The sequence below is a fragment of the Grampus griseus genome (genome assembly GCF_964374135.1).
Source record: "Grampus griseus genome assembly, chromosome: 5".
In the NCBI taxonomy this organism is placed as follows: Eukaryota; Metazoa; Chordata; class Mammalia; order Artiodactyla; family Delphinidae; genus Grampus; species Grampus griseus.
In genome coordinates this window covers 53,951,533-54,023,621 of record NC_138998.1, presented here as the reverse complement: position 1 = coordinate 54,023,621, position 72,089 = coordinate 53,951,533, and the positions used below count along the sequence as shown (strand labels likewise).

At 38.4% G+C, this 72,089-nt stretch overlaps 1 pseudogene across 1 annotated transcript; it reads left to right on the top strand.

Moving 5' to 3' along the window:
• Positions 1-23,587: 23,587 nt before the first annotated feature.
• On the top strand, positions 23,588-53,975 carry LOC309823118 (acyl-protein thioesterase 2-like; annotated as a pseudogene). Its single transcript has 3 exons — positions 23,588-23,680; positions 51,433-52,111; positions 53,919-53,975. The product of its transcript is annotated as an acyl-protein thioesterase 2-like (transcript).
• Positions 53,976-72,089: the final 18,114 nt, after the last annotated feature.

Sequence of the window (72,089 nt, the reverse complement as noted above, 5' to 3'; positions counted from 1 at the left end):
GAAATCATGCTACTGAATATTTTATCTTATTGGAAATGTGCTATAAAGGGGCTGCATCTTTAATCAAACACATGATGATGTTGCAATCTGTTCGTTGTACTGTCATATTACAAAGTGGAGGTTAAGCAAAACTAAAGGCATAGCTTCCGGGGAGAGCAGTGATTGTGGATGTGTATATAGATATTATTTCTCTAAGATGTTAGGTATTATTTCTCTAAGATATTGTTTTGTTTTGCATTTATTTTAAACCTCTAACTATGTTAGAAATGAGAACTTTGGCTCATTGTAATGTTCAGATTCCGGTGACACCAGGTAGAGAAGCATGAGTGGCACAATAGTTGGCGGAAATAAAGAGGAGAATCAAGTAAAGGTCACTCAACTGTTTTCAGTTTCAATCTCTGACGTATGTTCAAAATCTCACAGAAGATTTGAGGAAATGTCCTGGTCATAGGAAAGCAGTTATTCTAAGGGTGGAGATAAAATGCCTGTTTTGTGTGCAGAGGTGCGCTAAGTACTCACTTTGTTCTAAATGCCTGGTTGCAGGTGGTCCCATATCCTTTCCCCTCTACTGTCCCACAGGGATGCTTGCTGAGCTTTGCTGTTGTGTTGGGTTTGGTTTTGTTTAGACATTGGGAAGAGGAAATGATTGTTCATTGTTAGATCTGACTTTTGGTTCAAGCCTCTTATGACTATTGGACACACTCTATCTTGATGCTTTTATTCCTTTTCAGTGACTAAAAAACATAAGAAAGGGGTCCTGAAGGAGCTTTAAGAACAGCCAAATCTGAAAAGACTCCAGCTGAGAAAAGACCTATAGGAAGGTTGAAAACACTACTGAAATATGATCAAATCAGCCTCAAGCTTGTCTTGACCTTGTTTAGCTACTTTTAATGTCAATCTTCCTGTTCTTTTATAATTTTTTTCCCCATAGCCTAATTCCCCTTAAAAAGTCTTTCTCCCTATACCCCTCAAAAGCTGGAGGAGCCTGTTTGCTTACTGCACAAGATTTAAAACCACTTTATTGAGGCTTACAGTTGCTAGATCATTCTAAACAATTGAGATATAAACCAGTGCTATTCAATAGAACATTTTTTTAAACATCTTTATTGGAGTATAATTGCTTTACAATGGTGTGTTAGTTTCTGCTTTATAACAAAGTGAATCAGCTAAACATATACATATATCCCCATATATCCGCCCTCTTGCGTCTCCCTCCCACCCTCCCTATCCTACCCCTCTAGGTGGTCACAAAGCACCAAGCTGATCTCCCTGTGCTATGCAGGTGCTTCCCACTAGCTATCTATTTTACATTTGGTAGTGTATATATGTCAATGCCACTCTCTCACTTCGTCCCACCTTACCCTTCCCCCTCCCTGTGTCCTCAAGTCCCTTCTCTACATATGCGTCTTTATTCCTGTCCTGCCCCCAGGTTCTTCATAATTTTTTTTCTAGATTCCATATATATGTGTTAGCACACGGTATTTGTTCTTCTCTTTCTAACTTACTTCACTCTGTATGACAGACTCTAGGTCCATCCACCTCACTACAAATAACTCAATTTCATTTATTTTTATGGCTGAGTAATATTCCATTGTATATATGTGCCACATCTTCTTTATCCATTCATCTGTCAAAGGACACTTAGGTTGCTTCCATGTCCTGGCTATTGTACATGGAGCGGCAATGAACATTGTGGTACATGACTCCTTTTGAATTATGTTTTTCTCAGGATACACGCCCAGTAGTGAGATTGCTGTGTTGTATGGTATTTCTGTTTTTAGTTTTTTAAGGAACCTCCGTACTGTTCTCCATAGTGGCTCTATCAATTTACATTCCCACCAACAGTGCAAGAAGGTTCCGTTTTCTCCACACCCTCTCCAGCATTTATTGTTTGTAGATTTTTTTTATGCTGGCCATTCCGATTGGTGTGAGGTGATACCTCATTGTAGTTTTGATTTGCATTTCTCTAATGATTAATGATGTTGAGCATTCTTTCATGTGTTTCTTGGCAATATGTATATCTTCTTTGGAGAAATGTCTATTTAGGTCTTCTGCCCATTTTTGGATTGGGCTGTTTGTTTATTTGATATTGAGCTGCATGAGCTGCTTGTAAATTTTGGAGATTAATCCTTTGTCAGTTACTTTATTGGCAAATATTTTCTCCCATTCTGAGGGTTGTCTTTTCATCTTGTTTATGGTTTCCTTTGCTTTGCAAAAGCTTTGAAGTTTCATTAGGTCCCATTTGTTTATTTTCGTCTTTATTTCCATTTCTCTAGGAGGTGGATCAAAAAGGATCTTGGTGTGATTTATGTCATAGAGTGTTCTGCCTTTGTTTTCCTTTAAGAGTTTTATAGTGTCAGGCCTTACATTTACGTCTTCAATCCATTTTGAGTTAATTTTTGTGTATGGTATTAGGGAGTGTTCTAATTTCATTCTTTTCCATGTAGTCGTCCAGTTTTCCCAGCACCACTTACTGAAGAGGCTGTCTTTTCTCCATTGTATATTCTTGCCTCTTTTATCAAAAATAAGGTGACCATACATGCCTGGGTTTATCTCTGGGCTTTCTATCCTGTTCCTTTGATCTATATTTTTGTTTTTGTGCCAGTACCATACTGTCTTGATTACTGTAGCTCTGTAGTATAGTCTGAAGTCAGGGAGCCTGATTCCTCCAGCTCCGTTTCTCTTTCTCAAGATTGCTTTAGCTATTCGGGGTCTTTTTTGTTTCCATACAAATTGTGAAATTTTTTGTTCTAGTTCTGTGAAAAATGCCAGTGGTAGTTTGATAGAGATTGCATTGAATCTGTAGATTGCTTTGGGTAGTAGAGTCATTTTCACAGTGTTGATTCTTCCAATCCAAGAACATGGTATATCTCTCCATCTATTTGTATCATCTTTAATTTCTTTCATCAGTGTCTTATAGTGTTCTGCATACAGGTCTTTTGTCTCCTTAGGTATGTTTATTCCTAGGCATTTTATTCTTTTAGTTGCAGTGGTAAATGGCAGTGTTTCCTTAATTTCTCTTTCAGATTCTTCATCATTAGTGTATAGGAATGCAAGAGATTTCTGTGCATTAATTTTGTATCCTGCTACTTTACCAAATTCATTGATTAGTTCTAGTAGTTTTCTGGTAGTGTCTTTAGGATTCTCTATGTATAGTATTGTGTCATCTGCAAACAGTGACAGCTTCTTCTTTTCCGATTTGGATTCCTTTTATTTCTTTTTCTTCTCTGATTGCTGTGGCTAAAACTTCCAAAAATATGTTGAGTAATAGTGGTGAGCATGGGCAACCTTTTCTTCTTCCTGATCTTAGTGGAAATGGTTTCAGTTTTTCACCATTGAGAATGATGTTGGCTGTGGGTTTGTGATATATGGCCTTTATTATGTTGAGGTAAGTTCCCTGTATGCCTACTTTCTGGAGGGTTTTTATCATAAATGGGTGTTGAATTTTGTCGAATTCTCTTTCTGCATCGATTGAGATGATCATATGGTTTTTGTCCTTCAATTTGTTAATATGATGTATCACATTGATTGATTTGCGCATATTGAAGAATGCTTGCATTCCTGGGGTAAACCCCACTTAATCATGGTGTATGATCCTTTTAATGTGCTGTTGGATTCTGTTTGCTAGTATTTTGTTGAGGATTTTTGCATCTATATTCATCAGTGATACTGGTCTGTAGTTTTCTTTCTTTGTGACATCTTTGTCTGGCTTTGGTATCAGGGTGATGGTGGCCTCGTAGAATGAGTTTGGGAGTGTTCCTCCCTCTGCTATATTTTGAAAGAGTGTGTGAAGGATAGGTGTTAACTCTTCTCTAAATGTTTGCTAGAATTTGCCTTGAAGCCATCTGGTCCTGGGCTTTTGTTTGTTGGAAGAGTTTTAATCACAGTCTCAATTTCAGGGCTTGTGATTGGTCTGATTATATTTTCCGATAGAACATATTTTATGATAGAAATATTCTGTGTTATACTGTCTAATATAGTAGCAACTAGCCACATGTACCAGTTAGGCACTGGAGATGTGGTTAGTGTGCCTGTGGGGTGAAATTTTTATTTAAATTTAAATAGGCACTTAAGACTATTGGCTACCTAATTGAAGAGCAGAGCTATTAATATATACATATATTCAGGATACTGTTGACCCTTGATTTTTGAGCAAGTTCAGTGATTGTCTTTTTCAGATATTTTTAAAGAAACCATTTCTTATTGCGATAAAAATTAATCTAAATACATTCATTTTTGTGTGTTTTTTAGTGTCAGGGCAGGTGGGTAGTAGAAGGGGAGATGGAGGCAACTATATTTCTGTGTTTCCGTATATTATAATTAAGAAAAACCCTGCATGGCAAGCTCTTTTGTAGGAAATATGTTTTACCAATAAGAATATGAGGATTGACTGTAAAGGAAACCAGGAAGTATTCTAAGAGGAATTATAGCCACACTTTACTTGTCCAGTAGTCAGTGTTCCATTAAATGTGTCTATAAGGAAGGAGGCTAAGAAGTCAGAAATAAATAAAGGAGACCTCTGAGTGGCCTCTGAAAAGTACTGGAGACCCCAGGATGCTGTTGACAACCTTAATTTTCTATGCTCCCCTGTGCCTTGCTCAGTCACACTAGACTATCATTCCTCCTCTTACAAAAGATGGACTTTTTCATCCTTTGACTTGATTATTCTCTCTAGGCTCCTCTCTCTGTCTACTGAAATTCCATCTACCCTTGAAAGTCAAGCCCAAGGTCATTGTACCTGTGCCCTTGGGCTTCTGCTTTATAAACAGTGTGCCTGGGAGTTCTTTCTCTGCAGCTAACAACGCAGCCAACCATGAATAGACCCAAAATGGAGGAGGCTGGGCAGGTTTAAAGTAGAAAGTTGCTGCTCCAAAACTGCTTTCCAGTTAGAAGCATCATTGTCTTTGGCAGACGGGAGTTGTAGAGAGTAATGCACTTGGAGACACAAGGAGGATCAGGCTTCCCAGAGTCCCCTGGCTCTTCTCAGCCCTCTCCACTCCCATTTCCAGTATTTACAGGCTCCTACCTTTAGGGTGGGAGATCTATTTTCTTCTCTTATTCATGAAAAAATATATGATTATCTGATAGTCATTGATCTCAAACATGTAGACAGCAAGCATTTCTCTTAAACTTAGATTCCTCCTGCAGTTTTTCTGTCCTGCTTTCAAGTGGATCAAATTGCAGTGGCCTTTTTTTTTCTTTCTTTCTTAACACCATACTTCAGTTTATAAAAGTTAGCCAACATTCTCCAGTTTCTTTAAATTTGGGTCTCTTGTCCTTAGTTGCTCTGGATTTTGTGAGCACATAGCCTGCACTCAAAAGACAATCAGTGATAGCTGAACCAACTGCTTTGCTGCTAAGGAATAAGGACTGCCATCTGCTCAGATCCTGAGCTGCCACTGCAATAGCTCATGTCTCAAAGTGTGTGTATAAGTTAGGATTGTTTGGATTTCAAGTGACAACATCTCAAATGGACTCACTTAAGCAAAAGATGGGAGTTATTCAAAATATACGGGGCCATTTCATAGAACAACAAAGCTGTGGGAAGCATCATCAAGCAGTAGGCCACATAAATATGAGTCCCTGACTTAAATACCTTCAGAAATCTCTCTGCCTCTCATTTTCGCTTTTCTTTGTTTGTTCATATCATTCTTGATTCCTACTCTAGATGTGGTCTGCATTGTGGGAAATACGGCCAACAACCACTCCACCTACTGGGTCACAAGTCCATATATCCTGGGAAAGGCTCTAATTGGTCCAGTTTGGATCATTCAGCTGTAGCCAGAATGGCAGAATCATGACTAATAATATGCTGTCTTCACAATAACTACAGGCCTGTAGGGCAGGGCAGGGACATACTCCCCAGAATACTAGGGTTGCTAGGTAGATGAAATGAATATCTTTTTTAGCTCAGTTTTTTTCCTCTCTTTTTCCCAGCTCTAGTGACTGCCAAGTCCAACTCAAATGCCAGCATAACCACAACATTGTCCCTTTAATAAAACTCTCTAGAAGTGTGGGATGGACATAGTTTAAGTTAAAATCCTGGACAGAGTATTTGCTGCTACTCACTACTCTATGACTTTGGCTTCATATTCCTCACCAGTGAAAATGAGGAGTTGAAAGGTAAATTGGGGTTAGTCTGTAGAACTTTAAAACTCAGCAAGGGAGGATTTACGTAATTTTTTGAACAAAAAATTTTAAGTGGTATTTTAGGACTTTGTCATTTGGCAGCTGGTATAGATCAGGAACCTTATAGCCAAATTCAGTGGCTGTAGAGATGATCAGGGCAACGTTTAGCATGGGAAGATCTAGCTAGATAAGAAGGAAGCCCCAAGCTGACATAGTGTCATCATACTGTCATCCAATCTTGACAGTAGGCTAGTAGTTAGATGGTTGCCTTATTTCTTAGCACTCAACATTCTCTCTCATTTCATGCACTATACTTAACATCCGCTTTTTGTTTACTAAACCAGCAATTTTTCACTTTTAACTCCAGAGCTTTGTACATGCTTATCTTTTTATTTAGTCACTCTAGCTTATTTTTCAAATCTTGGCTAAACTAGGATTTTTAGAGAGAAGATAAAGTGAATGAGACAAAGCTTAGAAAATTATGAATAGAAAAATTAGAAATATCTCAACAACAGATTACTGGAAAACTATAACAGAGGAAATAAATTCAATTCAATAAGTATTTTTTCAGTATCTGCTATTTTTAAGATTGTTTTAGTCAAAGGGACTACAGAATTTCTGGATTTGGAAATTGAAATCAAGTAGGGGTACAGATTAATGAATTAAGGTAGTGCTTTCTATGTTGTTTAGAAGGTAATATATCTGCAATTCATGGTGCTTATTAGGCAACAAGCAAAATAATAAAATATTGCTATACTAAAGTTAAAGGAAATAAATAGAAAATGTTTTTCTTAATTAGATATCATCTTATGCTATATTTTAGCATAGATGATCTCTAACATCTGTCACATATAGAAATGATTATAGAAGAAAAACTTTAAATGGAGAACATGGTATTCCACTGGCTTAAAATTGTTTTCTGAATTAAGAAAAGAAATTGAGTATTTGATTTTAGTAACAGCACATTTTGATGGAGGTCACTGAGAGTGGTCTGAGAAGCAGTGAATTAGGGGTCAGACTTCAGGTATGCTCTCCAGGGGACAGTAAGATAAACTTCATCACAATGTATATTCCTCACTCCTTGCCTTGTGCCTCCAGTTACATGGAGTTTTAAGGGTAAATAGCCTGGCACTACATACAGAATGTGTTCTCAACTCTGGCTATATATTCGAATCACTTGGGGAGATTTAAAACAAATGTAGATGACAGAGCCCATCCTAGACCTATTCACTTAGAATCTCTAGGGTGACTCATGGGCATGGCCATTTTAAAAATGCTTCCTAGTTGATCCTAATATGTAGCTAGTGTTGAGAATCACTGGTGGAAGAGATGAAAAAGAATCACAAATCTCTTACTCTAGCAGTTAAGAGTCTTGAATTATTATTCACACTTAGGGCAGTGCAGTGCAACTATCTTATATCTCAATTTCCTTAGCTGGAAATGAAGGGATGAGACTAGAAGACCTTATGTATTTTTCTAGTTCTATGAGTCTTTAGATGTACTCTTGGAAATTTGTATATAGATAAAATGTTATATAACTAGACCCAATATAAACAAATTCTACAGTGAATCCTTCAATAATGCAAGTAATACATGTATAATGCCTATAATAATGTTTTTGTATATAATTCAGTAGAGACTACATTCAGAAATTAAATCATTCAGTATTTCCCTGCTAGAGATACTTCAACAAGTTAAAAAAAAAAAAAAAGATTGCACCCAGCAGACTACTCTCTCCCTGGTTGTCATCATCATTATGTAGAGAGGATTTTTATCAGTTCTTATAATTTTCCATTAGTCAATGTTTCTCAGTGACTGCCTATTAATTTCTTGATATTTTTCTTGAGAATATTGAAGATATGTCATCACAACGGCTTACTGGGCCACCTTGTCAAAGGCCAGGAGACCCTTGAAATCATTTCCCTATTCTTTTCATGGATTTAACCAACACACACGAATGAGTTCAGTGTAGATTTCATACTATTGCCTGTGTGCATAACTTCAAAGAGTGAAATAGTGGATAGAATTCTTGCTTTACTTGAACTGTTATTTTTCTTTCTCGCACACAACCCATTTCTGATTTAATGCAACTATACTTTATTGTTCCCATTTCTAGATGAAGAAAGTGAGAGTCTGAGGGCTTTGTTACTTTCCTAGGTTTCACAACCAGTATAACAGGAAATTGGTATCAGGACTCTTGCACTTGCACACATTAGGCAGCTTTGTGTGAGCTCCCGAGGGTTCATTCAATACACATTTAAGGAAATTCATTTGTGTGCATGGAGTTATGGGTGATAGGTAACAAGATTAAGTCTCAACAGGATTCCTCTTGAGAGGGGAGAACCTGTGAGCTTTTGGTAACATGATTCGATTTTGTCTCCAGATAGAAGCTGAGACCTGAGAACTAAGGGGCCTAGATGTGGGTGGAGCTACACTGCTGGCTCAGAGGGAGGTTTTGCTTGTTGCTCCTGAGGGGGAGGGGGAGATGAGAGATGATGGAAAAAAGAGACTGGGTAGAACAAGGAGAGGGCAGGAGATAGTGACCTACCTCAACCCTAGTCAAGTCTAATGAGTCCTGAATACTTAACGTGAGTAAATTCCATATGGAAACTAGTAAAGAAGTTTGGTTCTTCATCAAGAATGGAGACAGTTGGAGATGGAGGGCAATTGGAGATGTATGAGGGAGACTGTGTGGCATAGAGATGCATAAGGAAGAAGGCAGTTAAGCACTCTTAGTTCAAACCATGGAACTGGGTTTAGGACAAGTTTAAAGATATGTCTGCCTGGCAGCAAGCGGGTGTAGGGGAAGGAGGAGTCATTAAGTGACATGTATTATCTCAAAATGAATAGGATAAGCTTCACCATCCTCAGCCAAAAATATAAGACTGAGTAATTTTAGGGAGAACAGCAACGTGAAAATGATTTACTTGTCCCTGGTGGCGCAGTGCTTGAGAGTCCGCCTGCCGATGCAGGGGACACGGGTTCGTGCCCCGGTCCGGGAAGATCCCACATGCCGCGGAGTGGCTGGGCCCGTGAGACATGGCCGCTGAGCCTGTGCGTCCGGAGCCTGTGCTCCGCAGCGGGAGAGGCCACAACAGTGAGAGGCCCGCGTACCGCAAAAAAAAAAAAAAAAAGTAATTGCCAGTGGTAGAATAGCCCCACGTGTTTCAAGATATGTAAAGGATTATCAAAATAGAAAAGTCCAGAAGTATAACAAGTCATAGTGGCATATCCTAGATTATTTCCTTAGCTGAGCAACACAGGTCTGCAGTGGTAAGAATGATGGAGGAGGTCAACATTTGTAGGGTTATAAAAGATTTAAAATTCAAGGATTTAATTAAATCATTCTTTTCCCCTTAGACACACAATGTTTCGTCATGGTAGGCTTGTGTGTAATGTGTGTGTGAATCCACCTAATTTCTGCCTCAAAATTAAGTTTTCTCAGTGTAGAATTGCTGAAATGGGCTTTATTACATTTACTGTATTTGAAATAACTACTGTGGCCTGCTTTATTATTTTTGGTGTTGAAATATTACTAAATTTCTCAGAATGTATTAAGACAATGATTTAGATAATTGAATCGCATATTTACAAGGTGCTGTTCTTTTAACATGAAAGGTAATCTTAAATTACTTTAACAGAGCATATGCATCTGTAATGTCAGTCTCCAAGATTTCATTGTTTACGATGAATATGCCAGTTTCTTTAGAAGCTATATTGTTCTACTGGTTAAAAATATTAAGCAGTTCCCAAAGGACTTACATTCAATTTCGTTTGATTAGTTCATTACAGTTTTTCATTGAAGCACAGAAAAGTCTTCAGGATAATGATTCCAGCCCCAAAACTTTTGTTCTAAATTTAGGTCAGGTAATTAGTTTGTGTTCCCCACAAGAAATAGGTAATTATAATGGTAAATACCCATTGGATAAATCTACCTGGAAGAGTAGATGTCTTATTTGTGTGTTTTAATGACATTAAAATAACTCTTAAAACCAGGATTGAACTGCAACTGTATACTTTCAAAATCTGGTGTTTACTGCTTGTATAATAAATTTGTCATACCTGTTTCATACCTTCTTACAGAAATGGCACTTGGGCTGAATGCTACTTGTGTTCACTTTAGAAGAAAATCGAATGGGTATATAATCTGGCATGAAAGTACAATACAGTATTAAATTGCATTTTCTGACTAAGGAAGACCAGGAAAGATATTCTAAGCATCAGTCAATGAGAACCCTGCTTGAGGAGCTTGTGTTCTGCTGGGTCTGCAATTGTATAATCACTGGGGATCTGATTAGCTTCTTTGTGTCTTTTCTCATTTATCATCTACCTTAGATCCATATCCGAATGAGAGTTAATAGGGGCATGATGGAGAAGTTGTCATACTTCTCTTTAGCGATGTGACTTCCCCCCCACAGAAATGTAGCAATATTTTTTCCATTTAGTTTTCTGGTACCTTAAAAAAAATATATTATCTACTTTTATGGACCATTGAAAATGAATTGGTTCAATACAGTAATCATTTTAAGCAAAACAAACAATAAACTGGCCTTCTGGTTTGACATACAAGTCTTAGAGAACTTTCTTGTATGGAAAGCATGCATAAACTTCTGAATTTATAGTGCTGTGGGCCAGAGCCTGGACTTTAGTGAACTTCCAGAGTAAATGCTTCCCAAGAACTAATTTTTTAAAGATAATTATTTGGTCTATGCTTGGTGATCTCTCTACTTCATCACACATCATTGCATGTTTTGCTTTTGAAAAATCTCTCCATTATTCATTCTAGGCTACCTGTATCAGAGTTATTCATTCATGAACAAACATAAATTACAGTCACCTATTGTCTCTGATCCTCAGCATCTTTTCTCTCTTGCCTAGAATGACTACATTGCATTTTCACATTCAGCTAATTTGATTTAGTTAAACAATACATACTATATCTATTACTGTAAGAATATTTCATATTGGTTACTACCTAGATCCAAAGTAGAAAGCAAATGTACCTTAAGAAATGAATTAATTTATTGTTTGAAATCTTTCTATTCCTTTTCTTTCCCTAATATATAATCTGCAAATGAACTTTTTCTGCCAAATCCAGAAGTAGGAGGTTCTCAAAAAAGGGATAAAGTAGGATGGAATTTGTTCAGGAGGAGTGCTGTAAAATCCAAATGATTGATTTAGTTAGGGATTTCCCCTGAAGATCATGTACAAAATGACCCGTTTCTTTTCTTTACATCTAAACCATTTTCAGAAGATGTTTTTCCTAGGGTTCCACTCGTGATAGATCTTTGATGGGGCACATAAAGAACTGATGTAGGTAGACTGATATGACAGATGCCATCAATAAATGCTTTCACAAAAATACTTACCTGTCACAAGTTAATTTGATGTGGTATTTTCTGTCATGTGGGTGGATTAATTTTGTCCATTTTCTCCTCGTCGTAATTCTTGTCATGTGAATAAGAATGCATTATAAAGAAGAACGTACTAGATATCATAATTCTGTGATAACTCATTTTTGTGACAAAGAATATAATGAGACCAGACAATAGTGCAAATTCATTATATTCTTACAGTGAACTTAATATTGACTTCCTGACTTCTCTTCATGATTTCGAGGGCATGTCACTTATGGTTTTATACCAACCAAATGATTAAAGAAACCACCATTGAAAGACTTATACTGATTACAAAAGCCTTTTCAACAGGGAAATAATGGAACCATTTTGATTTTCTTTCCTTTCCAGTTTAAACACATACTTAATGTATACCTGTGATTTCATTTTGATGAAGAAAGGTTCATTGATTTCATAAAGTTACTCAGAAAATGTTATAAACTTGAAGATTGGACTGCATTTGTCATTGAGGAAAGAGTGAATTTTCTCAATAATCACTATTGTAAGTCATAAAGGAAGTTTTGTAATAAAGAACCTTTCCAAAATACTCTTCATATTTTTCCCAATAGCTAAAGCAAAGCAATCACTTTGAGTGGGGTCTGCAGCTGCAGCCAGGAAGCTCTGATTCAGGATCTACCTTCCTGGTGAACAGACTGTTTTTAATCACCCTCAGTCTCTACCACCTCCATCCTAAATCCATGGTTTCTCCCATTTCTTCTTTTCATGTTGGAACAAAGAGGGAAGCAATTATTTATAAGCAACCACTTCTTTTGTACAACTTCAGGCAAACATTTAAACAGAAACATTGGAGGTAGAATCTGTAGGGAATATTGGAGCTGGAAGAATAGTCCTACAATAGGCATGCCATCTCAGTAACATATTTGCTACCATTCCTATGCACATTATGGTCAGTAAAAATCATATATAATCATTCTTTTATTCTCAGTTCAGACAGCTCCTCAGAATCCTTCTTAACACAGCATTAGAAATTAGCTGCTGATAATTGGTTTTGTCTCAAAACCTATTTGTGATTTTTGCCATAAGATTCACTATCTTTATGCTTGTCATACAAATAATGTTAAGTAAATTGCTCATTGAATGGATGATTAAATGTTCCAGATTTACAAAAAGAAAAATTCTATATCTATGTAGCTGGGGTCTTCCTGTGACATAATGTAAGAGTGCTTCTGTTAACAAAATAGTTTACTATTGGACTCTCCTAACTACGGAAGGTGAGAGTCACACATAAAAATGCATGTGAAGACCTATTTAGAGGTCTGTGTTTATGCACATGAAATCTATACATATTGTAAGTAAATACACCATCCTCAATTCACTCAGAGTATAGTATAGTAGAGAGAATGTTAGACTTTTCTTCTGCTTCTCCCTTTATATGACCTTGGGTCTCAATTTCGTCAGTTGTAAGATTTAAGCACAAAATTTTTATTTTAATTCTGGCTTTCTGTGTTTCTAAACACATGTGCAAAACCAATTATAGAATAAACCAGTAACTTTCACTTGATCTGATTTCATGGATTTATTTTTATGTAAGAGAAAAAATTAGCCATTCTACTTGAGTTTTTTGCCAAAGTCCCTTGATGAAGTTGTCAAAACCCAGTGTTTGATTTTTCTTTTCCTAATTACAATTACCTGTAGGAAGAACATGTGATAGTATTCTTTTCTTGTTAGAACCTGGGGATTCTATTCTGGTATTGAAATTTGAATGTCTCCAGGCCCTTGTGAAGTGAATACACAGAATACATTCTGTGAGCGAGGCAGAATTCATCCAGTCTAGAGACCTGCTCCTGGAAACTCTGCTGCCTTCTGAGAACAAAAGGCCCAATCTGATGTGGATTCTTGCAAATGGTGCTCACACAGGGAACCTGAGTCACCCAATAGGGAAGCAGCTAATTGGCCAGACAGTCTTGGAATAAATTTAGCTGCTGGTTGGCAGGTGGGGTACACTGTAAAGCATCACATCCATGCTATACAGTAATTTGTTTTTAATTACCATGTTTGCTTGGGAAAGGCTGTAAGGTCTACTCATTGCTCATACTGGTCTGCTAATTGACCATTTGGAGATTTACAAACTGGGTTTTACAGCATCCTTCTCGATCGCCTGTGGTGATCTGAATAGCATGTTATTCATTTAGTTTTTCTAAAACTTTGTCTCAATATCTCTAATAGAGATAAAAGAGCAAACCGCTCTGATTAAATCTCTTAACTTCAACTTGTAAAGAACATAAGAATGTATTACCCTTTAAGCCTGTCTTTGGCTTCATTTTGTTTCCTGGCTTAGAAAGTGGAATATTTTTGTGCAAAATGTTGATGGATGTCAACAAATGAACACTGATTTATATGCACACTCTTCCAGCCCAGCGAGGTGGGAGAAGGAGAGGTGGGTGTGAGGAGAGTAGCCAGGCTGCAAGGGAAGCCAAGCAAATGGTAAGCCAGGTGCCTGCCCAGTGGGAAGCGTGCCCAGCAGCAGAGCCTGGATGCCCACAGTGGGTCAGATAGGGTTCAGAGGAGCACATGTACTGGGCGAGTCCATGCCTACAAACCTGGGAGCAGTCACGGATCAAGCTGGGCTGGATGAAAATAGGCACAGAGATGACCTACAGGAGTTATGAAGGGGCAGTCAGAACTGGGCCAATCAAGGACGTGTTGAAAGTGGTGAGTGAGAAGGTGGCATTCAAGTAGAAAAGGCTGTGTGAAATTCTGCCAGCCAGAAAGGGAGTCCCCTCCACATGTTCAACTGAGAGGAGAGATTGTGTTGCTTATAACTGTGTCTCCAGGGTCTCAAAGCTGTTGGAGCGGGGGGGGGGGGGGGGGGGGCTGCAATGAGGGACTAATATAAACTATTAGCAATCTAAGAAGGGATTCTGTTGTCAGTGTTTGTTGCATTTGTAGTGATGTAAAATTCCTGATACAAATTTTAAACATAAAAATTCCATGTTAAATAGTTAGCCTGGCTGTACTTAGGTTAGGGATACATTTGTTGGTTTGTTTGTTTTAATCAGGCACGCTGTAGTTCAGTCCTTCAGGGTCTATAATAACTCTTGACATACAATTGGTGCCTAATGAGTTTCATCTAATATTTATTGGTTAAAAGAATGATTTTTCTTTCTGCAGTATTTTGGCCCTAGATCTTAAGAGTATAAACCATGGCTCTAGGACCATAAGAACTCAACATAAGCACAATTAATTTTAGACTTTTCTGTGGAATTTAGGTACCAATTTATTTTGGTAATCTAAATATTTTTACTTTGCCCTTTTTAGGAAATGGGTATTGGTTATGCTTTCTGTGTAATTGCCTGAATTTTCAAGTTTGTTTAGTCATTGTCAGCACTGTTAGAAGTCATCTTTGTATTGTGGTGCTATTAATATCATATGGCAGGGATGCAGGAATTCTGACCTGGACCACAAGTCCCCAAAGTAGAAAGATTAGAGTCTCCACTCATGTGTTTGATAATACTTATTAATTTTTTTCAAAATGGCACTCTTAAAAACATGGCTAAATCACAGCTCCTCAAACTGGAGCCACACCCTCTTCTTTGGCAGGACCGGGGTGGTGGGATGGGATTGATAATGTGTAGGGCTGAGAGCAGCAAGTCAGATTTTTCTGGCTTCAGCTCACAGCTCTGCCACTTATTAATTCAGACAGAGGCCAAGTGATCTCATCTGTACAATGGGAACAATAATGATACTTAGGGTTGGTGTGATGACTGACTATGTTCATATGTGGAATGTACTTAGAATGCTGCCTGACCCACAGTAAGCAATTACAGGTGTTATTATCAGTGAAATTCTGATTGCAATAAGTATTCATTATGATTCATATTTGAGAGGAGGAAGGTGTGGAGAATAGAGAAACTTTGACTGTGAACAAATGTCAACAAATATGATAGTAGATAGGATGGAAATGGCAACATTCATTAGAATATCTGAGCAATTTTCTCTTCACCTGGATGTTTAACAGGTTTTATTTTCTGTTCAGGTGTTTGATAACATGGTAGGTTAATGTAATCTATACATTTTTTTTAAATGAATGAATATAATACAGTCATAGGCTACACTAAAAAAGAATTACTTATATACAGATTGATTAATTCTCTGTCCTTGTTTTAAATTGTGAGAATAATAACTAGGCCATGCTTTGATGACAAGCGTAATTATGAAACAATATTGACTGAGAATTCAAGCCTTGTGCAGTTATACAAAATGGTAAGAACCAAGCATATTGTACTGTACTGACAATCATACAGCAAAATTATTCCACTAAAACAAGAAAAGAGATCTGACATGAAAATATACACAGAGGAGCCTCAAAGGTAAAGCAAAATTTGGATAGCCAAGTGATCAAAGTTGATCTTCCTAGAATAATCATGGCTCTAATAAAGCTGTTATCAGTAGATCTTTGCTGAGGAATATTAACCCAAAGCCTAATTGTGACATAATCAACACATCCACCTGTGTAATTTCTTCCTGGGATTGCTTCTATTGTTTGAAATCACATTTAATCCTTCCACAATAGGAAGCTGATATGCAATTGTGAATGCCTGAATCACACTGGTTTACTCCGTAATTTCATTTGAGAAAACCATTTTATAAACTAATATCCTGATTCCAAGCAGAAAATAGATGGAATACACAATAAAGTGTCCACAGGGGGTTTCAGCATTTTATTTGGGGTGTCATGTTGAACATTAAAATGCAATGTAATAAAAAGATGTGTAGAAGAGATGAAGTGATGGTGTCCTGCTGAATAACTTAAAGACAAAAGCACTGCTTCAGCTTTGAGTGCTACATTTTATTTATAGCTTCAACTGATATCTTGACTTCAATCACAGAACCTCTAGTTAGTTTGCAGAGATGGTTTTATAAGCCTCCTGGGTGAAGGGAAAGAGTCCGCCCTGACTGGTCCACCAATAGGAGGCTAGCTCAAGGAAACAAGGGAGGGAAGATGAAGAAAACTAGTCAGCAATGTGAAAGGTGGAACAGAAGTTTCCCAGGGGAAACGTGTGTGAGTGGAAGATCAGTTTCAAAAACCGAGATAAGCTGAGCCTACAGAAGAAAAATAGAAAGGGAGGAAAAACTGCTTCACTGAGAGCAAAGAGCTGGTTTAAAGGAAAAAATTCAAACTGGATATTTAAAAAAAAGGTATAGACCAAGAAAGGGAACATGGCAAAACCATGTAACTATTTGTTAATAGCTATATTTTGGAGCTTTTAGAATACCATGGTTTTAAACAAAACTGAATTTGGTTAAGTAAATTTGAGAGTATACCTACCTAGCTTATATTGGCTTGGCCAAAAAGTTTGTTCAGTTTTAAATAAAAAGTAAAAGACATTTTTCATTTTCATCAAGAACTTTACTGAACAACATATTCACTCACTGAACGAACTTTTTGGCCAACCTAATAATATGCTTGCACTAAGAACTTGTGTAGACTATATATTTTGTTGCATATGTGAGTAGATTATATGTATTTTTGTGTTTATATATATTGTTTTATATTATGCTGTATTATATTGAACATATGATACATATGTTATACTGTGTTAATATATATTTGTTAGGTTCTAGCCTCCATTTCTCTTTAAGGTTAAGATTACTTCCTTGAAAAATAAAAGTTGTTAAAAAATGTTTTGTAGAGCAGAGTCGTTTCTATTTGGACGAATGCTCAGTTAAATTGAGTTTGAGGATCAAACCCTGTCAGCTCTACGTTTTAAATATATCCAGAGGCTGATGACTTCTCATCCCTTCCCCTGCTGCTACCCACCATCTTCCACTAGATTATGGAAATAGCCTTCGAACTGGTTTCCCCATTTCTACCTTAGTACCAACATCACAGACAGCGAAGTGCTGTGAAAATGAAAGTCACGTCTCACTGCTCCTCTGCACACTCTAAAGGCTCCCATCTTCTTCACAGTCCGAGGCCAGGCATGCTCAGCGCCTACAGAGAGACCCAGAAGCTCTGGAGCCTAGCCTACATGATACAGCCTTTGTATCTGTATTCTATTCAAAGCACTTCTTTTCACTGAATAATTCACTTCAAAGAAGCTGCTTTGCTTTCCAAGTTCCACAAACCTGGGCCTAATTTCTGGCACTGTGTTTCCTATAACCCAATTCTATTAGAATATAACCATGTGGCAGTTTTATGGAGTTTGTAATAATTGGGTTTCACCTGTTATACTTATTATAGTTTGTGCTGTGGTTTAATGATTCTTATCCAGGCCTCTCGCTGCCCAAGGGTTGAGAGTTCCAAACTGACTTTTAAAGGAGATGAAATAAATATTAGAATTATCATTTCAAGAGTGGAAAGTTTAAGATGGAGATGTTTGGTTGTAGGAATTTGAAAGTTGTTTTTTAAATTGTGAGGAGATATATCAATACTTAGAGTGACCCAAGGAGCTCAAAATAGAGGGAAATGTTTTGACTGAACTGATTCTTTTACGATGTTTTCAAGTAAAGGAGAGAATTAACGTCTATAACTGATGAGAATGCAACATTGTGTAATATTAAAAACACTTTTGGACCAGATGTAGTGGTTCCTTCCTAAACTTAGTGTTCACTGTTAAAATACAGATTCCAGAGCTTGCCTATAGATATTCTGATTTAGAGCCGGAGTGGGGCTTAAAAATAATGTGTTTATTTAAAAATAGTCCTTGGGGCCTTCCCTGGTGGCGCAGTGATTGAGAGTCCGCCTGCCGATGCAGGGGACGCGGGTTCGTGCCCCGGTCTGGGAGGATCCCACATGCCGCGCAGCGGCTGGGCCCGTGAGCCATGGCCGCTGAGCCTGCGTGTCTGGAGCCTGTGCTCCGCAGCGGGAGAGGCCACAGCGGCGAGAGACCCGCGTACCGCAAAAAAAAAAAAAATAGTCCTTGGACCTCACTTTGAGAAACTTTGCTAGAAGCTAGAAGACAAGAAGACGGGTTCTTCTCTTGACAGGACACTAAATGGCTTATCTGACCTTTGACATGTAAGGTTCTGTCTCTTTTCAGTATTTCTATCGATGATATTAGCAGTTCATAGTCATATATACATATTAAAGAATATAAATATTTTCCCCATGCATTATATAATTTAATATTCCTGGAATATTGCAAGGTACTTACTATTATCTACATTTTATAGAAATAAATCCAGGGTTCAGAAGGGTTATCTGTTAGCTGTGATAAACAGCTCAGTGAAAGATCAGTGACAAAACCAAGGTGAAAAATCATGCTACTTTTAACCCTATACTGTGCCTGTCACTGTACTTCAGATGCAAAAGAAAGAGTGGATTCAGCCTACGTATACTTCCTACTAGTTAAATCCTGTGATTTGGTCAGCCAGTATGGATAGATGCAGAGTTATTTTCAGCCCACATTTCCGCTACAATGGGGTTCAATCCCAAGCAGTTATTATTCTGGTTAAATTGGTGGCTGAAACACATTAAGTATGAAGCTAATCTTTTTCTGGTCTAGACTATTCTGTTCTATTAATCACCGGGTCATACAGATGGCTTCCTTAATAATCAATCCCATGGATTAGCACATGGCTTTGGGGGAATAAGAGACAATGGGAAAGGAAGGAACCAACAGAAATGAGTTGACTCTTGCAGCAAGAAATGGCTGAGGACGTCATAGCAGATTTTCCACTAGAATGTACATCAGTCAAATTTTATGACTGGGGAGAAGCAACAGTAACTCGCCCCTCCCTACCTGTGTTCTGAACAAATAGTGAAGTAAGGCAAACGGGTAGGAAAGATGTGTTCATTGCATGTAAAATGGTGGAGAGTGTGGCTTCTATCTGCCCACATGCAGGCTTCCTGATGCTGAAGTACAGAGTCAGACAGCCTCCCCTCAGGGCAGAGCCTTTCAGCAGAAGCAGAAGCAGAAGTCCTTCCTCTGTGGGAAGGCTGCTCCCAAGAGGACAGGGCATGCAAGAAGCTGAGTTGTGCATGCTGGATTCCTCTCCCACTTTCACCAAACAGATGACTCCTCCTTGGAGATGAGAAAAGGTAGGGCAAGAGGCCAGAAGCTTTCGGGGGAAATCCCTCCTCCAGGGAACCGGAGGAGTGGGGAATAAACGTGCCCTCCTAGCAAACACATTCCATCTAATAAGATGTATGTGGAACTTGCAGTGGAAACGGGAATCCTGAGTAGAATTTGGAGGGGGCGGGATTCCTGTTGGTAGAAGAAAGGGTGGAAGGAGAGTGGACCATTTCTCTGTCTTCTTTGTTGTTGACTTCAGTGGCTGCTTTCTTTTGCCTGCTCTGAGCTGAGAGCTTCTGCTTTCCTCCCACACTGTATTTCTGTCTTTGGAGGCTCCCTTGAGGAAACCTGCCTCCGCTCTAGCTTGAGATTTTGGCCCATTACATCCAGCCTATTCCTCCCCATGCCCCCTTGCACACATGGCTTCATAATAGGAAAATACATCCTCCTGTCTTCAGCAGACAGAAATAGAAGGGCTATGTTTTTGAGAGGTTACTAAGTCGAAGACTTGCCTAGTAGCATTGTAGATATTTTATTTTCGGGAATTAGGAGAACATCTAATTTGAAGGGATAGGGAGTCAACAGCATTGCCCAAAACTTGCATCCTATTAAGCCCACACAGTCAAAACTCACTGAGTGACATCGGCTAGAGAGAGCTCTATGGTAACCTAGGAAATAAGAATTTAGAGTGTCAGACAACAGAGAAAATCAAATCATTGTCAACTTGCTACAGGAACCCTGTTCAAGCACATATGTCACACAGTCAGTAGGCAGACATTTAAAAAAACATGCCTCCAAGCAAATATATTGCTTGGTTACTCCCTTAAAGCATTTTCATTTTTAATCTCAGCTCCAAGATTTTCTGTCCCTATTTTTGCTCCTGCTCTCCCGCCACAGAGCTTTCTTCTTACCATCAACAGTACAAATCCCGCGTTTAAGAAGCAGAGCAGAGCAGAGCCGAAAGCAACCCGAATAGTTCTATTCCAACAGCCTCATTTTACAAAAGGAAACTGAGTCTCGGTGACATTCACCGACTAGCCCAAGCAGCACAGCCAGTGGTAGAAGGCAGCTCCCGCAGTCAGCCACTGATTATAAAAGAAGGTCATACAGTTACCTTACTGCAACTGTTTTCTATTTGTTCCCTTCTACCGCTTTAACATTTGAAAAGCAGTCTAATTTAAAAGGAATGCATTGTAGTTTTGATTTGCATTTCTCTAATGATTAATGAGATATCATCTCACACCGGTCAGAATGGCCATCATCAAAAAATCTAGAAACAATAAATGCTGGAGAGGGTGTAGAGAAAAGGGAACCCTCTTGCAGTGTTGGTGGGAATGTAAATTGATACAGCCACTATGGAGAACAGTATGGAGGTTCCTTAAAAAACTACAAATAGAACTACCATGTGACCCAGCAATCCCACTAGTGGGCATATGCCCTGAGAAAACCATAATTCAAAAAGAGTCATGTACCAAAATGTTCATTGCAGCTCTATTTACAATAGCCAGGACATGGAAGCAACCTAAGTGTCCATCAACAGATGAATGGATAAAGAAGATGTGGCACATACATACAATGGAATATTACTCATCCATAAAAAGAAACGCAATTGAGTTATTTGTAGTGAGGTGGATGGACCTAGAGTCTGTCATACAGAGTGAAGTAAGTCAGAAAAAGAAAGACAAATACCATATGCTAACACATATATATGGAATCTAAGGAAAAAAAAGTCATGAAGAACCTAGGGGTAAGACAGGAATAAAGACACAGACCTACTAGAGAATGGACTTGAGGATATGGGGAGGGGGAAGGGTAAGCTGTGACAAAGAGAGTGGCATGGACATATATACACTACCAAACGTAAAATAGATAGCTAGTGGGAAGCAGCCGCATGGCACAGGGAGATCAGCTCGGTGCTTTGTGACCACCTAGAGGGGTGGGACAGGGAGGGTGGGAGGGAGGGAGACGCAAGAGGGAAGAGATATGGGAACATATGTATATGTATAACTGATTCACTTTGTTATAAAGCAGAAACTAACACACCATTGTAAAGCAATTATACTCCAATAAAGATGTTGAAAAAATAAAAATAAAGTAATGCATAACCCTTTATAGCAGCTTCTAGGGTTGGTATTTCTGGCGATTCTGTCCTTATAGGAGCTACTTGTTCTAATAATGTTGTTGCTACTGTTGATCACTATGCGCTTGACACTATGCTAAGTGCTTCTCAAATCTAATTTCATTTAACCTTCACAACTATGTTACCAGAATCTCCTAGAGGTTAAGTTCTTCAGGAGATAACATGTCAGATCTCATCAAATTCATTTCCAGCCTTTACCTTACTATCCCAGTGAGGTCAACGAGAGGATCATCCTTACCTTTAAAGCACAGACCCTGACTAATTATAACTGAATCCATTAGAGTGTCACATAGAGGGCTGCTCACCCTGTGGGTGCTAAGTGATATTTCTAACGAGTTGTCCACGGGGGTGAGGGAGAGGGAGGTTTCTCTTGTTAAATACAGCTATCACAGAACTTGTCCTGAAGGCAGCAGGCCCAGGCTAAGGTGAATTACTGAGTCTGTGACCCTGGGAAAGGTACTTAATGAGGAGTGGGGCCATGAGTCTTTGTTGAGGCCATGACACAGGCGCTTACTTTCTGCACCAGTATGTTGGAAATTTTGTGGAGTAGGTCTGTAGGCAAACCTTCAAATATCACCTCATCCTATTGAGTTAACTACACACAGTGCTCGTCACTGAAGTTCCACACAGTCCCCTGTACTAGGTGCTTTAGCAACTTATTTTTAATTTTCATGACAACTGCATTATTGCCATTTTATATAGAAAAATGTTGAAGTTTAAAGAAGGCCTAATGCCAAGATCCTAGTAAATGATGGAGTTGGGATTTGTGCTTGGTGTGACTGGCTCCAAAGTGTGTTCTCTTTACATTATATCACAGAACCAACACCACCACCACCTCCGTTTAGCTCTGCCCCTTCCCACCCTACCCAGGAGCTGCTCTGTCAATATAGTTTGTTTGGAATCTCTTGGACATGACTTATATTTTGAAAGAAAAATATTTAGGAATTCCACAACTGCTGGTGAAATTGATTTCCTAAGATTTCCCGCTTGACTGATCGGGGACTGACATTCCTAGTCATACCAGTTATTTGAGTACTTCATTGCAGGAACACTTACCAGCAATTGCTATCTGTAAAATGTATCAAGTGAGTGTTCTTGCTGTGACAGCTCATGAGTTCCAAACTGCTTTTATAAACCCAGGGTTTGACAGAGCCAAGACAGATGTTAACAGTTCAAATAGTTTTTCACCAGTAATTTCTGCAGTGACGAATATTGTAACTTGGATGCATGTAATGGGTACAAACAAGGACAGATTAAGCAAATATAGTGCAGAGGGTTCACTTTATATTTTTACAGAAACTGGTTGGGTTTTAATCATTTAGTGTTTATTTAGTGCCTACTATGTGCTGAGAAATGTGCTGAGTGCTAAGGAGAATACAAACAGTTATTAGATATTGTTCCATCTCTAAGTGTATATCCTAGATAGAGTGGAAACACACACAAACACTAACACAAGCTCTATGTATTGTCAGTCAGCAAAATTTTCAACGCACATATATGTATATAATACCATTCAATCCTCATGACAGCCCTACAAAGAAGGTATCACCTTCCCTAAATTATAGTGAAAACATAGAGACTGAGAGAGGTTAGGAAATGGAACCAAAATGTTGGAGAGCCAGGATTTGAATCCAAGTTTTCTGACTGTAGGTCTACGCACTTTCCACTATTCTACTTTACCACAAGATAATATGACCTTCAAGTGAGTGGTATAGAATTAAGTACCATAGAAGTTCAGAAAAGGGAGAAATCCCCGTAGGCCAGAATAGTTGGCCTTGAGTGATGGGCAACACTCAAACAGATGAAGAGGGAAAAGAAAGGTGACTTCCAAGAAGAAGATGTGAGAAGAATGTTGAATAGAAATATGAATAAGGTGTGTTCAGGGCAATAGATAGGCTAAAGTAAAAGAATAGAGAATTGTTGATGAACAGGGGTCAAAGACAATGATAAAGGGGCCAGTGGGGCCAGACCATGGCGAGTCATGGATGTCAGCTTACCAGACGCTGGTCTTCACCATCCTAGGAACTCCCTGTGGGGTGAGTCAATGTCTTCTCCGTGCCTCTCCTTTGCTTTCCCTCAGTGTATATTCTTGTTTTAAAGATCACTTGAAGTCTTCAGGAAGTTTTTACTGACTGTTACAATTTGGATATTCTCCCTTCAGGGAACTCCAAGAACATCAATTTTTGTCCTGCAAAATTGATCACTAAATAAGGTTCTATACTTTGTTTTTCCCTAATTGTTTTCAGTGAGTTTGTCTTATGACCTCAGCCAGACAATAAACGTCTGGAAATCAAGGACCATGTCTTATTTATTATAAGCTACTGAGACTACCTTCAAATATGCATATTGTAAAACAATGATCAAATATATTTAAGAACAGAGAATCAAGAGCAGGGAAAATATAAATGGGAATGGGGGGGTAGCATCAATAGGCACACTTTAAGAATGATAACATGAATTCCTATAGATGCCAAATTCAAAGGGAGCAAGGTGAATAAGTCTTACCTTCAAAGAAGAAGAAACATTCTATGTCCTCAGATAAGCTGCGCTTTTCTTAGCAGTTGCTTTTAAAAGATTAGTTTTGACTTATATCAATGCACATTATCTAACACATTATAAAAAGTAATATTCCGGTTATCAGCGTATTGCCTCTAAGTCCACTCTTCATTGCCTGCTATGCAAAAACAGAGCTGGACTAGATATTTTTCCTTTGCACACAAGCATGAGGTTAAGCTTTATCAGTGGAGTGCTCTGGAAAAACACTAGAGGAGGAAGGGGCTTCCGTCTTCCTGGTCTGACCTGCGCTTCTCCCTGGGCTCCTGCAGAGCATGTCATGTCTCTACGGGCAGCTTCTCCCAACATTCTGAGATCAGAATCCCAGTAACTGGCATTACTCCTCCCAGTGGATGGCTTTCCTTTTACCTCTTCATGCCAAAGTTCTGGAACCTTGGTAGCAAGTTCCAAAGAATAGCACCTCCCCATGGACAGCTTCCTTGGAACACCCTCGGGTGGCACTTCTCTGTGGATGCCTGTTCCTAGCACTGCCCCTCAAGTGACTTTCAAGCAAGTTCTGAGACACCTCCAGAAAACAGTTTCTTGGTGAGTGTCACTTCTGTGGCACCTCCCTGCAGATGGCTTATGTTGGCAGCCCAGAGGATGGCTTCCCAGTGAATCCTGCCAATGCAGCCCCTCATGGACCTGTTGCACCATTCAGTAGAGCCCAGCTGCACCCTCAAAAGCAAGGCTTAGAGTTCAGCCGTGGATGGGGGGGTGTCTTCCAGATTTCTTCCTTCCTGGGTTCTCTGCCTTGGCCCTAGGAATAGTGGCTTCTCTGTACATCTTCTATTTTTATATTCTCGAGAGTCTTCTTTACCCTTTAGTAGCTAATCCTCCATTAATTTGTTACCTTGTTATAGTTAATATTTGTTCAGTATTAAAGTTTCTTGCTCAAATCACTGTGCAGCTTCTGTCTCCTAAGTAGACCCAAACTAAAACAAGTGCTGAAAAGCTTAAGAAAAACGCCAGTTCCTTGTTCCAACCATCTTTTACCACCCACTCCACTCTCCAGACGCAATATTTTAAAACACTTGTATACTTACCTCCACATTTCTACGTAAGGTATTTATACTGTTATTTCTAGAGTTGTCAATTTTTTTTAAAGTAAATTTATTTATTTTGTTTATTTATTTTTGGCTGCATTGGGTCTTCGTTGCTGTGCGCGGCTTTCTCTAGTTGCGGCGAGCAGGGTCTACTCTTCCTTGTGGTGCGTGGGCTTCTCATTGTGGTGGCTTCTCTTGTTGCGGAGCACAGGCTCTAGGCTCACGGGCTTCAGTAGTTGTGGCAGGCGGGCTCAGTAGTTGTGGCTCGCGGGCTCTAGAGCACAGGCTCAGTAGTTGTGGCGCCCAGGCCTAGCTGCTCCGTGGCATGTGGGATCTTCCCAGAACAGGGCTCGAACCTGTGTCCCCTGCATTGGTAGGCGATTCTTAACCACTGCACCACCAGGGAAGCCTTAGATTTGTCAATTTTTGACGTTATCCATTCTTACGTTTCTTCAATCATCCCAATAGTAATATCATCACTTTTGGTTAAATTAATAATTATTGCATACTTTTTATGACTATATTAATATTGCTTACCATTCAGCCAAGTTATGATTATATTTACTTTCTTGTATAATTTTTTTAAAAAATTAGTTTTAGATCTAATAAATAGCCTTGGTTATTATGTTTTTAGAATTCAGAACACCTGTTTCTATTCTTGAATTCTTTGACAGATCTGCCAAATAATATCTATGAAAATGTTTTCCACATGCACAAATGTATGTGTGAATCTTTTAAAATCCACTTCCCTATAGAATCAGTACAGATTTAATATATAGAAACCATTCAGGAATGTCTAACTATGCTATTTGGCCTCCAGCTATTTGACCCTCAACAGGGATGTGACCGTGGACATATTTCTTAAGCTTGTTGGGCTTAGTATTTTTTCCTGCAAAAACAGGCAAATGAAATTGTACATCTATGAAATATATTCTAACTCTTAGATTCATGGATCCCTAACTTGTCTATCCAGTTATAACCCCTCCTCTGGGACTAAATGTAATTCTTAGTATTAGTTGATCTTAAGTAAGTACAACCCAACCTCTCAGAAACTTCGTAAAGACACTCTATGTTGTGCCCTTTAGTCAGCTACTCTAGGTAGGAGAACTGGTATTCTTTGTCTCTGCTCTTAACATACACGCCGATCAAAGCCAACTATTGTGAACATTTTTCTGATCTGTATATAAATACAATTCTGCCTATATGACTTTAATTCTATTTCTCAAACTTGCATTAAGCAACTGAATGTTTTAAGCATTGTGCTAGATGATATATTCATTTTCTTCATGGAGGATAGTGGCTTAACAATGTATAACAGAAGTTATGTAATCAAAAATCTCTGAAAATATTCTTACCTCATCTGTTTGTATATTTAACAAATACTTTTCATGCCTATGTCTCAGGCACTTTTCTAGGTTCTGGGGAAAAAACAGCAAAAAATACTGAGCTTACCATTATTGGCAGAGATAAATAACATCAAATAATTACAGGAAGGAGTCGGTTTGCAACAATGAAAAGTGATACAAGGTGGTACATGAGGGTATGAATCTGAAAAATAGGATTTCACTTAAGGAGGTCAGGGAAGGCTTCACTGGGAAAATGTTCCTTGAGCTGAGATCTGAAGGGGTGAGTAGGAGTTAACAAAGCAACAGGGGAGGGAACAGTCCTCCATTCAGAGAAAACAGTGTGTAAAGACCCAATGGCGGAAGACAGCCCAGCAACTATGAGAGGCACAAAGGCCTGTATGACTGGGGAGCAAGGGGAAGGGTGAAATAATATGGGGTGGAGAGGTGGGCGTTACAGGGCCTCATAGTCTCTTGAGTGTTGTATTTATCCCAAGGGAAAGGGGAGCCATTGAAAGATTTTAGGCTGAAGGGTGAACTCTGTCAAGCATTGTTGAAATTCACACCTTGGGTAAGATCTCTCAGGCAGCCTTGTAGAGAATAAGCTGGAAGGGGCCAGTGTGGATTCAGGTAGGCCAGTTAGGAGGCTGTTGAGATAGAATTAAATATTTTAACCATTAAATATTTTGCCTCAAGTTTAACTAGAGACTGTTGGATCTTTAAAGGAAGTAATTACTTCCCAAACTGAACTTTTGTTGCAAGCCTCTGCCCTTGTCATCTCCCAAATACTTGTCCTTCCTTATTGGCTGGGTCTACCGCCAGCTCTTGGATTGTCTTGCTGTAGACAACAAAAGCATCCTGATACAGGATAGTAATTGCAATGTAAGACCCAAATCCTTCCCTCCAGTCATAAACCAGACATGCATTTCTAACAGCCAGGCAATTGCAAGAAGTATACTGAGACACAGTTGAACCAGGATTTTATATATCCTTGATGAATAAATTGGCTTACCACACAGGCAGTCTGACGGTTAGCCTTGCAACCAATTACTAACACAACAGAAAATTGGAAATCCACTTAGCCAGTGAATTTGGCCATACCATGTAGACTTGGTAGTAAACTCTATTTCCAACTGTCTTCATAAAAAGTAAACATGTAACATTTAAAAATCACCCTGTGGGATGTAGAAGGCACCTTTCAAATTTGTTCTGATGATACTGATGTTGGTGTATTAAAAACTCTACTTCTGTCACTTAACTTAAACTTAATTTATCTTGAGTTGCCTTTTGCCTTGCTTCTCCTCAGCTACAAAAATTGGGATTGGCCTTTTTTCCCTAAAATTTTCAGTGGTGTATATAATGGCAGGGAGAATGATCTATTCACTAATTATGCTAAAAACAGATATATTCTTTCTATTGACATCACTATAGAGGCCCCCTTTAAACTCTCAAATTTGCATTGGTATATAAGCCTTAATAAGAACTACTACCTGAGGCATGCTTGCTATATAGGTAAACAGGGTGAACAGTAGTGAAAACAAGAAAATAAGTTGCTACGTGCACTGCTTTATTCTAACTGGAAAACTCAAATAGAAAATATTTTGTGTTTAATTTAGTGAATACATAGGTTCACTATGAGCATGGGTTATCACATGAAAAATCCTGAGAACTAATTCACAAAAGAACTTTAGCCATTTTCCATGCCCCATCTCAGATGTTTACTAGTAGAGAGATTTGCTAAACAGTGCTCTCTTTAACAAGTTAAGAATAAAAACCATAGGTGTTACCTATTTTAAGTTCCAGGAATAATGGGACTTGGAGAAATTATGGTTTGGGAAAATGCTATCTAGAAGAAGTTATACAGGGACTTCCCTGGTGGTGCAGTGGTTAAGAATCCGCCTGCCAATGCAGGCGACATGGGTTTGAGCCCTGGTCTGGGAAGAACCCACATGCCACGGAGCAGCTAAGGCTGTGCGCCACAACTACTGAAGCCCGTGTGCCTAGAGCCCGTGCTCCGCAACAAGAGAAGCCACCGCAATGAGAAGCCCGCACACCGCAATGAAGAGTAGCCCCTGCTTGCTGCAACTAGAGAAAGCCTGTGAGCAGCAACAAAGACCCAACGTAGCCAAAAAAAGAAGTTATACATACTTTCTCTCCTGTGGTTCAACCACAGCTAGAGGTTCCTAATGGTTCCTTATTACTTACTGCTTATAGAATCTAAAATTCTTAACATGATATCTAAGATATTTCTTCAGCTCGTACCACACTAGATCATAATCTTTTGTTTAATGTATCCATTAACTTATCATTATATATTAATTTTTTATTACCATAATAAATTGCTACAAACTTAGTGGCTTAATATAGCATATATTTATTATAATTGTGTAGATAACTCTTACTGGGCTAAAATCGAGGTGTAGATGGGCTGTGTCTTTTTCTAGAGGCTCTTCCATGGGAGAATCCTCATCCAGGCTCATTCAGGTCATTGGCAGCATTTAGTTCTCTGCCGTTATCAGACCAAGGTTCCCGTTTCCTTGCTGGCTTATAAGGTGAGGACTATTCCCTCCCGTCTTCTAGAGACCACTACATTTTTCAGTTCCTGGTCCCATTCCTCCATCTTTGAAACTATCTATGGCAATTCAAGTCCTTCTCATGTCTCATCTCTCTGACATAACCTTCTGCCTCTATTCCATGTTTAAGGACGATTAGACTGGATCCATCTAAATAATCCGTAACATTTTCATTTCCAAGTCAGCTGGTTAGCAACTTAATTCCACCTGCAGTTTTAATTTTCTTTTGCCAGGCAGTGTAACATATTCACAGGATTAGGATATGGCCAACTTGGGGGTTGGGGTCATTTTTCTACCTAACACACACTACAACTGTTTTTTTTTTTTTTTTAATTGAAGTATAGTTGATTTACAGTGTTTATTAGTTTCTGGTATACAGCAAAATGATTCAGTTATATACATATATATATATTCTTTTCCATTATAACTTAGAAGATATTGAATATAGTTCCCTGTGCTATGCAGTAGGACCTTGTTTTTTTTTAATAAAATTATTTTATTTATTTATTTATTTTTGGCTGCATTGGGTCTTCGTTGCTGCATGTGAGCTTTCTCTAGTTGCGGTGCGTGGGGGCTATATTCTTTGTTGCAGTGTGGGGGCTTCTCATTGCAGTGGCTTCTCCTGTTGTGGAGCACGGGATCTAGGTACACGGGCTTCAGTAGTTGTGGCACATGGGCTCAGTAGTTGTGGTGCAGGGGCTTAGTTGCTCCGCAACATGTGGGATCTTCCCAGACCAGGACTCGAGCCTGAGTCCCCTACATTAGCAGGCGGATTCTTAACCACTGTGCCACCAGGGAAATCCAGGACCTTGTTGGTTATCTGTTTTATATATAGTAGTTTGTATCTGCTAATCCCAAACTCCTAATTTATCCCCTGCCCCTTTCCCCTTTGGGAGCCATAAGTTGTTTTTCTATGTCTGTCTCTGTTTTGTAAATAAGTTCATTTGTATCATTTTTTTTAGATTTCACATATAAGTGATATTATATGATATTTGTCTTTCTCAGACTTACTTCCCTTAGTATGATAATCTCTAGGTCCATCCATGTACAACTTTTATTTTCATGGCTTTGCTCATTGCTGAGGGAGGAAACTATGAACAGTTTATCTATGTATCTGTAGCACATATAGTGTAGTGTCTAGCCTTAAGTTGTCATTCAAAACATGTTTAAATAATGAGTAAAAAATTAAGTTTTTAAATAATTAGCTCCAAATATAGAATTTCAATTACCATCCAGCAAGGAGTCTTACTTCCACTAATTAATATGGTAGTTACGAAGATGCTTTGAAACATAAATATTACATAATAGTTATATCTTTATTTTTATGTATTTATTTATTTATTTTTAACATCATTATTGGAGTATAATTGCTCTACAGTGGTGTGTTACTTTTTGCTTTACAACGAAGTGAATCAGCTATATGTATACATATATCCCCATATTTCCTCCCTCTTGCGTATCCCTTCCTCCCACCCTCCCTATCCCAGTCCTCTAGGTGGTCACAAATCACCGAGCTGATCTCCCTGTGCTATGCAGCTGCTTCTCACTAGCTGTTTTACAACTGGTAGTATATGTAAGTCCATGCCATTCTCTCACTTTGTCCCAGCTTACCTTTCCCCCTTCCCATGTCCTCAAGTCCATTCTCTACGTCTGTGTCTTTATTCCTGTCCTGCCCCTAGGTTCTTCAGAACCTTTTCTTTTTTTTTTAAGATTCCATATATATGTGTTAACATATGGTATTTGTTTTCTCTTTCTGAATTACTTCACTCTGTATGACACATTCTAGGTCCATCTACCTACCTACAAATAACTCAGTTTTATTTCCTTTTATGGCTGAGTAATATTCCATTGTATATATGTGCCACACCTTCATTATCCATTCATCTGTTGATGGACACTTAGGTTGCTTCCATGTCCTGGCTATTGTAAAGAGAGCTGCAATGAACATTGTGGTACATGACTCTTTGAATTATGATTTTCTCAGGGTATATGCCCAGTAGTGGGATTGCTGGGTCATATGGTAGTTCTATTTTTAGTTTTATAAGGAACCTCCATACTGTTCTCCATAGTGGCTGTATCAATTTACATTCACACCAACAGTGCAAGAGGGTTCCCTTTCTCCACACCCTCTCCAGCATTTATTGTTTGTAGAGTTTTTGATGATGGCCATTCTGACCGGTGTGAGATGATATCACATTGTAGTTTTGATTTGCATTCTCTAGTGATTAATGATGTTAAGCATTCTTTCATGTGTTTGCTGGCAATCTGTATATCTTCTTTGGAGAAGTGTCTGTTTAGGTCTTCTGCCCATTTTTGGATTGGGTTGTTTGGTTTTTTGATATTGAGCTGCAATGAGTTGCTTGTAAATTTTGGAGATGAATCCATTGTCACTTGCTTCATTTGCAAATGTTTTCTCCCATTCTGAGGTTTCTTTTCTTCTTGTTTATGATTTCCTTTACTGTGCAGAAACTTTGAAGTTTCATTAGGTCCCATTTATTTATTTTTGTTTTTATTTCCATTTCTCTGGGAGGTGGGTCAAAAAGGATCTTGCTGTGATTTATGTCAAGAGTGTTCTGCCTATGTTTTCCTCTAAGAGTTTGATGGTGTCTGGCCTTACATTTAGGTCTTTAATCCATTTTGAGTTTATTTTTGTGTATGGTGTTAGGGAGTGTTCTAATTTCATTCTTTTACATATAGCTGTCCAGTTTTCCCAGCACCACTTATTGAAGAGCTTCTTTTCTCCACTGTATATTCTTGCCTCCTTTATCAAAGATAAGGTGACCATATGTGTGTGGGTTTTTCTCTGGGCTTTCTATCCTGTTCCATTGATCTATATTTCTGTTTCTGTGCCAGTACCATACTGTCTTGATTAGTGTAGCTTTGTAGTATAGTCTGAAGTGAGGGAACCTAATTCCTCCAGCTCCATTTTTCTTTCTCAAGATTGCTTTGGCCATACGGGGCCATTTGTGTTTCCATACAGATTGTGAAATTTTTTGTTCTTGTTCTATGAAAAATGCCATTGGTAGTTTGATAGGGATTGCATTGAATCTGTAGATTGCTGTGGGTAGTATAGTCATTTTCACAGTGTTGATTCTTCCACTCTAAGAACATGATATATCTCTCCATCTATTTGTATCATTTTTAATTTATTTAATCAGTGTCTTATAGTTTTCTGCATACAGGTCTTTTATCTCCTTAGGTTGGTTTATTTCTAGATATTTTATTCTTTTTGTTGCAGTGGTAAATAGGAGTGTCTTCTTAATTTCACTTTCAGATTTTTCACCATTAGTGTATAAGAATGCAAGAGATTTCTGTGCATTAATTTTGTATCCTGCTACTTTATCAAATTCATTGATTAGCTCTAGTAGTTTTCTGGTAGCACCTTTAGGATTCTCTATGTATAGTATCATGTCATCTGCGAACAGTGACAGCTTTACTTCTTCCTTTCCAAATGGGATACCTTTTATTTCTTTTTCTTCTCTGATTGCTGTGGCTAAAACTTCCAAAACTGTGTTGAATAAGAGTGGTGAGAGTGGGCAACTTTGTCTTGTTCCTTATTTTAGTGGAAATGGTTTCAGTTTTTCACCATTGAGGATGATGTTGGCTGTGGGTTTGTCATATATGGCCTTTATTATGTAGGAAAGTTCCCTCTATGCCTCCTTTCTGGAGGGTTTTTATCATAAATCGGTGTTGAATTTTGTCGAAAGCTTTTTCTGCATCTATTGAGATGATCATATGGTTTTTCTCTTTCAATTTGTTAATATTGTGTATTACGTTGATTGATTTTTGTTTATTGAAGAATCCTTGCATTCCTGGGATAAACCCCACTTGATCACAGTGTATGATCCTCTTAATGTACAGTTGGATTCTCTTTGCTAGTATTTTATTGAGGATTTTTGCATCTATGTTCATCAGTGATATTGGCCTGTATTTTTCTGTCTTTGTGACATCTTTGTCTGGTTTTGGTATCAGAGTGATGGTGGCCTCGTAGAATGAGTTTGGGAGTGTTCCTCCGGCTGCTATATTTTGGAAGAGTTTGAGAAAGATTGGTGTTAGCTCTTCTCTAAATGTTTGCTAGAATTCGCCTGTGAAGCCATCTGGTCGTGGGCTTTTGTTTGTTGGATGATTTTTAATCACAGTTTCAATTCCAGTGCTTGTGATTGGTCTGTTCATATTTTCTGTTTCTTACTGGTTCAGTCTCAGAAGGTTGTGCATTTCTAAGAATTTGTGCATTTCTTCCAGGTTGTCCATTTTATTGGCATATAGTTGCTTGTAGTAATCTCTCATGATCCTTTGTATTTCTGCAGTGTCAGTTGTTAATTCACCTCTTTCATTTCTAGTTCTATAGATTTGAGTCTTCTCCCTTTTTTTCTTGGTGAGTCTAGCTAATGGTTTATCAATTTTGTTTATCTTCTCAAAGAACCAGCTTTTAGTTTTATTGATCTTTACTATCATTTCCTTCATTTCTTATATATTATTTGTGATTGATCTTTATGATTTCTTTCCTTCTGCTAACTTTGAGGTTTTTTTGTTCTTGTTTCTCTAATTGCTTTAGCTGTAAAGTTAGGTTGCTTATTTGAGATGTTTCTCGTTTCTTTTTTTTTTTTTTTTGCGGTACTCGGGCCTCTCACTGCTGTGGCCTCTCCAGTTGTGGAGCACAGGCTCCATCTTATTACTTAAGGCAGGATTGTATTGCTGTAAACTTCCCTCTTAGAATTGCTTTTGCTGCATCCCATAGGTTTTGGGTCGTCGTGTTTTCATTGTCATTTGTTTCTAGATTTTTTTTGTTTTCCTCTTTGATTTCTTCAGTGACCTCTTGGTTATTAAGTAGTGTGTTGTTTAGCCTCCATGTGTTTGTATTTCTTACAGATTTTTTCCTGTAATTGATATCTAGTCTCTTAGCATTGTGGTCTGAAAAGATACTTGATACGATTTCAATTTTCTTAAATTTACCAATGCTTGATTTGTGACCCCAGATATGATCTATCCTGGAGAATGATCCATGAGCACTTGAGAAGTATTCTGTTGTTTTTGGATGGAATGTCCTATAAATATCAATTAAGTCTATCTTGTTTAATGTGTCATTTAAAGCTTATGTTTCCTTATTTATTTTCATTTTGGATGATCTGTCCATTGGTGAAAGTGGGGTGTTAAAGTCCCCTACTCTGATTGTGTTACTGTCAATTTCCCCTTTTATGGCTGTTAGCATTTGCCTTATGTATTGAAGTGCTCCTATGTTGGGTGCATAAATATTTACAATTGTTATATCTTCTTCTTGGATTGATCCCTTGATCATTATGTAGTGTCCTTCTTTGTCTCTTGTATACTCTTTATTTTAAAGTCTGTTTTGTCTGATATGAGAATTGCTACTCCAGCTTTCTTTTGATTTCCTTTTGCATGGAATATCTTTTTGCATCCCCTCACTTTCAGTCTGTATGTGTCCCTAGGTCTGAAGTGGGTCTCTTGTAGACAGCATATGTATGGGTCTTGTTTTTGTATCCATTCAGCCAGTCTATATCTTTTGGTTGGAGCATTTAGTCCATTTACATTTAAGGTAATTATCAATATGTATGTTCCTATTCCCATTTTCATAATTGTTTTGGATTTGTTATTGTAGGTCTTTTCCTTCTCCTGTGTTTCTGCCTAGAGAAGTTCCTTTAGCATTTGTTGTAAAGCTCGTTTGGTGGTGCTGAATTCTCTTAGCTTTAGCTTGTCCGTAAAGGTTTTAATTTCTCCATTGAATCTGAATGAGATCCTTGCTGGGTAGAAAAATCTTGGCTGTAGGTTTTTCCCTTTCATTACTTTAAATATATACTGCCACTCCCTTCTGGCTTGCAGAATTTTTGCTGAGAGATCAGCTGTTAACCTTATGGGGATTCCCTTGTATATTTTTGTTGTTTTTCCCTTGCTGCTTTTAATATTTTTTCTTTGTATTTAATTTTTGAAAATTTGATTAATATGTGTCTTGGCATGTTTCTCCTTGGATTTATCCTGTATGGGACTGTCTGTGCTTCCTGGACTTGATTAACTATTTCCTTTCCCATATTAGGGAAGTTTTCAACTATAATCTCTTCAAATATTTTCTCAGTCTCTTTCTTTTTCTTTTCTTCTTCTGGGACCCCTATAATTCGAATGTTGGTGTGTCCCAGTGGTCTCTAAGACTGTCCTTAATTCTTTTCATTCTTTTTACTTTATTCTGCTCTGCAGTAGTTATTTCTGCTATATTATCTTCCAGGTCACTTATCCGTTCTTCTTCCTCAGTTATTCTGCTATTGATTCCTTGTAGAGAATTTTTAACTTCATATATTGTGTTGTTCATCATTGTTTGTTTGCTCTTTCATTCTTCTATGTCCTTGTTAAACGTTTCTTGTATTTTCTCAATTTCCAAGATTTTGGATCATCTTTACTATCATTACTTTGAATTCTTTTTCAGGTAGACTACCTATTTCCTCTTCATTTGTTTGGTCTGGTGGGTTTTTACTTTGCTCCTTCATTTGCTGTGTATTTCTCTGTCTTCTCATTTTGCTTAACTTACTGTGTTTGGGGTCTCCTTTTCGCAGGCTGAAGGTTCATAGTTCACGTAGTTTTTGGTGTCTGCCCCCAGTGGGTAATGTTGGTTCATTGGGTTGTGTAGGCTTCCTGGTGGAGGGGACTAGTGCCCATGTTCTGGTGGATGAGGCTGGATCTTGTCTTTATGATGGGCAAGACTGCATCTGGTGGTGTGTTTGGGGTGTTTGTGACCTTATTATGATTTTAGGCAGCCTCCCTGCTAATGGGTGGAGTTGTGTTCCTGTCTTGCTAGTTATTTGGCATAGGGTGTCCAGCACCGTAGCTTGCTAGTCATTGAGTGGAGCTGGGTCTTAGCGTTGAGATGGAGATGTCCGGGAGAGCTTTTGCTGTTTGATATTACCTGGAGCTGGGAGGTCTCTGGTGGACCAATGTCCTGAACTTGGCTCTCCCACCTCAGAGGCACAGGCCTCATACCCAGCCAGAGCACCAAGACCCTGTCAGCCACACAGCTCAGAAGAAAACGGAGAAAAAGAGAAGAAAAAATTAAAATAAAAAATGATTATTAAAAATAAAAAATTAAAAGGTAATAAAAAATAGACTGAAAAAGATAGAAAGAAAGAAGGAAGAGAGCAACCAAACCGAAAAACAAATCCACCAGTGATAACAAGCACTAAAATGTATACAAAAAAATAAACAAAAACGGACTGACAGAACCCTAGGACAAATGCTAAAAGCAAAGGTATACAGACAAAATAACACAAAGAAGCATACACATACACACTCAGAAAAAGAGAAAAAGAAAAAAATATATATATGTATATGTGTATATATATATATATATATATATATATATATATATATATATATATATATATATATATATATATCTTTGCTCCCAAAGTCCACCTCCTTAATTTGGGATGATTCACTGTCTCTTCAGGTATTGCACAGATGCAGGGTACATCAAGTTGATTGTGGAGCTTTAATCCGCTGCTCCTGAGGCTGCTGGGAGAATTTTCCCTTTCTCTTCTTTGTTCTCACAGCTCCTGGGGTTCAGCTTCGGATTTGGACCCACGTCTTCGTGTAGGTGGTCTGAGGGCATCTGTTCTTCACTCAGACAGGACAGGGTTAAAGGAGACGCTGATTCGGGGGCTGTGGCTCACTCAGGTCGGGGGGAGGGAGGGGTACAGATACGGGGCGAGCCTGCGGCGGCAGAGGCCGGGATGACATTGCACCAGCCTGAGGAGCGCCGTGTGTTCTCCCTGGGAAGTTGTCCTTGGATCCCGGGACCCTGGCAGTTGCTGGCTGCACAGGCTCCCCGGAAGGGAGGTGTGGATAGTGACCTGTGCTCGCACACAGGCTTCTTGGTGGCGGCAGCAGCAGTCTTAGCGTCTCATGCCCGTCCCTGGTGTCCGCCCTGATAGCCACGGCTTGCCCCCGTCTCTGGAGCTACTTTAAGCAGTGCTCTTAATCCCTTCTCCTCAAGCACCAGGAAACAAAGAGGCAAGAAAAAGTATCTTGCCTCTTCGGCAGCTCCAAACCTTTTCCCGGACTCTGTCCTGGCTAAGTGTGGCGCACTATCCACCTTCAGGCTGTGTTCACGCGGCCAACCCCAGTCCTCTCCCTGGGATCCTACCTCCGGAGCCTCAGCTCCCAGCCCCCGGCCCCCCCCCACCCCGAGATATCTCACAATCTCTCTCTCTTTCTCTGTGTGTGTGTGTGTGTGTGTGTGTATGTATGTATAGTCAGCCCTTGGTATTCATAGGGGATTGGTTCCAAGATCCTCTCAGATACTGAAACTCATAGGTGCTCAAGTCCCTTATATAAAATGGCATTGTATTTTCATATAACCTACAAACATCCTTCCCATATAAATCATCTCTAGATTACTTTTAATACCTAATACAATGTAAATGATATGTAGATAGTTGTAAATACGATGTAAATGCTACGTAACTAATTGCTGGCTCTTGGCAAATTCAAATTTTGCTTTTTGAAACTTTCTGGAATTTTTTTTCTGAATATTTTAAACTGCAGATGGTTGGATTTGCAGATGTGGAGCCTGTGGATGTGGAGGTCAGACTATTATATATATGAACACCCATACAAACTTTCTGCATATGCTTATGCTGACTCTTCACCAGTTTCTCAGAAACAAATTTACTCAAATAAAATATGGATTAAGATACTTAAATTGGCAGAGGAAAAAGGACTTGAAACTTGGTGGAACTAGCTAAGTGGGGGGAAAACATCTATCAAAACCCTATGGCCTCTGAGAAAAATCTTTGGACGAATTTTAAAGGAGAGAATAGTATTCAATCATTTCTTTTCCACTATTAAAAGTCAAGAAAGCCTTTTGTTACAAGGCCTTCTTCCTTATTCTCTAGAACTAGAAGTAGGAAAACAGTTATCTATCTTTGATTAAAAACCAAGACATTTTATTCAATAACTTTCTTCTTTTCTTCACTGCTTTAATTTTCTTGAAGAAATCAATCCACTTGGGAAATTCTAGTTTCAATCTATAAAAAATCTTTTGGAGACTTAGGCCAGCTAGATTTAAAGAAAGGCCAAATGCATGCATAATTATCATTTTTTGTTTTATTGATCAAAGTATCTAGAGATCGAAGCTTGAATTGATATTAAGTTAATTTCAATAATAATAAAAATCTAAGGCTTCTCTGAAACATACGGTTATCTGTACAATTTTGTAACTTTTTTTTTTCAGATAGAAAGAAAGGATATAATAATTTAACAATGCAATTCATCTCTTCTGAAGTTTAAGCCTGCTATCTACCAGCAGGATAAACTCTACATAGAATATCAGTTATGTTAGACTACCAGCAGCATCTGGCAAAAAAGACTGTAGAAATCATCAGGCACAATTCATAGGAATAATCATGTTATTATTGTTATAATAATAATTATATTATTATTATCTAGGAGAACTGAGCCTCTGTATGGCGAGGTTTTAAAACCAAACATATTGTTAAAAACTGTAAATTTTGGTCAGAGGGGATCACCATGAAGCTGAGGATGCTTATGCTTCAGGTTTTCTCTCTTGATCTGGACCCTTTCAAGGTGCTGTACTTGATTTTGTACTAGTAATTTTGTGTTCTTTACCCAGGCCCTCCTGGGATCCCCTAAACTGTCCAAACTTCATGTTCCTAAAGACTGAGTCTACCTCAGGTAAATACATTGTTTGCATTCAGGGCATTATTAAATAGTTTTAAACTGTCTTAGCAATTTGGAAAAATTCAGGCCAGTAAAAAAATTTGTCACCATCTTATCAAGTAATTATCATATGTTTTGTGGCCTCTCCTTAATCATAGCAGGTAGAGTAATTGGAATCCACATTATTAAACTGAAAAAGATACCATCAGTTTTAGTATTAATCAGGCTTGACAACATTTTGTGTATCCAATGTGAGATGTAAATTACTATCAGTCATTTTTACACAAAAATGGCACTGGTGCTGGATTCTGGTATTATTCTTACCTCTACATATTTATCTAAATCCTTTAATCTTTCAACTTGAGGGGTAACAGGTGTATTTTGGTGGATTTTATGTCACAAATAATTCTTCCCCTTAAAAATCTATCTTACTCGGCAAAACGCTGGTGATGCTTAGAAAAATAAATTGTTTTGCATCTTCCTAATGTAATATAGAGATTGAAACATTAAAAGTACAGTTTAAAAAAGCAAATAAAGGAATTAAGACCACACCACTTATTACCCCAAATGAGTGTGGGTCTGCTAATGACGAGTCAATAAACAGCTCCAAACCACCCCCAAAAAATAAATAAATAAAAGTACAATAAAAAACCAAAAGCTATATCAGGTAATTGGCCTGCCTCTAAATGCTACAAACTAAGTTTCAACTTTTGGAATAAAAGGTCTCCAGATGCTATCACCTAAAATTAACGGATCAGATGACTACTGATACAAACAATACAGGTTTGGCACACTACTGAAAAGTAATCACTATTACATTGGACTTACCAAGACTGCATCTAACATTTGAATATCAGTTGTGGCTTAAATCCAAATTATTATATTAGGAATCTTGGTAGATAGACAGGTGAGTATAAAATTAAGGGCTTACAATTTCAGGCAAAGAAGCTTGAGATTCTTGGATTTGGGCATGAACACTTAATTACATACTTATGTATTATAATGAAAGAGTAGAGACTTGTGAATAAATAGTGAATCACCTAACATTAAGGTCAGTGGGAACTTTTGCTCACAAAAGAACAGATGAAATACGACTATTGAAATTAGCTTGAATTTCTTAGGCATTTTCTCTGAGCCTTTACGCAAGTCCAGTTAAGAGTAACTATAGGATGATTTAATTACTTTTCGTAACACTTTACCTGTACTTTTTCTGTAGCATTTATTAACAGTTTGTTAGGTATTTATTATGTATAAGTGCTTTCTCTCCCACTACATTTTAAGATCTTCCAGATAGGGCTTGAGTCTGAATGCTCTATTTTGTCCTTCATTGCACCTTTAATTGTTGGTGTTCAATGGATTGCTGTTAAATAAATTGACCTTCTGTTCAGTTTAGTGGGAGTAAAATTCAAGAGACCTGCATTTGTGTGTAGAGAGTATGGAGCTGAATTCTTTCAGCAGGTAAGACAGTCATTGATGAGCGAGATAGGTACTTCAGGAATGAATGTTAAAATTTCCTGGTTGCTGAATGATATTTAAGACCAAAGCATAGGAAGTGTAAAGGCTTAAAAAAAAGAAAGTGCACGTATATATCTGTTAAATGATACAAAGTAAACAGAGAAAAAGCATTCATTTACCTTTATTGGTTCATTCATTCATTCATTTAATGCAAATTTGTGAAGCATCTGCTATGTGCAGACACTCTGATGGGCGTCAGGATCAGCCCATTGAATGACAGGTGCTCAGGGCTCATAAGGAGACCACAACACGGCGGTCAGATTTACACCTAACACATTCAGTTAAAAAAAAACAAAACAAAACACTAAGTGATTCCATCTGGGTGTTTGCTTACATTATTATAAAAATAAATTTAAACATAGTTTAATATATTTCTAACTGAATTGACTAACTTGTGCAGATTGTTAGTCTCTATGCTGATATAGACAAAATTGCTCCCCCAAGGTTGAGGGTGACCAAATTGTAATGAAGATAATACTGGGCCACTTGGCTTCTTGTCTGTAGTTCCCAGAAATAATCGTGAAAATAGAAGGGCACTTAGAATGCCACTCTAATACTTTTAATGCAGTTAGGCTTGGTATTATAGGCATAAGCCAATCAAAAAACAATCAATTGGTATGGCCTAAGGTAAATTAAAATAAAACTGATCAAGCTAATTTCATGGTTCTATGTACTCTTGTGATAAATGCCTCTTCTTACAACTGAGTGGTTTGCATCTTGAGAATTTTAGTCCATTCTCAGCCAGCTTTTGACATTCTAAAAGAAGAAATAAGAAGGAAATCGGGTTATATACTTTAATTTTTAACTAAAAATTTAATTAATATTTAATTAACAACTCTTAACTTACCAATATATTTCCTATTAATAATCTCAGTCTTAGAGTATCAGTAAGTTGGAATTTAGGGATCTTTGAAATCCTTGAAGAGCCTCTAGTTGTGTGGTTTCCATGCTACAGGCTGTGGATCTCAGGGGAATCTCAGGGTTGTGGTGTGAAGTCTGTAATTCCATATGGACACCAGTCGTTTTCTTTAGCTGAAGTAAAATATCTCATATGTACTCTTTCTCACTAGTTTTCAAACCAATTTAAATGCTATTTTGAATAGTATCAAATGGAGTTATTTTAAAGTGTTCCTGAAACCATAATAGCGATTTGACGATACTTTTTTCTACTTTGAGAGAACGTGAAATCTATTAGCAATCATGTGGAGAAGGTGGTGTGTAGAAGTTGTAGAATTTGAAAGGTCCCCACTGAAGAAACGAGTTGGAAACTTTAGTGCCTAGCACATAGTAGGCACTCAATAAATGTGTTTTGTATGTTGGAGTAAATACCTGCACTATAGATCTAGCCAAACCTTTTCATTTTAGGGACGTAGGTAAATGCCTTTTTCAAGATCCCAGTGAAAGATAGTGGCAGGTCCTATATAGAAGAACCTGTATTATCCTACGTCTGTCTCATATAAATGTAATTGAGTACCATTCTGAAAGGATCTTTATGCTCAGTTAAGCCTATTGAAACTTAGACCGTGCTGAGACTTAGGGATAAGGTTTGGCCTTCCCTGGAGGTCATTCCCAGAGACAATAACCAGAAAATAAATATCTGGAAAAGTCATAGCAAGGTCTCTAGTATAGAGTTTATCAGTGTGTGACTCAAAGAACTTGCATTAAAATCTCCTGGGATACCTGTTAAAATACAATTATCTGGGTACCACCCTAGTTCTACAGAATCCAATTTTGTGTAGATTCTCATGCTCACTCATCTCTCTAGTGACACTTATGGTCACTGCAGTTTGAGCACTGCTGTGCTGTTGCATGAAAGGGAAGGATTAAACTCACTCCCTCAGGTTCCACTTTAAGGCATCTGATGACTATACCTTCTCGCTGATCAGTGAAAGATGGGGTCTTTCTATATCTTCACCATTTTACTGGGAAGAGAGGGATTTAGACAAGATGCCTCTTTTCTTGAGGCCATACAAGGATACACGTGGCCTGAGACCATATTGAGTCAGCTATGCCTTACAAGTCAGGTGATCTAAAGCCAACATTCTCCACATTGGGTTTCCTTTTGTTATTCCGTGACCTCCCATGGGTCTTATTTAAGTGTGTCGGACTGCCTCGGCAGTGCAAAAGGAGCACGGTATGAGCCCCGTGAAGGGGCTCTTCATCCTGCCCGAGGATAACCGCAGTGGAAATTAATGAGTCCCCAAGGGAAAAGGAGATCTTGGGGACAGCAGACCCATGTAGTTCAGATATCCCTCCAATAATTTTCCTTCCCTGTACTAACCATGAAGGATCTGTATATATTAAATTTTTTTTAAGAATAGCATTTCTTTTAAGAGGCAAGCCTAGGACAAAATATTCCCTGGTGTTGAGTCCTTGGGACTCATAGGGTGTTAGCTGCCCCTGGGAAACCACTATCTTTTATTAAATGATGTGAGAAAAGTTGCTTTTCGTGTGTTCATATGTGTAAACATCTTACCACAAGAAATGGGAGGTAGTGTTTTTGGTGAGTTACTGTTTTTTTTTCAGGGATCAATGAGAAATTGAGTTCACGTGAAACATAATAGGAAGCAGGAGTCTCAAAATGGAATCAAATACACCTAGTGGTTTGCATTAAATTGACTGAAATTGCTTTGAAAGAAACAACTCCTAATTGCCCTTCTTCATCAAATTATTCATTTTTATAAACAAAAGCTTTTAGACTATGCGCTAATGAGATCCAAATCAATCTAACTGGGAGCACAGGAAGCTATTAAAGTTCAGTAGGGAAAAAATGCAAGGAAATTACTGATAGTATAAAAGTTTTCTCTAACTTAAGGAGAAGTGCTTTCAAATAATCATAAGGCCTCCCAAGATAATAATCACCATCTTGCACAAATATAGCTGCTATGAAATTAGCTTTCAAACCATTTAGATTCATCATTGTCCTTTTATTCACATCCTCAAAGCACTGGTCTGACAAAACACCAGAAATCATATTCTTTCCTTCTTTAATGTTTATATTGTATAAGCTAAGATTATGATAAAAATTGTAGTGGATACATCAGTACCTTTGTACCATTTGCTATTATTATTTTATGCAGTCAGTAAAGATCAGAATGTGAACAATATCACCGCATTCCTTTTGCATGGCGTGGAGTGAGTCCAGGATAACACAAATGAAAACATCCAGTTTTAGTCTCACAGTCGCCTTACTGCTGCTTCTCCATTAACCCTTCTCCCTAATCATAAATCATAAACATGCATTAAAACTTAGCTTAAATGTAGCTTCTTACTCAAATATTTTTCTGCTTTTATCACGTCACATCTGTCTTCTATAAACATTTTATACTTGTCTCATTATACTTATTGGAATTCATGTACTATTGTATGCATTTGTATACATACCTTATCTGAACTTATTTTCCAGGTCCCTTCTGGTAAATACCATGCCCTAACCGCCTCTGTACCCCATGTGCTACTTAGCACATACTGCTCAACAAATGGTGAACAAATGAATAGTGACCTTGAGAATGAATCAAGCTTGAGTTCCACTCTGCTTACAAGCTTGTATGTCAAGTTGCATGAGACATGTCTGGTGATCTGGTGGGATAGACCTGGAAGAGACCCATTTACATGAAGCTCAAGGAGCCTCTTGGAAGAGAACTCATCGTTAAGGGAGGAAAGAATCTGGCATGAGGAGCTTGCTAAGCAAAAGACCTTAGTGACTGGAGGAGGGTGCTGATTGTGAGGAGAGTATGAGTTTCGACACCAGTCCTGTGTTGCCTCTCGCAGGGCTCAAGTGTGACTCTCATTTGAATAAATGTAAAAGAGCTCTTTCACCTGGAAACTTTCCAAGCCCTGGGGCATCAGCATTACTGCTCAGATACCCTGTAAAGTGTTGAAGATCACAGTAGGGAGACGCCTTGTTCTTCCTCACTGCATAATAGAGCAGAGATATGCAAAGTGTGGTCTGGGGACTGGAGCCAGTCTATAAATTGGTCCATGATGACATAAGGAGCTTGAATCAGAACCTAAATCAACCATGTCAGTGAGCACACTGTTTACTTCAGCTGACATTTTTCTTTTTTTGATAGCAAGACATTCTTGATGAAGGAAGAAGAGTGTTCATTTACATTCTGGCAGGACCTCCTTACTCTTGGTAACAGAGAGATTGTGGACTGGCTATTTTGAGAAATGCGGTAATAGAAAACCATGTGGCTTTGGCATCTCCTGGGTCCCAGAGCACCACTGATGGTGGCAGAAGATACTAGTACTAGTAGCCGTACTAACGAGGGGATTCACATTGGAGGAAAGGGCATGGTGGTTCCCAGAAAGAACTATGGGGCCCAGTGGAGCAGCAGAGGCATCAAGTGAGTTTGGACTGGTTTGTGAGCACGTGTGGAATATCTCCTGGGGACTCTCTAATGCATGTGAGGAGTAATTTGTAGCAATATAAAGTTATATGGAGGAGATAGGAGCAAGAATCAGTGGAATGTGTGTTAGCACTTTGGCTTCTTGCAGTCATTTATGACAGAGCTTCTAAGATTGACCTCTTATCCAAATTTGGGCACCTCATTTTATCTTGGCAGTGTAGCTCCAAGAAATGACCAGAGGATGCACTTGCAGAAATTGAGAAAATCTTTTAGAATAGTGTGATGACAAAAACTATGGGTGAAGAGAGGAGCAGTAAGTAAGAGTAGCTAATAGAACAAATGAATGGAAGGGAAGCAAATTGAGAAAGAAAAAATATTAGAAGAATTAGAAACCAATGAGATGGATATTATATCTATCTATCTATCTATGTATCTATATTCTGAAGTCTATACATTTTTTTGAAGGAGGCAAGCCCACATTTTCTGTATGTATATATGTTTGCTATTTTCATATGCATGCAATTATTTAAAAAATAATTAAAAATAAAAAATAACAATAATCCATGAATGTTATAAATGAAATAAGATTTTTATAAACTCACACAGTACATCAAAATCAGTTGCCATTACTGGAAAATTAGCTTTTTAAATTGATGAAGAATACACACACACACACACACACACACACACACACACACACACACACACACACACACACACACACACACACACCCCTGTCTCTAGATTCAAGATGACTTTCATAAGTGTAACTGAATTCCTCAAATCTCCAGCTATTCAAGTTCCAAACGATAGGAAAATTCTTGGGATGAAATTCTTTATCATCAGTGTCACCCCCATCAACAAAGGGCGTTCATAGAGTGACTATAAAAATAATTGTTTATACGCATTGTCTGTCCTCTAGAAGTGCCTACAACATAACATGAAAGTGGAAATGTGAGTGAAATCTTGTGCATTTACATGAAAAACTGAATTAAATCTATAATTATTAGCCATTAGTTTTTGGTGTGTATTTTCGCATCTCAAGAGTATTTGGCAGATAGTACTTACTAATACTTAATAAATGTAATTAAATGACCAAAAAATTAAAATTTGGACAGTTGAGTTTGAATAGACAAAAGGAATTAAGAATTCTGCGGCAAGTCAGCTGCAGAAAGTCCCCATTTTTCCTCCTGGATCACCCCGTTTGACTCTAATTGTACCTTTGTTTGCTGAGACCTAATATACCTGCAGATAACCATGGTTGTTTCCCTAGCCTATTTAGTTAGAGCTTAGCATTTTTATTGTATCTGAATAAGAATACTTATTCCTGTTTTTTTTTTTTTTTTTTTTGCGGTACGCGGGCCTCTCATTGTTGTGGCCTCTCCCGTTGCGGGGCACAGGCTCCGGACGCGCAGGCTCAGCGGCCATGGCTCACGGGCCCAGCCGCTCCGCGGCATGTGGGATCTGCCCAGACCGGGGCACGAACCTGTGTCCCCTGCATCTGCAGGCAGACTCTCAACCATTGCACCACCAGGGAAGCCCCTTGTTTTGTTTTTTTAGCGACCCTAGAGATATTCAAATACTGGAAACCCAAGAATTGAACCTTGGTGGGACCTCAGAGACCCATTTAGTTTAATCATTTCATTTTACAGAGGAAGAAACTGAGGTCCAAAGTGGCAAACTGACTCACTCCAAATCATGCTATTGATTTTTTTCCCCCACTTAGACTCCTCATTTCTCTAAAGAGTTGCTGGTAAAAGATAATCTAGTGTCCCAGGCACTTTGCTGAAAAACCATGTACAAAGTGATTGTCTATGCAACATTCAAAATGGTCAGCTCCAATAAAATTGCCACGTTCATTTATTTAGTTCCAAATCCACTCGTCATTTAGTGTATTCCAAAAGAACTGTCAACAGACTCAGCATAGTTTTATAGTTTGGCAATTTGTCAATTGACTCCTTCCAGCCTCTCTTTACAACCTGAATTTGCAAACGTTTTCTGACTGACTCACCATTGGGCCCTAGGAGTCTTTTTGCAAACTCTTTACCATCTGGGAAACAACTACTGCCTCACAAACATCCTTCACTGTTTGATTTCCATGCCGATATTGGTTCCAGGGCCAAGGCACATTCAGACCCAAGACTGAATCCATCCTCCTTTTCTGTCAGGATGTCTGTAACTCATCTTACTTTTATATCTCCTCTCAATAGAGCCTAAAGTACCTGACTTCAGGGTGGGTTTATGAGTGAAGCACTGAGAGCAATTAACATTTGAATGAGAGCTACCTGTGGATTCCCCTATTTTAACAGCTGTTAAATGGAATTACTTGTCTGCTTCAAACTCCACGCTGGTGGGTTGTGTGTAACCATGTGGGAATTACAATGCAATTACTCATGCAAGTGGGGATTAAATGAACTGGATAGCATAAATCAAACTGCAATTTTGCAATCCAGGCAGTAATCCCAATGACTTCTGAGGAAACGCCCACGGTAATGGATCAGTATACAACATGTCAGGAGTATTCCAGGATATTTCAGTATTTATTTGTGCTAGCTCTACTTGCCAAACCAAGAATTGACTGAGATCATCTGGATAATCTAAACCAAAAAGAGCAGAAGCAATGTTTTTCTTTTGAGCTAATACTAATTCCTGTATTTCACATTTGTCGTTCAGTTAAATGCTCTCTCAGATGGGTTACCTCATGTCGATGACTTTAGCCAAACCAGCCGTTTGGCCAGACATGCAAGATTTTGTGCAAGATTTCGTGTTATTCTTTATGGCTCTTGTGCAGAACAGACACTTATACTGGGTTGTAAATGGCCAGAGTGAAGAACAAATTAATACGTTAGAGAGACTGTGCTGACTGAACCAAAAATAAAAAATTCGGCAGTTACTCAGGGGATGTAAGCAACTTAGAAAGCAGATTACCTATATCTCAAAGTGAAAATTTTTACTTATAAAATCCTGCCTATATTAATCCAAACCACACAGACATTGTCAAAACATACATTTGACCAGTGATATGTATGTGGCCACAAAACGTTTGAATTGTCTAGAGGTAACGATGCTCAAATAAGTCAAATACTGAAACTGAAATAATAATATTTAGGATCTCATTTTGCCCCTTTACTAAAAAGTGCTTCAGTGTATTCTATCTTTTAATCCTGTAACAACCCACAGAACGCTGCTAGTAATAAACCCTTGTTTACTTGCAAGGCTGAAGCAGAGAAGGTGTGTGACCTGTGGAAGGCCACAGAGCTAGCAGGTTGGTAGAGCCCATATTTACACTGGTAATCTAACTGTCCAAACTTAGTTCTCAATTTTTCTACCCTACATTGCAGTTACATTTTCTCTCTGTGTGTTTTCTTTTCTTGCAGACAAAACGTTTGTGAAGCTGACAACTGGAAGGGAAATGTAGATGTACACATATACACCTCAGTAATTGCTTAGTGGTTGCATTCTGTGGCTTCATGTCAGTGGCCTATTGTAATTGTGGCAAGAGTCATGAAAAGCCTGTCTTCATCTGAGCTCTCTCTTATCCCACTGGGCTCACCCTTCTCCTTTTGGGTCTTTTGTTCTGCCTTGGGTTATATCTCTGCTGATTCCTTTAATTGCTGTGTTTGGGCTATGGATGTTGTTATTTTCAAGAGTTCAATAACAGAATTAATACCCTTCGGGAACAATTTTTTCTTTTTTCTTTTTTTCCCTAAAAATATCAAACAGGCCGACCCCCATCTGCACCACTCATATGTGAATGGCACAAGTTCTATTTAGCAAGATATATATTATGCAAATCATCCAGTGTTACATTTGCCATTAATAGTTTTATTTACTTTTTTGTTTTCGAGTTAAAAAAAAATCAAGTAGCTATTCATCATTATCTAGGCATTGAAAAATACTAATGCCTTCTTATTACAGTTACCAACATATAAATACAGATGAAAGAAATGTAGTTTTTATATTTTATTAGTACTGAAACTTATTTTTGTTTTATTCTGGCATAAAAAATCCATAAATAAAGCATAACTAGCAACTTCTTTGATTTAATTAAAGCTACAGTTTTGTACACAAAACTAATCCATAGCAGAGCCACATAGCTAGATTGTAACAAACATCCAATTGTGGAGTTAACGCAGTGATATTAATGGATTGTTTTACCCGCACTATTATTACTTAGAAAATTTCACTCCTGTCACATCTAACCTCCAGTTTAACTAACACTAAATGAATAATGAAAATGAAAGACATTTCTTTATTTAAAATGCAATACCTATTAATGCAATACCTATTAATAAATAAAAACATAAGGTTAGATGTAAAACAATAAAACATTAAATTTAAGTTATTAGCAATATGCTGCTGTATACTAATTTCCACAGCAACTTACTAGAAGCTGAATAATTTACCCTAGGAATAACATCACAGGCTTCCTTTGGGCAAAGCCTGAAAACTTTTTCCTACTGGATGTCTGCCAGTGGCGTTAGCTGTCAGAAGAAGGCCAAAGAAATTGATGAGACCGAATTCTGCACTTCATTATATTTGACAAGAGAAGAAAAAAAAAACCTACCTCTCTTTAACCCTTTGATCAGATCATCAAGTTTTTGTAATAATTCTTAGAACATGTAGACTGACTCAAATTAATTTTTAAATAAGAACATAAGGTAGCTGTAGAGCAATTTAGAGATTCTAAAGTGCTTACCAGTGAATTAATTTATCCATTCTCAAAATAACCATTTGAGAAAGGAAGGGCATGTGTTACCTGCTTCTTTTTACAGAATGGGAAATAGAGGCTTAGAGATGTTCACTGATGTTCCCAGAGTGGCATGGTTGGGAAGTGACTGAGGTTGAGTTTGATTGGTTAATCAGCATTTAGAGAGTTTAGTTATTGTCTTGAGATGAAAATCCTAGGCAAATACCTTTGTAAAGTGAAAAGAGTTATGTTTGGAAAAGGAAGGGAAAGAAGTGATGCGGGCCTATGTGGAGAGAGCCACAGTTACTTAAAAATTTAAAAGTCCTTATTGATGGGAAGCTTCGTGGTGGAGCAGTGTCAATATTGGTTCTGCTGCTCCTAAAGCTCTGTTGTAAGGGGAGGGGGTGGAAGAATCTGAACGCTCATCACCACTCCCAGAGGAAGAGATGGGGGGACCTGCTCTGGGAGTGGGCTAATTCTTCTAGGGGTGCTGACTACCCAGGTTCCTACCCTTGATCTCATATAAGGGACAAAATCAGTTGTTTGATGCCTGTTTCGTATAAAAACATAGGTAGGGAATGACTGTTCTCCTCTCATTAAATTACACTACTAAGGTAGATTGAGTCGCTGCACTTAATTTTCCATGGCTTTTCTATAATGCATCCATGTTCTTTTCCACGTGACTTTGCGGTACTACCCTACTAAAGAGGGTAGAATATGTTTCCCTGCCTGATCAATGCTGAGCTTGGCCATGTGACTTGTGAAGGCCAGTGGGAGGTTGGTGAAGTGAAAGTGGCCAGTTTGAGGCCAAGGCTTTGAGAAGCATGATGTGTTTCTTCTCATTCTCCTGTGGTCTTGTCCATTTGCCATGAGCAAAACTAATGGTTAGATACTGGTCCAAGGAGAATGAGAGACACAGGGAGTTGACTTGCACCTAATCTGCTGTCTGGAGCTCAGCCTACACAATCAGAGCCAATTTATGAAGCCCCAGAAAAAATAAATGTTCAGTGTAGGCCACTGAGTTTGCAGTGGTTAGTTTTGTAGTATTAACGCAGTAATAGTTAGCCATGGTAAACACCAGCCATCTAGTATTCCAAGCCAGAAACCTGGGCATCATAACAGTTGAGTTTTGTTTTTAAGGAAAACTAGGTTATGGTTTTGAAAAAATACATGATTATTATAAAGGATTTATACAATAAAGAGAAGAATATAAATGAAAGTAAAAAATATTTTAAAAAAGAAAAAGGAAGAAAAATGTATAAGATGCCAACCTCCGGCCCCCCAAGAAATAACCATTTTCAACTTTAGGTGAATATCATGTCAGACATTCATTTTTTTTTCCATAAACATTTTATTTTAGAATAGTTTTAGATCCACAGAAAAAAAAATTGCAAAGACAGTACAGAGAGTTCCTGTATACTCCTCACTGAGTTTCCTCTGTTGCTAATATCTTATGTTACCATGGTACATTGGTCAAAACTAAGGAGCCAACATTAGTATATTACTAAAAACTACACTCTACAATTTATCCAGAATTTACTACTTTCTTCCTAATGTCCTTTGTCAGCAGAAGGGTCCCATCCTGGATATCACATTACATTTAGTTATCATGTGTCCTTAGCCTCCTCTGCTCTGTGACAGTTTCTCAGACTTTCCTTTGTTTTTTTGACCTTAGCAGTTCCGAGGTTTATTGATCAGATATTTTGTAGAATATTCTTCAATTGGGATTGCCTGACCTTTTTCTCAAAATGAATGGATTTTGTCTATGCTATATCATTACTACACTGTGGTGATTTCTGGAGCTTTGTAGCAATTTTGAATCCAGGAAGCTCTTGTTTCATGAATCAAATTTCTCTTATGATATTAACGGCAGGTTTTGAACATTTTCTTCTTTGTATAATCTGGCTCCTCTAGGTTTCGTTTGTTTGTTTTCCTGCTATTTTTCTTTCACAAAAGAAGCTTTCTTCAGCTGTCTGTTAATCCTTCGTTGTTTGCTCAGCTTTGAAGGTGAAGATAAAAAATCTGTTCACTTCAGGCAGGGCGGCAGAGTGGGAAGAGTGTGTGTCTGGGCGGAAGAAAGAGGAGGATCTCCAGAGAGGTCTTGAAACCCCCAGGAGTGGAGGCCCCAGCCGTGGAGCCCTGCAGTATATATGTGGTAACACCATGTCTGTGCCCCTGCTCGGATGCTGCCACTGTGTCTGGAGCTGAGCAAGAAACAGCTGAGGTTATTTTTTTACATGGCCTTGGAGACACAGGGCACAGCTGCGCTGACGCCCTCTCCACCCTCCGGCTCCCTTACGTCAAGTACACCTGTCCCCATGCGCCTCGGACCCCTGCGACACTCAACATGAAGATGGTGATGCCCTCCTGGTTTGACTTGATGGGGCTGAGTCCAGATGCCCCAAAGGACGAGGCTGGCATTAAGAAGGCAGCAGAGACCATCAAGGCCTTGATTGAGCATGAGATGAAGAATGGGGTCCCTGCCAATCGGATCGTCCTGGGAGGCTTTTCACAGGGTGGAGCCCTGTCCCTCTTCACAGCCCTCACCTGCCCCCGCCCTCTGGCTGGCACTGTGGCCTTGTGCTGTTGGCTGCCTCTGCCCCTACCGGGCCTTCCCTCAGGCAGCCAACGGCAGTGCCAAGGACCTGACCACCCTTCAGTGTCATGGGGACCTGGACCCCAGTGTTCCCGTACGGTTTGGGACCCTGTTAAAGGTACAGTCCAACTTATCAAGATTAGTTAATGTGTGTGTCAGGAAGGTGGGAATTTCCCCCTTCCCTTCTTGCTTCTTTTGGCTGGTCTAATAGTTAAATTGACACAAGACAGATGAACAAGAGAAAAAAAATATTTAATTTGTACATATGGAGGTCTCATGGAAATGAGACTTAAGAAGTAGCCAAAGCAGGCAGCTTTTATACTTTTTAGACAGAAACAATAAATTTGTGAGGAACTGACAAGACACAGAAACTTAGGCTTGGGTGCTTGTTTAGTGAAGAATCTAAGCAGAGTTTGGGCTAGGGGTAGTAAATTAGTGAAGAAGTATCAGGGTTTGTTTATACAGGCTTCTTGGTCCTGAATTCCCTGTCTCTAGTGATGAGGCTGTATCTTTGCCTCCTGGTACAGCGAAGGTACCTTTCACATGGGAGATTTATTTCAAGGGAACAGAGGAAGATTAGAGTTCCCTTCTTGCAATGGCTGTTTCCCATGTAACTCTAATTCAAAATAATCAATATGCCACTGAGGCATAATTTGAGGTGGGCTGCCCTGACCCCCAATATATGCAAGTTACCAGGCTATGGCGCAGAGAAGACATGAAGATGAGTAAGACATATTCCCAGCTCAGCTCTGTAAGCATTTATATCAAATAAAGGAGATACATATACGTGAAAATGCACCAACAACTTGGGAAGTAATTGTAAATGGGATAAGATGGTTTTTTGTTTTTTTATTTTTTTTAAACTTGAATTGCCTTTAGAAGCAATAAGCTTCAATGTAAGTTAAAATCACTGTATGTCAATTGGCTTTACTTCCGGAGGGCACAGAACCTCCCTGGCCTTAGTTTTTATAGTTTTAAAATTGAAATAAAAATGCCTTCTGTAGATGACTTACAGGATATTTGGCAGAGTCAAAGAAAATAGCATAGGTGAACCAGTTTATAAACTTCTGAGTTCTATTGATGTAAGTGATCTTTGTGGTATGAAGAACTAAACTCGAACCCATTTTGCCTCTGTCTTTAAATGAGTCTCAGTAAATTGAAAGTGCTTTATCTTCCCAAATCCCTCGATTATAATTTACATATTATATTTCTTAATGTATTCCTTAATGATGTAAAAGATGTAATTTCATAAAATAGGGTTCAGTCTGTCTAGGTTCAGTACACCGAGGTTCAGAATTTGCTTTCTGAGTAATCTATTTCAATCAGTTTAATAAAGGGTAAAAAAAAGAATTAGTCTTGCTTTAAGACACGCATATACTATGTCAGAGTTAGCCTTATTCTAAGTCAGGCAAAGATTATCAAATTACTGATTTACAAATTTCTTAATTAAATCTTCCAAACGAATCCCTCAAGTTAAATGAACTGACCTTGTGTAAACACAGTAACCTATAAAAAGACTCAGCACAGTTGTCTCTTTGTGAAAGATGCAGTGAGGTCAGACCATGATTGTCCCAACTTCAGCTCTTTAAGGGTGGAAGCCATGACAATGAGAACCAGACAGCCTCCCATGCCTTGGAGGAGTGGAAGTCATTTACCTGTCAGTCCCTATTAAACGTGGGACACCCTCCTGCCTTGCCAACATTCTGAAGACCAAGATAGTCCCACTCTTACTTAGGTGAGGGTGTGGGCATCGGATCTGCACAGGTCTCATGCTTTGGCTTGCTGCCGCAAGCAAGACCTTTCCTCTTAAGCAGCTTAGCTTTCCTCCATTTGTGATCCTGGTCTTAAGATGTTATTTCCTTGCTTAGTCAAACAGGACAGGAATTATTTGTCATAAAAGACAATGATCGTGTTTCATTTTTTAGTCCCGAGAAAACCTGCTAAGACTAAAAGCCTGTGCCTTATACAAGAAAAAATCTTAACCCAAGAGGAAAGCTACTCTTGGTTTTGAACGTCTCTATTCTCTCTGCTCAAAGGAGAAACAAGCGTGCCATCATATTGTATACCACACTACTGAACTATTAGGTTTTCCCTGCCGTTTCCTACTTTTGCTTTTTATTGAAATATATATACATATGTATAATGAATATATATTGGTATATATATATATTCTCACGCCTCTTTGAGGTATGATGTTTCAGAGGTTAGCATATACATATAGCTCATTAAGCTGAATAAATGTGGATTCAGATGAAGAATCATTTGCGTTCCTGGAAGCCCATCCCTTAGAAGCAGGTGCACAACACATGATGAAGAGAAAATGTAATTGTGATGAGGAGGATTGCAGCAGCAGCACGCGAGCTTTTTGACTCATCTGCAGTTGCACCTGTGTGTTTGTAGCTTTTATTTTCGATCTAGGAACTATTCCTTTTCACAGGAGCTGGGTGAGTTTTTAGGAAGGATTGGTTACAAAGGAAAAGGTTAATGTGAGGCTATGATAATAATAGAAGTGAAATAAAATGCACTTGAAGAGGTTTTAAGATATATCTCACAGGAAGTTTTCAATAATAACAACACAGCAAATGATATGATTGTAATAAGAAACATTGGCTTGAGTGTTGGAGGGCATCAATCACCTGCATTGTCTTGTAAATTGACTAATTTCTCAGAATCTCAGGTCTTTGCAGTTCATCTGATCCCATTAAGGTCCCTTCTTGTTTGAAAATGCTATGAGCTTGAGCTTATGGCAAAGTTCATAGAGCAGGCCCAATTTAGTAGGCAGTGAACTTCCTCACAAATTGAAAGCAATTGGAGGAAGCAGAACTGCAAATGTTAGCCATTATGCCAAAAGAAGATACTTTGTAAAAACGAAATAATTATGGAACTGAGGGCCTAAGAAAATTGAAGATATACTTGGGATTCAAATTTACACTTCAGGGCAAAATAACAGTCTTTCAAAAGACAGCAATGGGAAGCAAGTTCTGAGGGAGCGCCAAATAAGGCTCTCCGATCCAAAGTGTTTTCCCCATTACTTATCCTTAAAGCTTTATTCTTTTAGATCTTGGAAAGCTGCTATCTTTCTTTAATTTCTCTTAAAACCTTTAAGTGAAAGGAAGCACAGCATGAGCGATTCAGCGAATTCATAGGTTGACATCTAACACTTCGGGGGATTATGTCATGGTTAGCTGAGAATATACCTGGGTTAGAGTAGATGTCTGGAAGAGAGGATTCCTCTGGGAAGGAGAGGTCTCCAGAGGAAGGAAGGGGTGCTCATGGGGCAAGACCTCAGGGGAAGCTGAATTTGCTTTTTGCTTTATATGCGGGGGCGGGGCGGCTGGGGAGAAAGTACTGATTGATCTATCAAAACAAAAACACCACAACTTGAATCCTTCAAGGTGGAATAAAGTACAAATGAAAAGTATAAAAATACTAAAAGTAGTACAAATGAAGATATGTATCGGACTTTTTTTTTTTAAAATTAGGAGGAAACTTGCAACAACTGAGAACTACAAGATGGTAGAAATGTTGAGAAACTTTGGTTGTATATGCTTTCGACGTGATCAGATTAAGAGTGTCACCAAGCACTGACATGCGTGCACCTCCCCCTCCTGAGAAGTGCTGAAATACCAGGCAGTGGGCAGAGGAGATCTGGACAAACTCCTGCGATGAGACCTAGATGGACCAGGTTAGGGCAGGCTGTGGAACAGGGCTTCACAGAATTTATGTTCATTATCCGTTGTAAGAAAGCAGCATTTAAGAGACCAGACTGCGAGGGAGAGAGAAACAGAAAGATGATTGATTTCAGCAATGAAAATTCAAAATAATAATATTTGGATATTTTTTCAGTTACCTGGAGTATTCTGTTGACAGGATACAATGAGACAGATCCCCTTCTCCACATACTCTGCTTTGAGAGAGTACCAATTTTCTAGAAGTCAATATGGCAAACGTTTCAGAACTTTATACATATTCATTGATCATTGTCATAGTCATTGTGATTCTAGAAAAAAAAATTAAGGCAGAAATCAAAGATGCACGAAGTGTTATATGAACAAAGACATTTTCTAAGATACTCTTCAAAACTGGAATCTATATCATTTTAGAATTGATTAATATAGCACTGCCCTATGATAGATTAACATTTTAATTCACTATTAAGGGACATAGGAAATACATAGGGAGGAGCAGATATACACAGCAGTATAAAGAATATGATGCTAAGTGTTTAAAACAAACAAGATATAAAAGGAGACGAGGAAATATAACAACATGGTAATAGTAGTTATATCTGTGTGGTGTGATCATGAATCATTTTTACTCTTTTTCTGATTCTTTATATTTGAAACTATTTATAATGAACATCAAATTATTTTTTAATCAGAAACAGAAAATAAATATAAAATTTTAAGTGCACACCACACTTTGTGAAATTCCAGAGAAGGCTTCAGCCTTCTGAAACCTCACGTTCTGAGATTTTAGGTTTCAGCCAGATGCCAGACTCTCTGACTGACATTTGGTGAAATGGTTTCTTGGTTTAAAGTTCCTTTGGCCCAAGTCTCAGAAGTTCATGGAACAGATGGCTTCAAATTGAAGGACGGATCTGGTAATAGACAAAGGCAAAGCTGTCCCTCTGTGCTAAGGAAATAGGGCATTGACCAGGAGACATTTCGAGTTCTGACATTTTTTCCAGCTCTTTCATGCAAAGGTTTTTGTTGCTGAACTCTGGCTCACAGAAGGGGTAAAATCAATGTCACAGGAGTTTCTGTAGATAATTTAAACACCTCTGTGATGGTTTCCATTACAGACTCTGGACCACTAGACAAACACAAACGTGGCCTGGAAAGGCAGTTGACACATGTTTCTACAGTATAGGGGGCGATATTCAACTTGAGGTGTCCTTGTCAACTCTGCCTTATAATCCCTTTCACCCTGTGAGTGCACTTGGGGGCAACAGATCCAGGGAGATACCTGCAGGTAGCTGCCGTCACAATTGCTCATAACCCGTGACAAACCCATGAAGCTGTCCAGACTTCTCCCAGTCCTGACGTTCTTCCCAGTGACAATCCTGTAGAAGAAGTAGGAAGAACAATGTGGATGCCCCAAACCCTGAGCTTAATATATCAACTGATAAAGCCAGTAGGAGATCCAGTTGACCTGTGGTGTCTAGGGATTTAACAAACGTGCTGGCACAGAAAAGAAGAAATCTATTACAGTTGTATGATGTCATCCCTTGTCTTCGGCACCACGTTCTCCTTAATCCTTCCCTACAGTGGAGTTAGCAAGGCTAAGCATTGCTCTGCTTTATTTACTATTTATTTTATTATTATAACATATTTATCATGTGGAGGGGGAGGTTTAAGCATGCCAATGCTGAGGGGAACCTGTATCGTCTGGGTTCTGGACAAGGAAAATCCTCTACTCACTTAGCCTGGCTCCACCTGTTTTCTCAGTTCACTCCATTCCTACAAACATTTCATAGCCTCCTCTCCCTTGTCTTACTAGGGTAATTTCAGCACAACCTTAAACACCTCCAGTATTGATGTCCAAATTAACCCCTTCTTTTAAATAAGGCTTCTTAGCACATGTAAAACATTTTCCTACTGATTTTCCTTTTCTAATTCAGTAAATACATTTCCTCTTCCAATTTATCACTGTTCAATACTGCCATACCATTCTACTGCTCTCAAAGTGATTAGGAAAACTGAGACTAGAGAAAGCTAGACTAATGGGAAATGTGTGGTCTATACATGGTTATTTTCTGTATCAATCTTAAATCTAACTATTAGCTTCTCAGATCTAATTATTGATTCTAATCTAAAATTGAAGAAAATTTTCAAAGAATTGGTATGTATCAAAAGAAAGAATGAAAACAACATTAGACCAACAAACCTGAAATAGTCAGTTTGAGTCCTGACTTTCATAGTTTGTGTGACCTTGAAGAAGTTACTTCATTTCTCTGACTTGTTTCTCGAATGTGGATGACTCCTGCTTTACTTACTTTCCATGCCTGCTGTGAGATCAAATGGGGCATTGTTTGTGGAAAGGAGCTGTAAATCTCTACAGAAACATATCATCAATACTGAGATATTAGCTTTGGTATCTGCATGATCCTGGAAAACTGACAAGTAGTTTTATGAGTTGGGCTAGTTCTAAAGCACAACACAGACAAAAAAAGAAAGAAAAATTCCCTCAGAAACATTATCATCCTATGTTTAAGATCTTTCCATTTTTTGGCCAATAGATTTTGAACTTCTTGAGGATAAAAGTCATATGTCATTCATATTTACCTTCTCATTACTGAATGGAGTATTTCAATCTCAACAGATGTTCAGGTATGAGAAACCGCAAGGGTATACATGTGGAAATGTTACTGAATGCAAGTTTGTGTGCTCGAGTGCACAGAGAGGCCAGACAAACCCAAACATCAGAGTTTGGAGCCAAGAAATTTTTCTTGCAGGGCCATGCAAGGAGAACGAGTAGCTTGTGCCCCCAAACCCTGGACTCACCTAAGGGTTTCAGCAAAGCATTTTTAAAGGTCAGGTGAGGGAGGGATGTCCCTGGGTATGTGATAAGCTAGTGCACAATCCTCTGGTTGATGTTGAGATAACAGAGTAGTTAACTTTATCAATCCTTAGGCACCAGAAAGTCTGGTGGCTCCATGCACAAGATCATCAAGTAGTTAATTTCTTCCACTTGGTGGTAGTTTTTAGCATCTGAAAAAACTCAGAAAATATGCATAAATACTGTTATCTAGGTACTTCAGAGAGGAGCTAAAGCAGAGGATACTGGGTGGGGGAGAGGGGGGTTCTATCTGGGGAAGACCTCATAGGGTCCTGTTCAGTTACAGAAATGTACTGTTTCCCCCTTAGCATAGATTCCCACAAAAGCAAGGCAGGATTTGAAGGATGGGTAGAGCATATTAAACCACTTCCCCAAAGACTCTGTTTAATTTTCATTGTCCGTTGCCTGACTACCATTAGACTAATTCTTATTTCTTGAGACTGTCAGCAATTGCTGGTTTTCACGGATTGACTATACAAATGAATAATCCCCAGCCGATTCACCTCTTCTTCATTGTTGCAGGTGGCGATCCTTAGATCCTCATTTCTACAATAGCCACCATAGATCACTTTACAAACCATTCAAACGTGAGAGAAATCTCAAGGATTCCCGTGTGTAGCAGTGTGTCGGTGGCTTGTGCCCATGCACATTTTTAACTTATACTGGGAAAAGGTAGCTTAAAACATATACGTTATTGTACATTCATAAATATCTGATTTAATGAAGGAATAATAAATAAAAAATGGTCTCTAACATAGCAACCAAAGGAGAGGATAACTCCTGGGATGGTAGCAGGTGAACCAAAGGCTGAAGGAAAACAAATAACAATAGGAAAAGAACGAAAGAGGGAAAATGCTTAGGAGCCACAAAGGCTCAACTGCTTCTCAAAGTCACTTTTTGCTAATGGTGTTAAAACTCATATTTTTAACAAGAGTTCAGGAGGTACTATTGTTTTTTGTTTTGGATTTTGTTCTTTTGGGAGAATCCATCTGGGGTGAAACAAAAGGAAATGCATTACAATTTGTTTACATAATCTGGAGAAATATTCAGCTGTCTATAGGATCTGAAGGAAGACATTTGCAAAGGAAATCTGTGCCAACCAACTGCATCATTTACATGGAAATACCTAACTAGTTACTAACATAACTATGGTATGTTAGGATCGGTTTCAATTGCTTTGGGCAGTGCTATTTAAATCCTCAAAATACTCCACTAAGTATATCTAAAAACACAGTACAGCCTTATATGTCGCAGGGAGTTGGAGTTCTATATTTTGCAGTTTTCTGTTTAAGGAGTAAAATTTATGAAAATGTTACATTTTATTTCATACTATGTTAAGTAATTTTTAAAAATTTATTTGTTTTCTTTATTTCTTTATTATTATTATTTGACTGCATCAGGTCTTAGTTGAGGCATGCGGAATGTGGTGCGGACTCTTCATTGTGGCACACGGGCTTCTCGCTAGTTACAGCAGGCGGGTTTTCTCTCTCTAGTTGTGGCGCACGGGGTCCAAAGCACGTGGGCTCGGTAGTTCATGGCATGCGGGCTCTCTAGTTGAGGCGCAAGAGATCAGTAGTTGTGGCGTGAGGGTTTAGTTGCCCCGCAGCATGTGGAATCTTAGCTCCCCGACCAGTGATTGAACCCACGTTCCCTGCTTTGGAAGGCAGATTCTTTACCACTGGACCACCAGGGAAGTGGTGGTAATTACGTTAGTAATTGTCAAAGTAACATTTCAACTCAATTTGAGTAGATTGGAATGCCAGGAAGGAAAGCCTGCCATGCCACACTGATCCAATCTGTGTATTTGTAACAAATTTTACACAGTTAAATTTATGGACTTTGCAGTGTAAACCAAGCAAACTGTTTAGGGTAGGTTAAATTATACTTTATTTTAGTTAATTTACCATATGTATGTGAGAATACGATAGGACAGAAATAATTATGAGAATCTCTCGGGTTCCTATTTTAGCTCTGTTGATAACCAGTTATGTGACCAGGGACATAGTACTCTCAGAGGCTCCGTTTTCTTGTCTGGAATTAATAACTACGCTACAGATTTTCAGTGGATGTTAAGTGAGATCCTGCATGTGATGTATATAAAGTGTCCACCTGAGTGGAGACACATAGTGGCCATTCAGTACATGTTAGTTCACTTTTATGAGCTCATACATTGTTACTAATGAAAACTGCTGTAAAACGCTATTTTCATTAAATAGTTACAAAAACCTGATTATTAAAATCAATTATATTTTTGCTGAAAAATCAATTATATTTTTTATAATTGATTATTAAAATCAATTATATTTTACTGCAGAGTACAATGGGGATGCTGGGAGGGGAGGGATGGGTGACAGAATGGGTTAGTGTTTGTGATTCTCATGTAAGAATGTAGGACAGAGGGTGGAGTGTAATGCTGGGGTTAAAATGTTTTCCATTACTCACTTCATGGCACCAGAATTCTTTACTTTATTAGATGCAGATGCATTTTCTTGTTCTGCTGAAGACACTGGAAACTTTAACACCCTGAAGACAGTCTCCAGATCTTTGAGGTAATTTACCTAAATGCATGAGCCTGTGTATATAAGGTGTCAAGCAACCCTAACTCATTAGGCTAATGATTTTTCTATGTATGAGAAACAGCATGATCCAGGTGTTAGATAATACCTATGTGGGCCAATAACTCACTTTATTTTAGCAATCTAGCAACTGGGTACCATTATTGCCTTGGCACTCAGTAAAAATGTCTTGTTGCACTTAATCAGCTAGACTGCACTATTAACCAGTACTTCCAAACATCTGTCATGAATGTTAAGAGTCTTTTAGATCAACAAAGAATGTTACATTGTACACAGACTAGATTTAGTGGTACACCTATTTAAATGTATTACTACCACATGTATGAAAATTCTTCTGATTTTTCAGAAGAGTTCTTTCGCAGTAGTAGAAAATAGAGAAATGTCTATATAGAAAATTCTGCTTTTTTTGCTCCCTTTACAAGTGTCAAGTGTCAAAACACCTACCAACGCAGCTGAGGAAATGAGAAAGTCACGATGATGTTAAAAGAAAAGAGCAGAAGTGAACAGTTTCACTGGGTGGAATTCATAATGTAAAGTGAGTGAAAGCACCTTTTAACTCCCTTGTTTCACACCAGCGTGATATTTTCTGTCACAAAACAGTTTAAAATAGTGGGCAGTCCAAAGAATAGGTTATGGGTCTGATGAAACGCCAAGTCTTCTAACCTGGGCTGCTACCTCCAATCATGAGGCTGACTGTTTAGAAGTCTGGATAAAACAGAATGTATTTTATTCTTATAGAGGTTGCACCTGACTCTTGTCATTCGTGGTGAAATTTTCCTGTTTCATTAGCCTGGTGTCTGCTGGGTAAACATATGGTAGCATTTACTGCTTAAACAAGTGCTTTTGTCAAGTCAGGACACGTTATTGCAAATTTTTAACTTAAAACTAAATGGAAAATGGAGTTGACATTTTGTTTTCTGTAATCTCTAACATGGGTATTGAGAGCATATTTGAATTAGCACAAATGAAGGCTTTTCTTTCCAAAACTGGCTAAATGACATTTTAATATATGGCATAATTTTTCTTATCAATAAATAGGCTTGACACCATGAAAAGTAGCTCAGAAATGCACATTTCTCTGTTATGCCGAGATAGGCCAACAAGCTCAGGTACTTGTCAAGAGAATGCATTGATAGGGCAATGTTCTAAGGAAGCAAAGTATTGCAGTGTGGACTTAGTTCCACTTAGAGGACGAAGTTCCGCCTGTCACAGTTATGTAGCCAGAAAATAATATTTGGAAGAGTGGATTGTTTCTGCTCAAGGGGAAGTGCTTTTGTTTTTATCCATTTCCATTTTTCTTCTTCATGCACAGACAGATACCAATTTGTGGCTTGCTGACAGTGGAAATAGAAACCAGCTACTGTGAGGGACATTCATTTCCCTCACAGATGACCCCTGATTTATACTTTAACTACAGCTTTGCCTTGATGTAGGAAAGGGCCTAGGACTGGCAGTAATGCAGCAGAGGTTGCTAGGCCTGTAGAAGTCTAGTCGCTTTCCTTGGAAGTAGAGATGGAGTTTTGACATCTTTGCTGCTCAAAGTAGGTACATGGATCTGTAGCAATGGCGTTGGCATCATCTGGGATCTCGTCAGAAATGCAGAGTCTCAGGCCCCACCTCAGTCCCGTGAGTCAGAATCTGCATTTTGACAAGATCCCCAGCATGTATATGCATAGCAATGTTTGAGAAGAACTGGTTTAAACAGTGGTGCACACGTCTTACTTTGTTATTATGTTAGATAACCCAGCCATTGGAAACATTAGCTGATTAGAAAACAATTGACAACTGTATTAGTCAGGGTTCTTTAGAGAAACAGAACGAATGGCATGCGTGTATATAGAAAGAGATTTATGATAAGGAATTGGATCACATGATTAAGGAGGCTGAGAAATCTCAATATTTGCAGTTGGCAACCTGGAGATCCAGGAGAACCAGTGGTGTAAGTCCAGTCCACGATCAAAGGCCTGAGAGCCAGGCAAGCTAATGGTACAAGTTCTAGTCCAAAAGCTGGCAGGCTCAAGACCCAGGAGGAACCAGTATTTCAGCTCAAGTATAAAGGCTTGAGAAGACCCATGTCCCAACTCAAACAGGCAGGAGGAGTTCCCCCTTTCTTGTGGGAGAGCCACATTTTTGTTCCATCCAGGCCTTCAGTTGATTGTATGAGAGCCACCAACTTTAGGGAGGGCAGGCTGCTTTACTCAGTCTACCAATCCAAATGTTAATCTCATCCAGAAATACTGTCACTGACATGCCCAGAATAATGTTGAGCAAATATTTGGGTACCCCGCGGCCCAGTCAAGTTGAACATAAAATTAACTACCACAACAACTGTCATGGATAAAGTACCTTGAAGAAACACTTTCTTGGCCAATTTTGGATACTTTCCCTGTTCACTTGGCCCAAGTTCCTGAGCTACAGCAATAGTGTGCTCAAAAATATGGGATACAGTTTTCCTTTTTCTATCACTGTCACTTATCCCAACAACATCCCACTGTGTGGATAACAGCTGCACTACCAGAGAGACCAAAACCCTCAGGGAAAGTCGCACAGGAAGAAAGTGGCTCTCTTTCACCTGTGCTTGCTTTGGTCTTTAGGTGTCTTATTTCAACTGTTTCAATTTTAGAAATTCCTCTTTGTGATGATGTTATCTGGGAGAGACCAAGAAGAAAAGGAAGCAAGGTGTTGGTCTTTATATGGAGAGTAGCTACCATGATGTCATTACAATTTCATCTTCTTGATGAAGGCATAAAAATGACTCTGTGTTCTAGGATAACACATGCTTTAGTTTAAAGTTGGCAGTAAGTCAAATGTAACTTTGTACAGTTTAGCAATACTTGACGGTATGAATTAAAATTTTTTTTTACTTAAGATAGCTAAGTTAATGATAGTATACTCCCACACCTCTATTTAGGACTTAAGCAGAACTCAGTTAATGATTTTGATTGCAGAAGATCTTACTTCTAATACTCGATACTTGGTTCTGCTCTAGTATTTGGCATATGGGAGATTATACTTCTCTTTGTCCTTGAAATTAGGCCACTGAGTTGACTTGCTCTGCTCAAGAAGTCATCCTATGTGCCACATCTTGGTGGAAACATTTAACTGTTGATGCGCCACGCTCCAGTCCACTGCTACTGCTGTTGTGGTTTTCTAGATGGGAAAGATGTCATCAGTCTGGCAAAGTGAGGACAGCGGAAGTCAGAAATGCCCACCAATACCCAGAAGATATATACAGAGAGTGATTCTTTAAAAATTATCACAGCAGAGAATAATCTATCCTGGTGAGTGCACAGATAGGTAGATACAGCTTGGAGAACAGAGAACAGATTGAAGCAGATCTGCTTGGTGTAGGCAGAGGATTATAAGAATCTGGATCCTGGCCAGGGGTTAGGGTTATACCTCTTGGTTGTTAAGATGATGTCTCCAGACCCAACATGAGTCCAATTACACCCCCTGTAAGAACCAGCAAAGTAGACAAAAGTGGAGGCTCAAGAGCTGCTGGGTCGGGTTCATGACGGTCAGTTGGCCAGCTCCTTCATGCTAGAGAGTGAACACCTGGATAATGAAATTATCTTTCTGTTTGACCTACGGGAGAAAATGAAATATGGCAATTTGAATCAATTTCTACTTCTTTTTTTCTTTGTCCACAAAACCCAGCCAATGGGTCCTACTTTGTTTTTTAAGTTTTTGGAGTTGTTAGTTTGAACTATCCATGAGAAGGGATTATGGAGTAGGTAGATACACTTAGTCTTTAAATTCTTACATCAGTTTGGAAGCAATTCTATAGATACCCTAACACTTTTTGGGGTGATATCCTGGCTGTGATATTTACTAGCGTCACACACCTGAATATGCTACTTAATCTCTGTAAACCCCTGTGTCTTTTCTTTTTTCTTTCTCCTTTTTGTTTAAATACATCATGCTATTGCTATAATTAGCACGTGTCTCTTTGTCTGGAATATTAATTTTTCAATATATCATTTTTTAATAAATGTGATCCTCAATATCATATATATACATGTAGGTCAGTAATCCCTCACACCGTTTAAAAAAATCTTATTCTAAACATGATACAAGATCAGTTTTTAGTTCCTGTTGGTTCAGGTGATACTCAAAAATTTGTTCTATAGCGTGATGATTTTTCTTCTCTTTGCTGAGGGGATATGTTTCTTTCTAGGTTAGATTTTTATCATACAAAAGATTTTCCTTTTCTTTTTACTGCAGTACCTTTGTTCAGTTGCCATATCAATTCTGTCATCTTGCTTTCGCTTGGGTGGTTCTGTGCAAGGCTTTAATTCAGTCTGGTGTAGTGTCTCACCGTCTTTGAGAATTGTGTCTTTTCTCCTTCAGCAACAGTGTGAAGACTGGGCCTTTCATAGGCTATTTTCTCATAGCCTGGAGAATTGTCAGAGGGAGAGGGGAACTCAAATGCAGAGGTACCCAGATTTACTTGGTCTACACTTTTCTGAAAGTCTATGAAATGTATTGTATGACATTTCACTCCTTTTGGTTGGGAAGTTGGAATTTCCGTTCCCATGGGGAACATGTAGATTTACTTGGTCTACACTTTTCTGAGTCTATGAAGTGTATTGTATGACATTTCACTCCTTTTGGTTGGGAAGTTGGAATTTCCGTTCCCATGGGGAACATGTAGATTTCAGCCCATTTTTTCCAGGTCCGCATGTGGTTGGGGAGGCTTTATTTCTGTCCATCAGTCCTTTTGTTCATTTTCCTCATTTACCTGTTTTCCCCAATAAGTGTTTCCATTACTCCTCAGTCAGGATTGGAACAAAAACACTACTCTTGCGGTTTCTTTCTTTGTATTTGAGAGATTTCCCGAGAGTTCTCAGGAATTTTGCCACACTGTTTTGTACGGGGCCTCTTCCCTCTGTGTAAAACCTTATCTTTCCTTCTTTGACTAGGAGTTTTGAAGTTTGGGGGCATAGACAGTGTTCACTTTTTGGCTGCTGCCAGGTAGTTTTTTTTAAAAAACATATTCTTTTGCTTGTTTGTTTGCTATTTTGTTAGTTAAGGGAAAGGGAGAGTAATTATTCAGGCTTATTTTGCTCTTTTTACATAGATTTTCCCTCATATTTAAATTTTATAATCCCATACATTGAGATTCAGTGGACATGTGATGTGAAATCTCAATACCTCTAGAGATTATTCTGGGAAAATAGCACCAATCAGAAGGTTTGAGCTGGAGTCTTGTCTCCGTCACTTATTAGCTATGTGACTTTAGGTAAGTTACTTTTCCTCTTTGAGTCTGATTCCTCATTAACAAAAAGTGGGTGAAAATGGTGATAACAATAACTTATCCACTAGGTGGTTGTGTGGGGTGGAGTAGAGGACCTCTATGAAAATGACAGCTATGCAAGAAACACTCATAATTTATAGTTTGAACACCTTTCAAAATATCACCAGAGCCATACTAAAATTTTAAATATTTTTGCTGCATTATGGTGATTTTTGTGTGTTTATTATAAAAAGCCAAACCTATAGAGTAAAATGAAATACAGCAATTAATCAAAATCTCAGGCTTTATTTTGACAGAATTTTGCAAGTTTCTTCAAGTTCATCAGTAATTGGCATTTTTTTTTTTTCCTGTAGCATGTAGGCCCTGTGAATTTAGTGGCTAGCTTTTGTTCTTCATGGGAAATTTCAGTTTCTGAATTTAGCTTCTTTTCCTTTGCCTCACTTCCTTAAGTAAATAATGCAAGGCAGCAGAGTCTGTATGAGTATGGAAGTCTCTGCTGACCTGGAAAGCAAGTCTGTCAGGTATATTTTCTGTGAGAAATATCAAATTTGCCATAGAGGGAGTGAAAATAACAAGGTTTTGTCCAGTGTCACACCCCTGGCTGAATTATTCAAGAAATGATTTTGTTTGAATGCTTGTATATATGCAGGTCTGAGTAGGAGTAACAGGAGCTGTTACTGGGGGGCAAGGCTTGGACAATGGCCCCAGGGCCAGACTGCAAGCTCTGACCTGACCAAAGCTGACGTGCTCCAGTTTATGGTTTCTACACTCAAAACCATAAATGTTTGTCACGCTGCTTTGCATTAGCCTTAATAGATGAGTGCTGTTGTTTTACAAATAATAATAAAATTAAAATGATAGCTGTTGTTTACTGAACGGCTGTCATGGACTGGGCCGGCACATTTACATTTATATTCTCATGCAGTCCTAGCAGCACCACTGCCAGAAGAGTACTAACCCTCATTGCAACGATGAGAAAAATGGTCCTAGAATGGTCAAATAACTTGCCACTGTCAAGTGACAGAGCTGTAAGTGTCACTCAGCTGTAAATGGCTATCAAAATGTATATCCTGGTTTCTCAGATTATAAAGTTCTCATTTTTTGTTATTTTCTATTGCTTCCCAGAAATCTCAGTTAACAAGAAGTTATTTTTTTTACTCCATGTCTTTACAGCTTTGTTGAGATTTAATTTAAATATCAAAGTTTCACCCATTTAAAGTGTCTAACTCAATGGTTTTTTAGTATACTTTCTGAGTTGGCCAACCATCACCATCATCTAATTTTGGATTATTTCCATCACACTAAAATGAAACTTTAGCGAATAAAGAGGCAAACTGCACAAGCAAAAGTTAAAAAAAAAAAATCAAAGGCTAATTTTTATTGCATACTCAATAGGCATTCGGCTATGGTTATATCTTTTTCTATCATAGGATCCCTGACATTTGAAATGATGACCCCAGTGATGTGTCAGGCAGTGAAATTTATGGCATGGCTCTTGACCTTATCTTTCCAAACTGAACTCGTACTAGCTGCCTCCTTTCTCAGCTTCAGCCATGCACTCTGATATTACCAACCATCTGCCATTCTTGCAGTATATGTGACACTTCTGATGCTGCTCCTTTCCTGGAGATTTCAGCTATGTGAAATTCTCTTCCCAAGAATCTTCTCTCTGTTGCCTGTTCCTTCTCCAGCAGGCTTCCCATTTTTACTACAGTTTGCTGATGATCATTATAATAATAAATCTCCTTATTATTTATTATAAATGTGATGCATTCCTTATATTTATCTCTTTTATTTTGTCATCATGACAAACATTTGGTAGAAGTTATTACTTTCTTTTCATAAATGAAAAAACTGATTTTGAAGATCCCAAGGGTATAGCTATTACATGAAAAAGCATTGGGATTCATGTGTCTGACCACAAAATGGGTAAATCTTCTTAGCCCCAGAGCAATAAATCTGCCAGACTAATTGGCTAGAATTACAGTTACTTGTGTGCATATCTGAATTGCCTACTAAGATGAGGAGCAAAGCAGAAAAATTAGAACAGATGTTCCAAGCCGGAATCATTTGCAAAGGAGCCACTAGGGCACTTGGTACTTCCGATGGCTTCTCTCCTTATTGATCCCACACAATTGCTTCACCTTGAATTTGAGACTGTCCTTCTCCGGTCTTCTCCAGGTTTCTGCTTAAGAGCTTCATAAGCCTTCTGCTGCTGTAAAACTCTTGGAAGGAAAAGGCTGTCCTGTTTACATGCCAATCCTGCAGCAGGGCTCTGCGCTGGATGCCTGCTGCCAACTCAGTGCTAAAGGATTGAGCTCTAGGCCCTGCCCTACGAATGTGCTAAGCGAAGCAAGTCTTTGCTTTCTTTACTGTGTTACTGGAAATAAGGCCCTTTCACTAACACAGTAAAGACATGTGACCTGGATTACTTGTGAAGAGAAGTGCAGTTGTCAATTCCTGTCACAAAGATGAGACTATATGCCTGATACTTTACAGAATTAACTCATTTATTCTCACAGCAGCCTGATTATTTAGGTACTCTTGTTATATCTAATAGGTGAGAAAACTGAGACTTGGTGAGCGACAGAGCCAGGTGAGTTCCTAGGTCTGTCTGAAACCAAGTGGTACTCTTAATCAGTTCAATGTGGTGCAAAAATAGAGTCATCCCTATGTATATATATTTTTCCCATCTTTTGTTCCATTGTCTTAATATAGAGAAAGTGGTCATATTTTGAGTATTACTTACAGTATTGACACAAAGTGTCAAGACATTAATTTTAGAGCACTTTATATTAATTTAACAAAAGTAAGTGTTTTAATACACTTTTAAATAGACTATGCCATGAGGTAGACATACAGTTGACAACAAGGGGCCAGGTGAGGCTTGGCCTTTCCTTGAGTACTTAAATATAATTTATTATCTATTTTTATTAATCAAACTAAAGCATCTACATAATTAAATAAAAATTACATGACTTTCTTTGTGGAGACTCTAAAACCCTTTGTAATTGCTTTTAAGCCTTTAATTTTTATTTAATTGGAATCACGGTGCAACGAAATGCCTTTCTGCTATGTTCAATGTCTTTTCCTGGTTATGGAATATGATGTGCTTTCATATGAATTTATAGAATTTCTAAATCGGTAGTGTGCAGAGACTAATCTGTGCATTCATATATGTATATATATGAATTTGAAGTTTGGAAAGTGTATAAATGTCCATCATTGATAACTCTTTCAGTCATGCTATTTTTCTTCTAAGAATTCAAGTAGACAATTTTAGGTATTGCACTGATTTCTTTCTTTTAAATAAACTTTATTTTTAGAACAGCTTTTGATTTACAGAAAAATTAATAGTTACCATATACGCTACACCCAGTTTCCTCTGTTGTTAACATCTGACACTGGTATGGTACACTGGATACAATTAATAGGCCAATACTAATACATTCGTATCAAGTAAAGTCCACACTTTATTTAGATTATCTTAGTTTTTACCTAATGACCTTTTCCTGTTCCATGATCCCATTCAGGGCAGCATATTATATTTAGTCATCATGCCTCGTTCCTGCTCCTCTCATATCTGCTTCTCAAAGCAAAATCAGGCAGAAGCTCCTTCATGTTTCCTGTGGTAAATTAGCCTTGCCTGCTTCTATTCTTTGCTTCCTGTCGCCACGCACAACTAAAAGTTTAATATTTAAGGCATTCTTCTTGATGCTGCTCTTTGTAAGATCAGAAAGTAATGAGAACAATATTATAACACTTGAAAATCCATAGCGCCAATGTAGGTGCTCTGTACATACTTCACTAAGTTTGTATAAGGATCCAGTGAGGTAATGTGTGTGGAGTCTTCCGACGTCCTAGTCTCTTGTGTTTTCCCTGGGGATAGAAGTAGGGATGTTCCCTGGCTGTCTTGGTCCTTCAAGTTTCTTTTACAAGTATGACTTTTACAAGTATGTCCTTTTACAAGTATGTCCGTCTTTTACAACTGTGACTCCAGTTTAGCCAATGATATAAGAGAAAGACTTCGGGTAATGTTGCCAGGAAGTTTATATAATGCGCAAACTCACCTTAAATCATGCCCTACTCCATGATTCCTATGTGGAATATCAAAAATGGTTTTGATTAATAGAAGTACAGAGGCTATCTTAACATCCTGTGGGTGAAAGCCAAAATTTTAAACTGGAATAAAAAGACAGAAGGAACAGTGCCCCTCTTTGACATTTTTGCAGCTTGTACAACCCCAAACAGCCTACCTTCAGAATTTGTGTTTTAAACAAATAGTTTTCTAACTTATTTGTGTCAGTACTAGTCTTTGATTTTTGCCATTAAATACAATCCTACTTGATACTGTAAGTTAAATCTTTAGCATAAGACCTGATACTGGTACTCTGATTTTTTAAGATATTATCATGAAGACATCTACCAGTTCAGAAAATTAAAACTACCAAACAAAATACAAACACCCAGAATATGTTAAAATGTAGTTTTCTTTAACACGTATTTACATTAAATAATTTTGCCCCAAGTGAACAAGGTCAGTCATTAACCCTTTCCCATACACATCACCAAAAGAGAAAAGCTGCTATCTCCAGCACAGTAGGAGCTCACAGGCCAAAGTACAAGATAGCTGAAGAAGTAATAAGTGATACTTTAACCATTTTGATTGTGTAAGTGGCTAAAATGTTGTTCTTAGAGTTCTTTTGCACTAAGCACAAGATCTTGGTGGAAATAGTTGCTCATGTCCTCAACCTTCAATCTTGAAGTTTGAGATTGTGTATAAAGTAAAAGAAAAAAGTATTGTCACTTAAAAAATTAGCTTTCCAGAGATGGTTTTTTTGTTTTTGTATTCATAAGTCTACTTTCGTTTATTAGAAGATGAAGTACTTGAGAACAATGACTGTGTCTTATTCATAATTATAATCCTAGAACTCAAGATCCTGGAACATAGTAGGTACCCAAAGATGTTTTATGAATGAATGGATGAATAATGAATAGCATATTGAGTAATTTGTATATGCCTATGAACTTTCAACTATAAACAGGGATTCTATATATAGCAGAATGATTTCTCTGTACCTAAGAAGAATGTTAAGGAGCATTCTTGCTCCTGTTCCCCAAGCATTTTCCCCTCAATGAATGGGACTGAGGATGGAGTGGGAGGGAATATTTTTGAGCTAATATTCTTGGTAGCTAGATACTTGCAAATAGTTCTGTTCAGTTCATAATAATACATTGAGAAGAAGGTATGGTTGATTTTCCTCTTGCCCCCTTTCTATCAAAATTTGGATTCCTTTTTTTTCCTACTCTTAATGAAGTTTGTTTTCACTGTCATATAGACCAGCATAAATGTAGAACCTCCTATATTCACCTTGTATTTTGGAAGTTCTCTGATACTATCAATCAAAGTTCCTTTATGGATTCTGGAAAACTGATGCCTTTCAGAGGTCATATTATGCAAATTCACATACCTACCTGTGACTTGATCTAGAGGTGGTGGCAATGTCAGTGGCAAATAGTCAATATATTACTGGTATATTTTGGAGAAGACTTGGTAAGACTGGCTTAGATTGTACAAGTGAACAAATGGGAAGAATCAGGGATAACACCAACTTTCTGGTGTGAGCCACTGTGTGGATGGTGATACCTTTAGCTGAGAGAGGGAGCTTGGGAGATTTGTTGAAGAATAAAATTAAATATGG